This window comes from Orbicella franksi, chromosome 8 (genome assembly GCF_964199315.1).
Source record: "Orbicella franksi chromosome 8, jaOrbFran1.1, whole genome shotgun sequence".
Lineage (NCBI taxonomy): Eukaryota > Metazoa > Cnidaria > Anthozoa > Scleractinia > Merulinidae > Orbicella > Orbicella franksi.
The window spans coordinates 25,375,154-25,446,845 of NC_138152.1; the positions used below are offsets into that span (position 1 = coordinate 25,375,154).

Genomic DNA, 71,692 nt, shown 5'->3' on the forward strand with positions numbered 1-71,692 from the left:
AGGCTTTTAAAGCAAGGGAATCCTGAGAGAGATCTTGTCTAGAATAATTTTGGCACAACGTCTGTGTCACATGGCGATCAAAGTTTTCCGCAGCATTATTACAATGGCAATGTGCAAGTGCACAATTATTTGGCTCTTCTCCATGACTCGAACTTGAACGCTTTTCAAACTTTCTGACCAAGGTTATATCTCCTTCATTTGATAGACGTTTCTTGAATTCTACTTGATTGCAATTTCATTCAGCAAATTCGCTTGCTTCGCTCTCAAATTTTTCATTCAACTAATTTTACAAACGGCGCGCATGTCATGTGATTTCCCACTTGTTGTTGTTTTTGTCACATCGACTTCCGGTCGTTTTGTAAAATTAAAATCCAATAAAATTAAGCTATATTTCCAAGAATACAAACGCACCGAATTTAATAAAACAATTATTCCATTCGCGCTTGTTGGATATGAGATTGGTTATAGCCAACGAGGCCCGTAGGGCCTCGTTGGCTATTTACCATCTCATATCCAACGCGCACTCATGGAATATTCGGGATAGTCGGATACGCCAGGCCATTTTCGGGCGACTTCTTTCCCGAATATTCGACAGCAACAAGTTTTGTTTTTCGACGGAACAACTTTATCATTCTTTTTAGCAGTTGTACCTATAGTTTATAATATTATTCGTAGTGAATTTGTGGGCAGTCATTTGAAATCAACAGTCAGTACCGAATCGGTTCCTTCCATTTAAAATCTAATGTTTCGTTTTCATCCCTTTAGCCTACTCATTCCTAAATCAAAACCATATCATGTGTTCGCAAATTGTTTTTTTTTAGATAAGTGTGTTTATAATTAGCACCAGATTGTATTTGATAATGTACAACTTTTACGACCAATTGCAGTTGTCTTGTGACTGTCTTCATCTTAATTGACTTACCACGCCGAGCAATAGAACCAGGTTCAGGATCGAACTGAAGGGTGAAAATTGCATGATTCCGCTTGATTCTTAAAGAGCCAACCAAAAACCCGATTGCCAGTAGATCGCAATAGAGTCAGGAAATAAAGAAAAGGAATAATAAACTTGCTCAATTTATTCTCGAGCAAAATGTTTACAATAAGCTAAAGTACACACACTACAGAGCAGCGTGCAAACAGCTTGATTCATATTGTGTTTAATCTCTTACTAAATTAAAACGATTTTATTTCATATTTATTCCGCAAAAATTGATTCAAAAAATTCTAATTGATTTTATATCAATACAGTCTAATTATGATTGTATACCATTTAACAAAAACTTCCGAAAATTTCGGTCAGAATGTAAATGGTGCGTAACACAAATTTGGCTCTACCGACCGGAAAATTTTCCAAATAAGCAAAACATTTCGAAAGTTCCTAGTTCAAAATTTCCAAACGAAATGCCCGAATGAAAAATGTGCTTACCATTACAAGTTGTGGAATTGTGATGAGCAGGTTGAACTAGTCTAGACTCTCTTGGTAAATTAAGACTTGCCGAGTTAATGGTAAATACCCAGCACGTACGGAATTCAAAATTGGGGAATTTTTGCTTACCATTTGCGCAAACAGATGACGAACCGTTTTATCCGTGTAAACGGTAAATAGCCTAGTACCTAAATAACCTAGTACGCTGGACAAAACTGTTTTGGTTGTCTTAAACCTTATTAAATTCCACACATGGAAAATTATTTTCACATAGATCACTCAAGGGAGGCTTGCGTTAATTTAAAGCGTATCTAAATTTGCGGACTGAATCACAAAAGCATGGAAAATTGCGTGATTTCTAAGATAAAAATTGTTATGGTTTACATCGACGTCGTAGTGTTGTTGTGCGAAGAATATCGTTGCGTGTTTGTGGATATTTTCATGAATTCGACGAGATGGCATGAGGAAGGAGCGATAATCCATTTAAACAGCACTATAACCCGGTGATACATCAGCGGTTTAGAGAATCAAAGATTCACTTTGCGATGCTATTACTGAAGGGCCACAAAGCAACCCAACAAAGTTATTTCAAGCTGTTATGCAGGAAAATCCGAACAAATGGCAAGCTACTGGTAGATGGGCCCAGAAACAAGCCCGTAAACATTTCTAAAAGCTCAAATAGCAGTGCCTATTGTTATTGGCCGACAACGCCTTAACACGGCATAATTTTGAGCAAATTGTGGCTTGTACGAAGCGCAATAAAAGACAGCCATCGTCAAAACAGGTGCAAGACCGATCTAGTGGCAAGAACAGTTTCAGAGTTCTAAGATCATATTGTATTTCAGTGGCCAAATAAGTTTTAAGAGTCTTTCTCATGCTTTCTTGTCAAAATCGTGACAAAAAGATCCACCGGCACATAAAGAGTTTCTTCGCAAAACAACACTCCAAATATGACTCATTTTTGTCAGAAATCACGTGATTTTCAATACTTTTGTGACTCAGTTACCAAATTTGGACAAGGTGTAACGCAAGCCTTTCTTGCGTGATCCATATAAAAATAAGTTTCCATGTGTGGAATTTAGTAAAGTTTAAGACAATCTCAATTTTTTTTGTGTGTGTCACTATGTTTGTTTCAATTTTTTTGCGGCAAAACGTCGATCCAGAACAGTTTTGTCCAGCGTACTGGTTATTTCGCTGTGTTTGCCCTTCGCTAACCATCGCTAAAGGAAAAGAAACATTTGTTTGCTGTTTGTCTGTGTTTATCGTTAATATCAGGATGTAACAGGAGCCATAATCGGGGACGGAGACCGTAACTCTTAGGATCCGCGCGCACCTATGATACCGGTCAATTTTTTTTTATTTTTAGAACAAATTGCGCCATCCTGACGTCATATATCTGCGCGGATCCACGCACATGTCGAGGGCTCTCGCGTGGGTGTTGTCACGTTGTGTGATCAACTGAATGGTGAGAGTTGCGAGATTCTCCTGCAGATTTATCACAGCGATGGCAGGAAATAAGGCAGGGAATAAGAACCAGGGCTCTTAGATGTATTTTTATGCTCTGAGCTAATGAAAAAGGTGAGTTTTTCAGGCTCGAAAGCATGACTTCAATTTCGCGCTGCGAATGAACAATATCTGCTCGCGCTAGTTGTACGAGTAAGATTTTGCGTTTGGTTCTGGAAAGAAAAGTTATGCAAGAAAACACTTTACTCTGGTATCGAGTTAATTTGTGAGTTTCCCAAACAATGCTTAATCATAACCAAACCCTGTTTTTGATAGTTTCTTATTGTTCTGTTTGTATGGCGAGTTTGCAAAAGTTTTTGAAAGGAAAGTCAGACGCGTACATAAGTAGCTAATTTGCATAGTGCAGCTCGTGTACTTCCAAATCCGAGTCGGTGTTTTCAATTGTCAACAAATCTTGACAAAGATTTCTTTCGTTGTCTTTTGTGCTGAGAAGTTGCAACAATTTTCACCGACGCCAAAAGGCTCCTAACATTATGTGCATTTCTTTTACAACCTAGTGAAATTTTACACTGCCAAAATAAAATAGACAAGGAGTTTTGATAACTCAACCAACGAAATCGAAATCGTTATTCGAGTTGATTAAAGAAAGCGTCATCGTAACTTTGCTGATTATTTCTGCTGTATTCGCATATTTTGAGCTAAGCTTTTAATATGTTCTCAAACATTTATCAACCTTAAACATATTTCAAAACTAGAGATAGACGCGATAGACTCTGGCGAAATCCTCGCAAGCGTGTGGCAAGAGGAGAGAAACTTTGAAGTCCTGAAACGGTGCTATATCCAAATATATCCAACTGGTTTTTTGCTGTCTTATGGACAAGCTGTTAATCTTCAACATATGTGAAACTTAGAATGGAGTAATGTGGAGCTTTTGTAAAAGAAGCAGCGGAACACAACTTTTTGAGTGGGACATAACTAAATTCGACACTGTCTTACTTTACTCAAACTGGAGCAGCTTACGACGAAAATACTGAGGCAAAAATTCAACAGACATGAACGTATTGATTTGTGGGCCAAAAGTATCAAGCATTTCGGGAATTTCGGACACCATCTCCCAGCGCTACATCCGCAAAAATCCTCGTAGCATTGTACACGCGTGTGTCGCACATGATGGCGTAATTTGTTCTAAAACTAGTAAAATTGTCCCATATCATAGAGACAGCCCCAATACTAGAAATAGCGCGCGCTTACGGTCTCCGTCCCCGATTATGGCTCCTGGATGTAATTAAAATTGACCTCGCAATCAAAGGATCAAAGCCTGGGTGGGAGACTCCCATATAAAAAAGACGGGGCTGTTCGTCGGAAATTTTAGCCTGCGAACAGGCTCCCGGCGAGGACGAAAAAAAAAGCTCGGCGAGCAAAGCGATCGGGGCGGGGACAGGGGAGCCTGTAGACTTTCTTTTTGATGTGCCTATCCGCCCTTGGTGATTAGCCTGTGACAATTCAGCCAATGAGGCAATTAGACCTGTCGAGAAGCTACAGTTTCAGTACTTGGAAACAGTTCTAATCGACCTAATCAAACAGCCGGGCCGGGCGTCATAATATAGAGTGCAAGTAAGCAACATGTTCACGGAATATTTCAAACTTATCTTTGTCCCTCTAGAGCCAATACTTAGAGAGCTTAAAACATATTTTCCAAAACTGAAATGAGGCTAAGCTAATTATAAGCGCATGATAGAGGTGTCAAACTCTACGAAGCGACGTGCCGATAACAGTGGAAAGTCCGGAAACCATGCCTTTGACCAGTAACCGGTCGTTTCGCCTACAAGTCGATTCGCCTATGTCGAAGTCGTTTCGCCTATACCACCGAAGTCGTTTCGCCAAACGGTTCCACTCCACTAGCTTTTACTTAAAATTCCTCCTCGTACCAGAGCATAGACCCTTTTCATAAATGGCTGCCAATTTAAAATTCTTTTGTATGCATTTAAATTAGCCTCACTAAACTCGTTTGGGAGTAAAAATTCTTTTCAATTAGCAACTCAAAAACGAGGTTGGTCAGGCTAATTTTAATACTTACAACAGAATTTATAATTGGCAGCCATTTATGAAAAGGGTCTATAAGGTATCCTTCAAAATCACTTGTGAAATAACGAGAGGTCGAGAGACCGAAACTTAAAAGAGAACGGCAAACGCACTATTGTAAGGAACCGTTGGAGTCGTATAATTTTACAAAGATCTGTCAAATATTCATCTCAGAGATGTCAACAACCAGCGATTTAACCAATTATATCATGATACCAGGAGCTGGTATCATAAAACGGCGGCATAAATAGAATGTCTACAGGCTCCCTCGTTTCGTTCGGCCTCACCGGGAGCCTGTTCGCTGGCTACAGAAATTTCAAAAAGAACGCCTAAGGGGTTTCAGGATCCTGCTTGAAATTATTTCACCCCTAAGAGGTACCAATTCTAAAACACATAACTGACACCGACGTTTTTCGGCTCAATTCCCTAAAAGGTGCCGCAAAAGCTTTCACTCTGGACCTTTTAAGGCCAAACACCCTAAGAAATACCAAAACTGCTCTTTTAACTCCCAAAAGGTACGACGAGCATCCCTGTTCCTTTTACATTTCCCCGCCCAAAAATGATGGACGCACAATTGACACATCAAAATTTCTGTAGTGAATGAAGGAACAGCTACTGAACGTTTCAGCCCTTTAGAGTAAATTGTGTTTTCAAAACTTTGGTAAAGCCTTACAAGGGGGGGGGGGGTTGATGCCAGCCCCCCCCCCTCCTCCTCCGCCTTGTACGTCCGAGGGTAAAGAGTATTACCTCCGAGAGTTAAAAGAATTAGAGAGAAGAAAGGAAATTAAAGAACTTTGGCAAAAGAAACAAAATCAAACCAAAATATTATACCTAACACATGATATGGAAATTAAGGTATCATGGTAGGTGGATTGATAGTGTTTGGAAATCGCGCTCTTACGCTGGCGCTTGAATGAAAGAAAACTCCATCAACCTATACATTTTCTGAAAGCTTAATAGTTATGGTATAAAATCGTATCTTTGAAATTTTCTAAAAAGTTTTTGTCGCAGTGACATTAAAAGAAATACCCAGAAACATTGCTTCGCTTAAACTGGTTCGCTTCCGCGCGTGAATGATCGGAGCGGCGCGATTTACATCGGAAATGTTTTCTCACACATCACCCTCAAAAATGTGTCTGCGATTTTCCAGATGTGGTTTGGTTTTTTTCCTACACCCTCCTAAACTTTGATATTTTCAATGCGGACGTTTCCTTCTACTTAAGAGGCATAACTTTGAAACGGAAGCGAAATTACACAAAGCCCGACACCCTTTTTCGAAGGAGGTATCCTAGAACATACCTGCCGATTTTCAGCCAATTCCATCGGAAGACGCGCGTAAACGAACTAAAAATGTTCATCCTTACATGCAGTTTTATTTCATCGAGAAAAATACGAAAAACCTTTTATGAGATTGATATGAATAGGTGTTAAAAATCCCCTCCGCACTGACAGATGTCGACATGGGTCAGTTTACCACAACAATGAGTTATGACAACTTGAAATAAACAGACGACTAATATTCTGGTGCGGAAACCCGTCGCAGTGAAATCGTCCGAGAAGCGACCTACTAAAAGTTAAACTGCCGTGATTACTTTTACTTAAAAGATTTCGTCGGCGGCATTGGTATTATGTTGCTTAAGTTTAGGCTCCTTCGTTCTCCAGACATTTTTTGAAACCATGCCTCGTGAAGCCAAAAAGCATGAAAAAGAGGAAATCTCGAGGTCTACATTGTCTACATCTACATCTGCGCTCTACTCTATCGTTGTGGAAGTTTCGGAATCGCGTCCGTTCTAAAACAATTTCGTGCCGCTAGCACTTGTTGTACTTTGTCCTTTAGCTTCATTGGCAAGACTAGTGTCCTCGAGTTCCTTCAACCGTTCTTCTTGGTTACAGTACGGTCGCTCGGAGCCAAAGATCTTGTTCGACGCTGAACCTGTGGGTTCCACCAGATTTTCGTCTCTTCAGCTTCCTCGAAGACGAAAATGGGCAAGAATTTTTCATCCTGACATAAAGAAAATTTGACAAGAACGAAAGCCAACTTGTGATGAAACAACCAGATTGAGAACATTTCGCGTGCACAAATGAAATACCACACCGCAATCCACCGTAGGAAAAAAGATGGCGGCTGTACATTTTACCACAATGCCCTGCGAACCTAACACAGCCTTAAGGGCACAAAGAAAGCCAAATTTTTACAATATTTGTCTCTGTACGAAGGATATTAAGTAGCCTATGCTTGAAGATTTTATAATGTTTCTGTACGTTTTTATGAGCTTTGTCAACATTTTCGTGCGCTAAGAACTATGGGTAAATTTAGCAGTCGCCATCTTTTTCCTACGGAGGATTCGCATTATATGTGACAACTGGCGGTGAATTTTAATTAGAGGTGTCGACGCGCTGTAAGGGGTTAATGATATTCAAAGATAGTTTTTGCTTTAACTCAAAAAGTGAAAAAAGCGTTTTCCCCCATTCAATTCTTTTTGCAAAATATTTATCTCAGTCTTCTCAATTTGAACAGCCAAACAGAGATTTTTCGCATTTTTCGTAAAAATCCACCTACCATAATACTTTACGTAGCAAACAGGGTTGACATGTTAAAAGGAGGAGGCCATCAGCCCTTTAAGAGGAATTCTCCTGACTAGCTCATTGAGCTCCTTAGTGTAGGTCAACTTATGAAAAACAATAAAACAGTTTCTTTTTCCCACTCGTTTATTTTTCATTTCAAATCTTCAATACTAAGCACCACAGGAAAAAAAAAAAAAAATCGGTCATGCGATTAAGTTGTGCACGCATTCTTAGTTTACATGCCAGTTGCTCATTTTTTAAGAACATGAATTTCCAAGGTAGCTTTACCAGAATTGGACATAGAGCCGCGAAATTTCAGACCAGAACCGAGGGATCTGTCATGCCAACCATTTGCTTTGAAGGGATTTGCATCATAATACAAATCATAGTACTGATCATAGTTGGCCCTTTGGTTTCCAGGGTACAGCTTAGCATTCCACCAGTTCTGGTAAAAGTTATAATCAAACGGAACACAGAACATCACAGCAAGTGTTTTGTCGATGCTTGGAATGTAGTAGGCAAGGACTCCGACAGCTCCCGTTGCGACTGGTCCAGACGTTTTGCGAGGTCCGTAAACAACAGCGCATGCTGTGGAAAATAGAATAAAAGAAACAGACAAGCAATTTACACATTTTAAACTCGGCTATCGCAAAATATCGCGATTTGTGAGTGGCAAGCAGATCGATTATTTGCCAACACCGAAGGCCGAGGCAAATAATTGATCTTTGAGATCAGTTGTAAGAAAATAAACCACCACCCTAGAAAATATAACCCTACGCCTTCTGCAAGCCACACAAGACACGTACCAACTTTATCGATGCTCCAGTACTTATACATTTGAAAATATTTGAAATTTCGCAGTATTAGAAAAAAAGTAAACATTTAAAAATCACGACACAATTCAATTTAATATTTAGAAAACATGTTTTCCAAAGGCGTTTGCAACTTTGTAAGCCCTAATGTAAAGATGTTAACAAAAAAAAGCTAATTATGAATACTGAAGTGTCCGAAACATGTTTTCTTAAGTCAAACGTTGCGTCTTCCTTTTGAAGTTTTGAACGCATTTTTAAATAGAAAATTAATATTAAGACCCCTGAACGAAAAACTATGTGCCGAGTTATTTGTTTTTGATCTGCGCTTTACTGACAAGGGTTTCAAGATGATTTCCGCAGAACATTCAAGCAATAATGGCAAAAATTAAGTTACCAAAAACACTTCATGGCATGGTAATATTTTGAATAAAGGTAGGAAGATCTTATCGAGACCTTAGCTTTCAAGCTGACCCCGCAAGACAAAACTGGACTTGAAGTTAATTATCCATATTTCAATTAAAACGGACGTTTCGCGTTAGTTTAAAACGCAATAACACGCGCTTTAAGCATTTTTACGAGGTTTGACATTCAATTTCTCGAAAATGTTTGAAGATTTAATCGCGGGGTCATCTAGAGAAATGAATTACAGTGAGATGTTTTAAATAGTATTCAAAAAGTTACCGTGCTATAGGTAGATTTTTAGTAAATAAATTTTGCACTTATTGCTTGAACTTTGAGCGGAATCCGTCTTAATTTCTTTCTTAGTTATGAATCTGGGCCCTTTTAAAGAGACCCCAATTCTGAAAAATGGGGATATCACAGAAAATTACATCACACATTAAGCATGGCGCGAAAAGGTGAAGGATGTTTGCGCAAGAATCCTCTAAGAAAAAAATATACGTATATGTTTAACAAGGTGAAACGTTCTTGCTGGTCATATTGTGTTGAAGTTCAAGTAATATATCAAACACGAGAAACAGTGTTTCATCGGGTTATTCAAACACCGAGAAGACAGTCGAAAATACGACGCGCAGCGGAGTATTTTTGACGAAATTCGAGGTGTTTGGATAGCCGATGAAACACTGTCTCGAGTGTTTGATATATCTTCTCAGTGAAACAAAAACTAAGCAGAAAATCGACTAAATATCTTCCCAGAAATTCTCAAAAAATCTTCTAAATATCAAACATTTTCTAAATATCTTGAAAACTCCTCTAAAAAATCTATTTTTTATCGTAAAAAAAAACATTCCGATTTTAAATCTCTTAGGCCGGCCGAAATTTCTAAAATCTCTTTAAGTGGAAGGAGTTAAAGAAGAAGATTCAGGTGCTTCGATGTTACCAGCTTCCGCCATTTTTAAAATTTGTTCCTTTAGCGCTTTTAGTGATATGGAAAACATTTTTCAACTGGGAAATCGCTAAGCTGTATTGTTTCTGGCATAAAATTTAGTCTTGTTTCAATGGAAAAGCGAGGAAAACACAGCGCTAAGCCAAAATAGGTATCAATATTTTTAAATTGGCCTAACTTTTCTAAATATCTTAATGTTTCTAGAAATCTAGGAAAATTCTAAATATCCAAAAACATATCCAAATATTTGTGGCAAGGCCTAAGCGAGCCTCCGTAAATGCTAGATTCACTTCTCACCGTTATCCACAGAATAAGGCAAGTTTTCATCCGCAGTGCCAGAATAGAAGTAGAAAGAGCCTTGCTGCCAAGGAAGTCCACTTTCGTTGTCAACGCCAATCGCGCATTTGCGTTTCACGTTAGCGAGGACATTTAAGACGTCTTTCAACAGATTGATTGTAAGCTGAGCACCTTCAATAACCGTTCCTGCAGCAACTGAAATGAAATAAGCAAGTTAGTCTCACAACCGAAATGTTTTTAAAACCTTACCACTGAAGTCACCGATCTAAAGATCTACTTGCTATACCAACAGCTCCTGATTTTGACGAGTGGCGGCAAACGTTTGCCATCTTTAGAGGGCTAACTCAACTAGAGTTGCACCAACTAGTAAAGTTTTAATTCCTGTAATGTTCTGTGTATATGCTTTACGTTTTGATATGTTCTGTTTGTTTGTTTTTGATTTGTTTTTGTTTTTTTCTAAGACCGATTCCTAAAGATGATTTACCTTTGCGCTTAGACTTTTCGCTGTCTTGGTCTTCCAAGTCCTTTGGCAGTTTAACTTCAGTGTTATGAGATCGCTCCAAAAGGGCCTCCAGTTCCTATGTAGGAAAAAGGAAAACAAACCAAACAACCCAAAGGGAGAGGGTTTTTTGTTTAGTTTTTAAGTTTCTTAGAGTAAAATTGTAGTTTTTAGGGATAGTTTTGTAAAGGGCGTGGGGAAAAAAATGTATGTGTGCGCTATATAAATGAAGTATTATTATCAGTATTATTATTATTATTATTATTATTATTATTATTATTATTATATTAGCATTAGGGTTTGTCACCCTAATGCTGATTCGTATAGGGACCTAGAGTTCCAACAGATATACCGCAATCATGAGAACGAGAAGAAGCGCCTTTATGCGCGGAGGGTCTTGGATATCGAACAAGGAACTTTAACTCCCCTTATTTTCACGTCAACAGGCGGCATGGGAAACGAGTGCTTGCAATACCATTCCAGACTGGCGCAGCTGATCTCCATCAAGAAAGGAGAACATTATGCTAAAACAATCTCCTGGATAAGAGCAAGGACATCCTTTGCTTTACTAAGATCCGCACTAATCTGCCAAAGAGGTTCAAGAGCTAGAAGGAAAGCCTTTTGTGAGTTTAAGAACATTGATATTGACGTTGAAACCCAGGAGGGAACCATTATGTAAACACTGTTGAAATAGGTCTTAATAGTTTATTTCTTTTATTTACTTTTACCTTGTAATATACCGATATTGACGTTGAAACCCAGGGAGCCATTATGTAAACACTGTTGAAATAGGTTTTAATAGTTTATTTCTTTTACTTACTTTTACCTTGTATATACCAATTTGTATGGAATATGTTAATTAATGTTATGATGATGATAGTAGTATTAATATTAGTTGTAGTAACCATGATATCATGATTAGATACGGAAACATGTTTTACTTTTTTTATATATATAAATTACTATTACAATTATTATTATTGTTGTTGTTACTATTATTATTATTCAGTTGGATTTTACAGAAAAAAAAAAATAATAATAATTTCTTTTTACCTGGCGATTGGGAACCATTTCAGGGAAGTCGGTCAAACCAGCATCTGCCAACAATGCCTCAGCTTCCCGCTTTGTAAAGAAAAAAAAAGCTAAAATGTTACAACAACAATCAGCAATGTTTCAAAACGGTCTCTTGACACATTGTTATTTAGGAATGTTTTATGCCAAAATTTAACCGTCCTCTGGCTTGTATGGTTAATTCTCACCTTATCATGACAACATAGTTGAATCAGTTTACAATGCACAAAAAACATCAGCAACAACATCATCACCGTCATCGTAATTATTGTTATTGTTGCAATTATTATATTTATCAATGGTGTTGTCATAAATACTAATGCCAACATTATTATAATCAATTATCATTTTTAGTAACCTGAATTCAAGTTTTCACTTTCTGATTTAATATTTACAATGTATTTGTTTACTTTATTCTTCTTTTCTAATGGACAGCTACAAATATCCAATAAAAGTTGTTATTATGTATCTTGCTTTCGCGGCCGCCGGGCAGTTCTTCTAGTTCCCATGTGGAGCGAAATATATCCAAGGACTTTCTGCGGCTAATTCTTAGTGTCTAACACATGCAAAGGCGTTTTTCAATGAAATTTTGGCCGTTTCAATTTGACTTGCTTGCAAAAGTGTTTAGGTATGGCAGGGTCTCAGTTAGCTTACAAACAGGCTCCCGGCAAGTACAGAAAAACAAATTCGACGAGCAATGCGAGCGGGCGAGCGCAAAACTGAAGAATCTGGAGAGCAAGGCGATCGGGGCGGGACGCTCGCTCGCCGGAAGCCTGTTGATAGGCTAGGTCTCAGCATAAATATTGGATTCTAAAAGGCACCTCGAGTTGCAAAAGCTAATTTTCATGCGCTTTTCCATTTTTCATGTTCGCGTTAAAAATCGAATTTTATTCCTGGCGTAAACCGGACCACAAATGTCACAGCAATTTTACGATAGACGCCATTTACGGTTGCAAACAGAAAGTTTAATCAAAGTGAAGACTGATCATCGCAGTAAATTTTCCAATTTAAGCAATTGGAAAGAAGAAGCCTGAAAAAAATCAGGGCTTCTACGGGATTCGAACCCGTGACCTCCGCGATACCGGTGCGATGCTCTACCAACTGAGCTCGCTCCCAATGTGTGGCTTCATAGCTCAGTTGGTAGAGCATCGCACCGGTATCGCGGAGGTCACGGGTTCGAATCCCGTAGAAGCCCTGATTTTTTTCAGGCTTCTTCTTTCCAATTGCTTAAATTGGAAAATTTCCTGCGATGATCAGTCTTCACTTTCATCTACAACCGCAGTTCATATATGATTTATTTCATATAAACTTCACATCATTTCACTCCTCACGGGAAGATATGAACTCAATAAATTGACCTCGCTCCCAATGTGTGGCTTCATAGCTCAGTTGGTAGAGCATCGCACCGGTATCGCGGAGGTCACGGGTTCGAATCCCGTAGAAGCCCTTATTTTATTTCAGGCTTCTTCTTTCCAATTGCTTAAATTGTAAAATTTACTGCGATGATCAGTCTTCACTTTCATCTACAACCGCAGTTCATATATGATTTATTTCATATAAACTTCACATCATTTCACTCCTCACGGGAAGATATGAACTCAATAAATTGACCTCGCTCCCAATGTGTGGCTTCAAAGCTCAGTTGGTAGAGCATCGCACCGGTATCGCGGAGGTCACGGGTTCGAATCCCGTAGAAGCCCTTATTTTATTTCAGGCTTCTTCTTTCCAATTGCTTAAATTGGAAAATTTACTGCGATGATCAGTCTTCACTTTCATCTACAACCGCAGTTCATATATGATTTATTTCATATAAACTTCACATCAGAAAGTTTGATCAATGGCAATAACATCAGTCAATTCTTTCTTTACCTCTCCATTTGGGTTGTTTGGTTTGATCACAGATCCAAAGGTGGTAGTAGTAACCGCGGAAACGATTAGCAGCAAGGAGAAGATAAAACTGAGGCGGTCCATGTTCATCCTAGACAACAATAATAAGACCACAGAACATTCATTACCAATGACATGAAGTTCAACAAACTTACCGAAAGTTGTTTCAACAACGATTTCGGTTTATGTTGGAAACAAACTGATGATTGTTAAAGAGGCAGTTTTAATATAGAAAATACCAAAAAACTGACTTACTGTTTTCCACGCTGTGTATGTATCTATCTCTGCGTAACCTGATACGCCTTTACGTGAAATCGCTCTGAACAGGTTCGTATATACCGTGGAACCCCGCTATACCCACGAGAGTTAATTGTTTTCTATTTCGTCGCCTATTGTTTGCTTTGCCTTTGTTTCTATCAAATCAAAACATTTCTAGCCGCGTTCGGTTTAGTTTCTGCATTTATTAGTTCATTTTTGCGTACTTTTTCCGTGCAGATTAAATGCAGATTAGTTTTTTTCACGTCGTGTTATGTAATCGCTCATTGTTAATTACGTAACCTCGTCAACTCTATTCTTTGAGAAACCAGAAACTGCATACGATAAACGCTGCCAACGTAGGATCTACAGGAGATCTGATCAGCCAAAAAAATGTATGAAGACAAACAATAGACTGCAAGACTGATACCTCGTCAAAAATGTTTCGAGACACCAACATGACAAGAACCGATAAAGAAGGATCGCAACAGTGGACAGCTGTTTCGCCCTTCTTGGGGCTCGTCAGCACTGTGTAGCGAAGATATGTAACGTCAGCCCAACAGCCAACGCACATAAATTGCAAAATGACCCCAGTTCACTATATCAAGTTCCGTACTTTGAACTCACTTGCGCCCCGAAACACGCGTGGCCACATCACGTGTTTCGGAGCGCAAGGACACAAAGTGGCAAGATTGGTGTCTCGAAAAGCAAAAGAATAAATGTGGCTGGACAAGGCCAGCCCAGACATTCACACATTGTTTACACCCGCCTTACGATCACCGCGTTAACACAGTTACGTCGTTATTATGGCCACTTTTTTTCTTCCAGCGAAACGCCCATACATTTTCTAATAACAAAACCCCATTAATGCGGCCACGACGTTAATAAGACCAAAAGCCACATCCTGAAATCCCAACCTGTATAATCGTTCATAATTTTATCCAGTTTATACGGCAATTAAAGCCAGTTATGTTCACCTTTCCAATGTTAATATTACATGTAGTGAGTGAAGTTTCGATTTTTAAAAAGTATATCTGCATTCCGTATGCTTATAAAAGGACTGTTGTCTAGAAGCGCAATTGTAGTACATTTGTTAAGACTTCGCTCGGTTTAGACCAACCATGAAACTTAATTTGGCCGTACCCTGTTAATACGACCATATTTTCATGGCCTGTTGGTGACCCTATCAACGGGGTTCCACTATAGGCAATGCCTATTAGAGAAACATTGATGACTACGCTATTTTGTAGTCTTCATGTTAGAATGTTTGGCGATCCTTGCCTTCTCTCTTCTTTGCTGCACGTGACTGGTTCTAAAACTGAAAATGACAATGGCACTGAAATGAACTCTTTTACTTCTGGCCACTTGCAGAGTTCAGACAACTTTTACTGCACAATCAGTTTATCTCCACGAGCTAATTAAAGCAAAGGGAATTTGCCATAGACGATGAAATGCAATTGTTCTAAACTATTCAAAGTGGTCGGTTTGTGATTAGCGCAATCGCTAGTTCGCGCTCTGTTACTTAACCTTGTTCTTAAAAATTTTATAAGTTTGAATAAAGTTAAATTTGTATGCATTCTTTTGTTTGCTCTGTGCTTGAGAAAACTTCACTTAGAAACACTGAATTAATTTCGAGGAAAAGGTTGTTGTTATTCATCGTAGTAGATACAATAATAAAGTGTATTATCGTTTGTCTCACGATGTAGTCACTTGAGATGTAGATCGCGACGTTTCGACTGCTTACTGCTAGTCTTCTTCAGGCGATAAGGTGGACTGATTGCACGGTATCATTTATATCACAAAGGTCGGCTGTAATTGGTGCATTTCGATCCTCCTATTGTTCCATTGTTCTGGCAAGTAGCTGTTCCCTCAGTGGTCCGCTGTTGTACCGTTCTCCTGTTGTTGTGTTTCTTGATCGTGGGTATCCATGCTTCAGGAATCTCAATTCCACTATCCCTGTTGATGTTATTAGGGTGAAGTCTTATGTGAATAGCTTCCTTGACCCTACGTGTGTACCAGTGAGGATCGCGATCAATAAACTTGACCTCATTCCAGATAGGATAGTGGCCGGTCTCGTGGGTGTGTTCAGAAACGGCGGAGGTTTGGGTACGGGTGAGTCGTATAGCCCTGTCGTGTTCTCTGATCCTCTCCTGCATAGATCCCCCTGTTTCCCCGATGTAGACTTTGCCGCACTCACAGGGAATCCTATAGACAACACCATGTTGCTTAGCCGAGTTGACGGTGTCCTTTGGTCGCACTAAGTGTGACCGAAGTGTCGTGTTGGAATTAAAGACGGTGCGAGTGCCTTGCTGTTCTAGGCAGCGGCGGAGAGACTCCGAAACTCCTTGGACATAAGGTAAAACGGCGGTGGATTTAAATTCCGCGACAGGCTCTCTTGAATTAATTTCTTTAGTTTCTGGAAGGAATTTGCGGCTAGCGGTTTTGGCTCGAAATCCTTACTCAAGAACTAAAATATTTTAGGCCTTATTATTCTAGGAAACAATAGGGAAGGACTTTCACAAAGAAAATTTTTACCTAAACTTGTCTGGGGTGGGTGCATGAAATCACAGACAAAGATCATGATAACAAATAGAAGCTAACAATAAATTTACTGGGCTGAGTCTTCTCTTTGGATGTATCGTCTTTTGCTGACAGTCTTCCACGATGACCGAAACCTTCCTAACAGCCTAGCTCTCTGTGAGAACTAAATGTTATCTGTAACATTGCTTCCTTTTAAGAAGTCGTAAACTTGAAACAAATAAATTTGAAATTGACAGCTGTAATTTCGATAAAAAAAAAACAACAAAAAAACAAAAAAACAAGTGCAATTGAAACTCATTTCACAATTGCTAGAACTTGTTTGCACCTGTGAAGCTTTGAATCAGTGCATGCCCAACTACAATTGTCTTGGGTAGGCCTCTAAGAATCAACTTAATAAAAAAATTTTCATCGAACGAGAAACACTGAAAATTCGTCATAAAAAAGAAATTTAAGGAACTTTAAATCAACTTTAAAGAGTATCCGTACCTAACAAACGTTTTTGCATACCCAAATTCAAATTATAAGGTTAATGTTGAGCACAACAATTATGATAAGACTCCAGGATTTTAAACAAATGAGGACAAAAGGTTACCTTATCAGGTCGGTTAGGCAAGTTTGTAATGTGTTGCTAAGGGAATTATTCTTTGTCTCCAGGCATTCTGTTGATTAGACCTGACACGTAAAATGTTATCAAAATTGTGTTTAATTGCAGTCCATTGTTTAATGGTGTTAACCAGTTCCAAACTAACAATGGTTACAATAAAATATAATAAATTTAAAAATAACTTCAATCAAGGTGTATTAAATTGTTTTTATTTGTTGATCCTAACGTTTGGAAAACATAAAATTGAGCTTTAAGCTTGAGTGTTCGTCTAATGCTTAATCATTAGATGTTCTCTACACGAAACAATAAGTTATCACTTACTAGTTTTATTTAAAATAACCACTATGCATTCCAAGAAACTATTTAAAGTATATATTTCAGTGTATTTTGAATTAAACTCGCAGAATGTCAAACCAAGGTGATGTTTGCCGTTAACAAAAGGGCGCAAAATATTTCTGAACACACCGACTTTATTTTGAATCAACATAATATTGACGAAATAATTCATTTCCTTGATAGACGATATGTTGCTCTCCCTGATTTTGTTAGTAGTTATTTTAAAAGAAACTGTTGTCACCATTGCACCGGGAAGCTTAATTTTATACCTGTGTACTTTACTTTCAAAAACCAAACCATTCTAATTTAGAAAGTGAAAACTTTTTCAGGTTCACCTTACGTTTCCTAAAATTTCTATTGTTATGACAAATTTCCATTTTTTTTTTCTCGGTTGTCGAATTTTTTTATATTGAGGAAACAGAGCAGAGGTACAAACAATGCCAGACGCCTCGACGGAATTCGCTAATTTTTCGCCTTGACACCTTTAGGCCGCACGGACTAAACGTGGAATTCATTTTTTAAGGAATTTCGCGCGAAAATCTTCCAGTCGATCGTGTTTTTTGTTAAGATTTTACCGCAGTCAGATAATGAGTAACTTGTGTGAGAAATGCAAAAAGCATGAGCTACAGGGGTTTATATTTAAAAACATCGAAGGTGAGTCCACGGAGGCCAACGATCTTGGTCATATTTTGTACAAGTGGGTCTTGCGTAAATAATTCCAAATGTTAACAACGTTTTCACAAAACTTAACCCTTCAAGAGACATATGAAACCGCTTCACAGATAAACGAAGAGCTAAAAGACGGAATTCGATGGTGCATTTTACAAAAAATTCAAACTTCTAATCGATAAATTTTCATCGGTAGAGAAAACGATACATCATTAGAAAAATAGGGGTCACCGAATTTCCAAGATCGTTTAATCCAGGCAAAGCTATAGCAATGGGCATCTGCCCTATCATTGCCCAATTTATTACTTGGCGCACTTGATGCATGAGGTGGCGTGTGAATTTCCGAGCGCAGTAAGGATGCGCAGAAACAATTAGCTCGAAGGTCCTTAAACAGCTAGACGCGCGCACGCTTTCACCTATCCCTTAGAGTCGCGTGTCTAATTGTTTATTTCTTCGATGACGTGTCACATTCAACACTTCGAACTGAAGAGGGGCAAGGCCCGAAACGTCTGCCAATTAGATACTTATAATTTTATTTTGGCACTATTCTATTACTATTGATAACTTAAGTATCAAATTCCCCAAGCTTTGGAGCTCCGCTCCGCTATTTACACTGTATTTACACTACCATCTGGCGATGACGACTTTTAAATGTAGAACTGGGTGCGTGCTGGACGCCATGTTTTCTAGATATACATAAACAGCTAGCATCACTAAACGCACAAGGAACTCGCAGAGTTTACAGATTCCAATGCATCAACAGAGAACACATCTCGTCCTGGCGATGTCGAGTTATGTTCTCTGTTGATGCATTGAAGTTGCTTCCTCTCTGAGCTGGTTCACTTCACCATATGTAAAGTTCACGTGCATTTCGAAACTGCTCATCACACTGTAGCCGAGAAAATCGCAGAACAAAAAGACCTGAAATATTCCAGCTGATCTAGGTTTGTTGCATGAGGCCGAGGTTCGCTTCGCAAAATACGTGACGCGGAGTAAGACTGTCACGACAGTTCTTTCCGGCTTTCCGGTTCCCCGGTAAACCGGAAGTAACTTTTCTTTTCAAGATAACGCTGTTGTAGTAAAATTCTGGCCAGTCTGATATGAATTTTTTTAACCTGAGTTCTCTTTTGTCGTTTGATTTCTTGGAACTTGAGGTCTTAAACGTTTTCTCGTAGAATTTTCACCATTTCTGAGTTAACCAGCTCAATGTTGACCAAAGCTATTGAAATATCTCAGACTGTAAAAAACGGTGTAAATAAAGTACTTATTTTGTAGGAGAATGTTGACCTAAAGCCCCCCTCATCTCGGTCATCATTTTGCCGAAGATTTAGATGGATGCCTTTGTATAAAATTGAACGCCTACACGGTGCCATGTTGAGAACCGCTTTTGAGCTGACGGGCCAACCTTGGCAACCTTGCATACAGCCGATGCGCCTGAAATTTGAATTGGCCAATCAGGATTCAGCGGGAGGGAAAACTGTACTGTCCTGAAATGAAATGCTTGTTAACAGGAAAGGCAATGAAGTCGAGCAACGTTTCTCACTACTGGAGAAGACAGTAAATATTCACGAAAATTGAGTTACAATTCAAAGATCGGAACATGAAATATAAAACACTTTGTGAATCCAAGCTTTTAATTTTGGACTGAAAATAGGTCGCTCGCGTCTGACAAATTACTCTTCGATGGCTGTCACCAAGTACGATAATAGTTGTCTCATATCGAACAAAATATTCTGTGCCTCATCATATTAAGCCCAAAATTCTCGAGTTAAGTATCAGAAGAGGCCCAAGCAACTCCAGTATTGTCTTTATTTTTGTTAGTTGGGAACAAAAATACTATTCGCATTATGAACACTTACCTAAAGGCTGATTTTTATTCAGAGAGAAAAAGTGAATCTAGTGATATTCAATGGTGTCAATTCGAAAGCTTAAAAAAAAAAATAGTATATATCAACCAGAGTTTTTAACGTTTATTTACATGGCTTTTTTTTTTTTTTTTAATTTTAATTTTTATTTTAAGTTACTGATTCAAAAAAGTAGGGATTACCGTACTCGTTTAGGGAAAAATTAAGATGTATGTCATTGTCCAGCTTGGCTTGAATAAAATCTATTATTGTTGTGTTTGCCGAAGCTAATTTCTTGAGCTGTCCATCTTAATTTAGACCGTTCAGAGTACCACCTTTTGGTTTGCCTCCAAATAATAAATGCTAGAGAATGTCCAAAGAGATTTTTTCTGTGTGCGCACAGACTAAACTAGATGTGTGATTGACATCCAAACAAAAATACGCCAGTATGGTGTACTTGAATGACAAGCCTTTAGAGAAAATAGTGATGATCTCTGAGCGGTATAAAATGTCATCCTGGAATCATGTAATCACTCTCAAGTCGGTGGAATGCCTACTTCCTCGTTTGGGGACTTGTTTTCATGAAATCTCCGTAAAGCTCTCGAGCTTTCCGATTAAAACTCGTAAACTCCTAAGGGCATTCCATGAGCACTCCGGAAGCCCTCGGGGTTATTTCCGCTGGAGCTTCCGACACTGTATTAGCGGACGGAAGGTGAAAACGGGAATGACGCCATGTGAAATCAATTTATTAATTAACCCAAAAAGAAACGAAGGCATGATTGATCACCGCAGTTATGCACACAACTCAAGTAGTTGTGAAATTAAAGCCTGAAAAAATCTCCGCAGCTCAAATATATGATCATTCATAATATAAATTCGCACCTCGCCCCCAGGATTTCACGCGGCAATATCTCCTCGCGGTTTATTTACGGTCTCGCTCGACGGACTAAGCGAAAGAAGTACTACTCGTAGTCCAATTTAGCCAAGCCTAAAAGCGGAACTTTCGGGCCAAGTTGCTCAAAGCCCGATTATGTTAACCCAGGATAAGCGAAAATTTTGATTTCAGTTTGTAAGTTGTGGTGAGGTTTTCTGTATGTTGTTTGGCCTTTTGTTTTGAGTTGAATAATCTTATAATACACAAAACAAAAGTAGTGAAAAGCATTTGTATTGAAGAAAAATCTATACTTCGGTTAACTTTTAATCCTAGGTTAGCGTTAACCCGCTTCCGAACAACCCGGCCCTGTTTACAACCAGCTAACCTGACATGAGCTCGCCATCCAGTCGAAAACCAGCACTCGGTCATAGGTCAACTAAAAAAAAAAACGTGTGACCTAGATAAGCTTAAAGCTTGAGCCCATGATATGATCAGGTAATACTGGTCAGGGAATACCTTGTTTTTACAGTTGTCAATCGTCCTATTTTTTACCATAAAACCCGAGCCAAACGGACTCGCAAGCGGTCGCAAGTAGCTACAAGTTGAACTTAGGAGGTAGATAATTGCGTTGGGTGGCCAAACGGACACGCAAGTTTCCTCGCAAGTACACAAAAGTCGCAAAAAAAAAAAACCCATTTCAAGGCAGACATATCCTGTATTTCATTGGCTGATAATAGATTAATGGACGCCACTCCGTCATGCGCTGTGTAGCAGGAGCCCCGGCGTTCATCCAGCTTGAGAGTGAAAACAAACTGACCGGGGTAGAAAGAGTCGCTGGGCTTAGGTTTATTCGGTTCGTATCTTGTTGGAGTCAAAGTAGAGCCAGACACACCTTCCATTCCATAACATGGAGAATGATCGCCATAATTCCCCTTGTCAGTTGTGTGAAACCCGAAAAATCTGGTACCGTCTGACACACCATATCTGATATCACTGTCGGGCCCTTGTCCAATACTGACGTCATTTGCAACAGTGATTTCTACGGTCATCCTTACAGGCGCCGGCGGGAATCATGGAAACTTTGAGAAGAGCGGCGTTTCTTATTGAGCCTGCGTTGAATGTAAGTTGATCAGCGGTAACTGTACGAGAACTGTCAATGTAGGACGCATGCGTCTCCAACAAAGAAGGAGTCATGGTTTGATGGTAAATCAAGTTTTCCTGAAAACGTCATTAACAAAGTAATCAAGATCGACTCCTAAAGTTAAGCTATAGCGGAGCTTCAGTTCGCTCAGCGGAGTACCACGGGTAAAAATTAATAGCGAATAACTTGCAGGTAGTTTTCCATCAGACATAACTAGAATAGGTAATTGAAATCACGAGCGTCCGAGCAAACCACTCGACTCACCTTTACATTACAGAAATTCGCTGAACGTACCGACTGCTCACAACAGGAAAGAGCGACCTAAATAAAAAGAAAGTAAACAATTAGTCGTTGAATAATGACAGGGGATACTCCACAAACATTTACTTAGGGGAGTGTGAGCCGCTTCTTGAAACATTTGCCTTCAGTTTCAGACTAAAAGATGCTATTTTAATTACCCTATCTCTGGCTTAACCTAGTAATTGATACCTATTTCAGACCAAATTCTACTCAGGAACCTTTTGCGTAATTATTTTAGAAGGCCCTCAAATAAGATTGATAAAAACGCATCTTTCATAAGACGAATATCAACAAGGATAAAAATATCTTCTTCCAAGACTTACACATAAAGCTGACTAAGGCGTACAAACCATACTCTATTTCAAAATGTTAAAAATCGATACCCTATTTCAGACCAAAACGGCTAAAAAGCCAGGCGCTTTGGCGCCGCACATAACTGTTTAGGGGGCAAGGGTAGATGCCACCCTCCATAAGTTAATTTCAGAGTTTTGAAAAGACTATTTACTCTAAGGGGTTGAAACTTTCAGTAGCTGTTCATTAATCCTTCTGTATTTTTTCCTCCAGCTTTCTTCATCAAATTGCAAATATTTACGAATTTGTACATTTCGTAACTATTCTGGCTTGATTTTGTATTAAGTTCCGTTTTTTCTTGAATTTTTAAGGAAAATAGTGGCTAATAGTGAAATCCAAGATAGTGGATCTAAGATGGCTAGTCAAATGACGTCATAATCAACAAAGCTGGTATCATCTTGTAGAGCAATCTCAGGGCTATCCGGAATCAATGTAATTACCTTATCTCGCTGAACGAAAACCCAGGGGAGGGGTTCCATCCACCCATCCCCCTTGGTACCATGTTGGGGGTATGAATTGGCTTGTACGTCCGAGGGTCCACATACAAGGCAAGACCCCCAGACATTCATCACGATCGTCCCTAGTATAGCGTAGTTTTCTTTCAATGAATGACCAAAGGTTGATTCCGTCACTGTACCAGATCATCCAAAATTCCTGCCTAGACTAAGTTCTAAGCTAGTTTTTGGAATCTTGTTCTTTCTTAGTTCCAGTGTTCTAATACCAACTCATCAGAGGTACCCAGCGGATCGATCGTTTCGGTAAAATATCTGTTCGGTAGGTCTTTTGATTTAGTTAATAACCTCTCGGATTTTCTCTGGGGAGCTCTTACCTCGTACTTTCGTGATTTGAGACAATTGATGCATTTTGTTTTGGGACTGGTAAGAAAAGAGACGGTTCGGGTACCGCTCATCTGTTGTTTTCTGCAAGCAGAAAGTGAAGCGCACTGCTCAAAATAGGGTCAGGTGGCGGGCGCTAGTTGACGACCTATTTTCCATCAGGAACAAGGAGGATTGAGTTAGTGAGTGAGTCATGTTTTCGGCAAGGCAATACGACCTAAGGCTTTCGGGAAATTGACTTAAAAGTCCTAATAAATTCGACAGGACAAGCTCTAATATGACTAAACAAATAAAAACTAATGTATCTCGGCCTTAAATTAACCCACAGAGCTTTAAAAGTACTAAAACAGCGTTTTAGTATGAACAATTTGAGACAAACCGACGTTGGGTGCTCCTGCAGCTGACACATAACAAACGTTTTTAAAAATTTTTAAGACGCGGCTGCTAATCCGCAGGCATTGAAACAGCAGCAGTAAAATCTGCATATTCACACGATATTGAGCGATCAGTCGATATAGTCCGAACTGCGAGGGACAAACAGAAAGTATAATTGCTACATGAATATATCATAGACGCGACCAGTTAACAAGAACACTTTTGCGTGTTATTGTCCCGAGTTCTCTTACGCCAGTGTTCTCAGCAGGTCTTAATGGCAAGTGTGGTAAAACAAACAAACAAACAAACAAACTCGGAGGCAAGTAATTCCTGATGCAAAAGGTCCCATGGAACAGTACCCTTTACCTACGCATTCGCCGGAATTTTTTACTGGAAAAAACTTGAGGCTGCTGTTTAGATGTCTAAATCACTTACCTTTCAGTGTCTTCAATACGTCAACGGCTTATTCGAAAGAGCAAGAAGACAACAGCTAAATGGGTCGTTAAAAGGGTAAAAACAGAAACTTTCGATTCGCAAAACCTACTTGTGTCTGTAAGAAAAGAAGTGAATTTATCGTCGAGCGCCAGTTAATCTGTGTTACGCGGACCTTTGCAAGGAAATGATTCACAATAGCCGGACTAACATTCGTTTTTTAATTTGTCTATCACCGCTCAGTTGTGTTTGCTCAGTCTAGTTTACTGTGGTATAACTGCAACTGAGTGTGATTCTCGCTGAAGAAATTAACAAACGAGACTGCTATCTCTTCGAAATCAATGGGTAACAGGGAACAATTTGTTTATTTAATATTAAGTTCAGTTAAATGATTGCTTTATTTGTTCATTGAAAACTATACGTGGTAGGTCGAACTGAAGAAAAATAACCAAAACTAAAACGTTTCCAAACTTTGTTGTATATACGGAAAATTAACTGTTATTTTCATAAGTTAAGCAGCAAATTAAACTGCCAGAAATTTTTCTGACATCTTTCAGAACTTTGCGTCTGTATTTAAACATTCAAAATTGCTTTTAGGGATGAACTTGAAACTTACAAAGTGTGTTTATAAACCTGAATCTACACTAAACAAATTTTTCAAAGCCTGTTAGCATTAGTTCCTTTTGTCTTGTGGTGTATTTGATCAATTTTGGATGTACTTTTTGGATATATAGATTCTTTTTGAGTAAGATGGTTTTGCAAATCTGGAAAGTATGTTTAGACCAATAGGAAAGCTTTTAAAATGAGTTAAGACAAAATGTTTTCAATTATTAGGGACATTGAATTGCTGGAATGGTTTGTTTTGTTGCTCATGGTGTATGAATTCAGCAACACTTCTTCTCAACGTATCCCTTCTCCTGTAAACATTATACTAAGCACGTCCGCCCCAGCTGAGCTTCAAGGAGAATATGAATAATATATCATACCTAAAAAATGTTAAAAAATAGCAGAGGTTATACTTGTGATTTCTTTACCTACCCTGTAATCCTCGCACGTACAAGCTGTCGTGAAGACGTCATTTGATCCGCAGTCTTGGATCCGCCATCTTAGATCAGCCATCTTGAATTTCACTATTTTCTTAAAATTTCAAGAGATACGGGAAATCAGTACTTAAGAATCAAGCCAAAACGCTTTTTGAATGTAGAAATTTAAGAATTTCTGCATTTAATGAAGAGAACTTATTTTTGCAGGGCCCTACTGAAAACCACATGTATGTGAAGTGGGCTCCCTGTTGAAAGATCTTTATTATTATTATGATTGTTATAATTGAAAAAGAAAGAGAATCATGTGAAGAAAGTTGATGTTTGACCAGACCTACATGAAGTATGCAGTTACCATGGAAACGTCAAAAATCGTAGACACACTAATGACATATCAAAATGTCCTTCAAGAATGAATGGACATCTACGGAAAGTTTCATCATCTTAGAGTAAATCGTCTTTTCACAACTTCAATAAAAACCTTATGGGGGTGAGGGGGGAGGCCGCGGGGACATCCACCCCTGCTTCCCATGTAGTGCAAGGGCTAAAAAGACCAAAATGACGAGATTTCCTCTTTTCTTTTGTCTATTCTCAACTTTTATATTAACGAATATTTGTGTTTTCTCAACGGCCTTCCAAAAATAAGATGAAGCTTTAACTCTTCAGGGGAAAAAAGGGCTCTATGTCCAAAGTACTGCATTGATTGTTCAGCAAGTTGCAATTAAATTTATCTCTTTATAACTTTCCCGACTGACTGCTCTACATTGATGACAGTTTCCGAGGTCGAGGTACACTCATGCAGTACTTTAGACATATATCCCTTGTTTTGCCCTGTCCAGTTGAAGCTTCATCTTATAATTGGAAGAACGCTGAGAAAGCACACATATTCAATTAAGGTTAATAACGGAAAGAAAGAAAATCTCGTCATTTTGTTCTTTTAGCCCTTGGACGTACAAGGGGAGAAAAGTTCTGGATACCAACCCTCCACCCCAATAAGGTTTGTTCCGAGTTGTGAAAAGTCGATTCACTCTAAGACGCTGAAATTTTCAGTAGCTGCTCATTCATCCTTCGCAGACATTATGATCTGTCATTTTTTGTGTCTACGATTTATGACATTGCCATGGTAATCTCAAACATGATGTAGGTCTGCCCTAAAATCAACTTTTTTTGACATAATTCTCTATTTTTTTCCAGTTCTCTTCATTAAATTGCAGAAATTCTTAAATGTCTAAATTTTATAAGCATTTTGGCTAAATTTTTGATTGCTGATTTCCGTTATTTCTGGACTTTTTAAGAAATTAGTGAAATTTAAGATGGCGGACCCAATTAAGATGGCGGATCCAAGACTGCTGATCAGATGTCGTCTTCACGACAGCTTGTACGTCCGAGGGCTAGAGGATCAGGGAAAGAAATCACAATTATAACTCCTACTATTATCCAAAATTTACAGGGATACTGCAATATTCATATTCTCGCTGAAGCTCGGCTGGGGCGGACGTGCTTAGAATAGTGTTTACTTTGAGAGGAAGGTCAGCTGAATTCATACGCCATTAGTAACGAAACAAACCATTCCAAAAAATCAATATCCCTGATAATTAGACCATTTTCTGTTAACTCATTATAAAAGCTTTTACATTGGTCTAAGGATACTTTCTGCATTTGCAAAAACGTTTTCGTGAATAAAAAATATATATATCCAATTAGAACAACCAAAAGGAATTGATCAAATACCTACCCCACGACACAAAAGGAATGAACTAGCGGTCAAAGAATATCGATCTTGAAAGATGGCTCAATATCGTGTGAATATGCAGATGTTACTGCTGCTGTCTCTTTGCCTGGTGATGTGCAATGTGAGTTAATTTCAATACCAGCTTCCTCTTTCATTTAAGAACCTTTGCTATGAGTTGTCAGGAGAACACTGAAACTAAGAACGAGATTTTAGCAGCAAGCTGAGCAGACATTTTGGTACGAACTAGTTCAGTCATTGAATCAACATTTGGACTTTTATAGGTTTGTCTCAGAAGAAGATATTTTTATCCTTGTTACCATTCGTCTCTTGAAAAGTTTGGTTTCATTAATCTCATTAAAGGCCCTGCTCAAATAATTGCGCAAAAGGGCATACATTTAAGCCTCTGTTTTAAAGCGGCCACTCTCGGGGATCAGACAACTGGCTGCTTAATAGAGGTGGCCGTTTAATAGAGGTTCACCCGAAAACAACGTTGGGCGTGGTCAGTTTTCAGTTTATCAAATATAAGTGCAAACAAATGCAAGAGGAGAAAAAGTAGAACAATGATGGTGTTTTGTCCATAACGTTAGCAAAAGCCAAAGAAACAATTACGTGTACAGACTCGACGAGTCTGTCAACCCAACACTGGCTTGTGTGCTGCACAAACAAACTAAAACGCTTCAAGACTTTGTTTTGTGATTGCTTCAATTAAATACTGCTGAAAATGTGTTTTTACGGTATTTCAGATTGCCATTCTTTTACCTTCATCTGGCCAAGAACGTCCAACTTCAAATTTTCCTGGCCGTTTAATAGAGGAATAAAACAAAACAGAATCAATTAATAGAGGTTCGACCATAATTCCTGGGTAGAATTTGGTCTATAATAGATAACAATTACTAAGCTAAGCGTCAAACAGGGAAAGAAAATGACATCTTTTGGTGTGAAACCAAAGGCGAAGGTTTCAAGAAGTGGGTCGCACACAGCCACCCAAACTTTTGTGTATTACCCAGCTCTCAATATTAAATGACTAATTGTTTACTTTCTTGTCGCTTAGGTCGCTCTTTCTTGTTGTGTTCAATCAGTATGTTCAGCGGATTCCTGTAATGTACAGGTGAGTCACGTGGTTTCCTCGGAGGCTAGTAATTTCAACATTACCTATTTTAGTTATGTCTGATGGAAAACTACTTGCACGTCATACGCCATTTAAAATACTTATCTATAGCAAAAAACAAAAAAAACTCTCCCCATGGTGCTTCGTTGGGCGCACTGGAGCTCGGCTATAACTAAATTTTAAGAGTCTTGATTACTTTTTTAATGACGTATTTTAGAAAAAACTGATTTACCATCAAACCATGACTCCTTCTTGGTTGGAAGCGCATGCGTCCTACATTGACAGTTCTCGTACAATTGCCGCTCACCAACTTACATTCAACGCAGGCTCAATAGCAGAAGCCGCTCTTCTCAAGGTTCCTATGATTCCCGCCGGTGCCTGTAAGGATTCAATTCCGCTGACCGTAGAAATCACAGTTGCACATGACGTCAGCATTGGACAAGGGCATGACAGCGATATCAGATATGGCGTGTCAGACGGTACTAGATTTATTGGGTTTGAAACAACTGACAAGGGGAATTACATCAATCATTCTCCATGCTACGGATTGGAAGGGTTTTCTGGCCCTACTTTGACATCTGCTCGACGTGAACCGGTTCTCCCTAAACCCAGCGACTCTTTCTACCCCGGTCAGTTTGTCTTCACTCTCAAGCTGGATGAACGCTGGGGCTCGTGCTACCTTGCGCATGACGGAGGCTTTGTGAGGACCGCTGGCTACAACAACCGGCTAATGTTTAGTAAGGGACTCTCCCTTGAAGTCTATAAAAGTGATAAAGAAGAGAAAGTTGGAATCAAGTACGTCAAGGTCGCAATCAAGCGAGATGCTTAGAGGGAGAAATCTTGAAAAGCAGCACAATTAATGTAATCGGCATCACTAGAATTGTCACGAATTGACCTTAAGGGAACTTTAGCAGTAGAAAGTCAGAATAAAAGTAATATTGGGAGTTGATTATTTGTGAAATTATAAATTGATGGAAACTTCAGTGAAAAAAATGAAAATTTCGCCCCGGGTTGATTGATAAATAATAAACAAGGGATTTACTTGGAAAAATATGTTTCATCCTAAGCCGTCCTAACTCTTGCTTCTCACTGTAAATAATAACATCTCTCTCTCTCTCTCTCTCTCTCTCTCTCTCTCTCTCTCTCTCTCTCTCTCTCTCTCTCTCTCTCTCTCTCTCTCTCCGTTCAGTTTAATAACAATACTAGAAAGCGATGTTTTGACTGGGGAGATCACAACCACGACCACGAGCAGGAAAATTTTGTGTCCACAAACAGAAAATCACTGATAAAGTTATAAAAAGGAGTTGATATGTTGCAGTTGATATATGTATCAAAAGCGCTATTAATTTTCTTACTAAAACTACGCTAACACCTACATAGATTTTCTGTTGTTAAGTGAAACGGCTAGCCTCTTAGCCTCCTTGAGATCATTATGAAACTCCCGCGCGCTTAGGATAGCTCAGTAAAATTAAGTTAGTTCACTGTCAACTATGACACAAGGAAGACTCGGTAGACTTACAGGTTGCTCGTTGTATGGTAACGTGAGTCGACTAAGCGGTCTGAGTTTGCGTCGTTGAAGGTACTGTGTTTTATCTTGAGCAAAACAGTAATAGAGTGTTCCGTGGTAATAAGTGTCCAACAATAGCAATTTAATGTAGACACGATGAAAGATGCGAATGCAGCCATAACACTACTGAAAAAAGGACCTGTAAAAATGGTAGTAATAGAGTGTGTCATCACATTCTCAAATCCAAAACTAAAGAGCCACTAAAGGTTTTATCCTCATCAGGCATAAGAGGTACTAAATTTATATCTGTTTACAACTTTCCAGCTTAATAGCGTCCTTCGTTTGGAAACCAGCGCATTTTGGGGGTTCGGAGTTATGGCGGTGCGTGACATGAAGCACGCGTTTGTCGAAAAATATACACTTATCTCGTGATTTTTAGCCATTTTAGGAGTTAAAGTATTAGGAAAGTGCTCGTGTAAATGTTTTCTGGTTCGGTTCAGATAATCAGTCGACTAGGTAGCCAAAGTAAGTTCCAGATGTTTACACTATTTTCCGGCCGCCATATTGGAGGACTAAGGAGGTCCACCAACATGGCGGCTCCATTTTGCGCGGAACATTTCGACGAATATCTCAACTTTGGAACAACGCACACACCTTAAACTTGGAGAACTGTCTTGTTTATTTATCGTCTATAATATCTCATTTTCTTGACTTTATCCATTGAATGGTTTTTGATTTTACTTTTTATTGCGTGACAATGAACACACTCTATAGCAAGACAATAATACATTACGTCTCCTTTCTGCCACTTGTTAAGGGTGCAAATGAGAACAGGCATACTGAAGGGTAGCACACCAAAATGCTTGAGGATTACGTGCAGTGGACAAGCATCTCATCCAGAAAAACTAACAATACTTTGAGATTCTTTAGACCAAAGAGATCGGGCTATCAAATACATGCATTAGTTTTTCCCAGGTATGACTAAATTAAACGTTGTACGTTGCTTGGGGTATTAATTATACCATTATCTGATTCAACAGGAAGAGATATTGTAAGAAGTAAAGCACGTGTTTGGGTCCAGTTTTATTTTAACCGTATTCAGACCGGAGTGCGGGTGGGAAAATCTTTTTAGACCCTCTGCAACTTTCACCCCTTGTAACTTTAATGTTGTTGAATCAATGAACCTCAAATTTGATGAATTTTCCTAAAATGTATCTGGGAGTTGTGTGTATTCACAAGCTATTATTTTGACAGCCTCCGAAGACTCAAATCGAACTTCCGCAACAGTTCTACATGTCTTCTTCAGTAAACTCTCGAAAAGTCACAAAAACATACCGCAGTGAATCCCCCGAACAGTGTACGTCACAATTCTATCATAATCCTGCAGTCGAGATATGGAAACGTTTTTAGAGCTGGTGAGTTTATATTATACATGTATATTATGATATATAGTGTCGCGCAATATAGTGTCATATTCTGTCCCTTTCTTATTTAAATTTAAGTTCTGATTCACTAATACCCAGACATGAACCAAAGTTTGTATTCTTCACCTTTGTTCTGGGCGAGCTACTATTACTTAAACCCTCGGACGTACAAACTAACTCATACACTCAGCGTGGTATAAGGGGTTGGGACAGGGGAGGGAGGGGGGTGGGTTAGAGAGAACCTTCCTCTGGGTTTTCGGTTTGTTAAGAGAGAGCAAACTGACTTTACAATGATTAGATAGCCCTAAGCTTGTTCTACAAGACGACACCATTTTTACTGGTTATAACGTCATCTGACGTCATTTGAACCGCCATCTTGGGTCCGCCATCTTGGATTTCACTATTTTCTTAAAAGGTAAAGAAATAACGAAAATTAACACAAAATCAAGCTAGAATGCTCATGAAATGTGCAAATTCATGAATTTCTGCTATTTGGTGAGGAAAAGGGGAAAAATACAGATTTATCTCAAAATTTGATTTTTGGCCCGACGTACATGAGATTTGTTGGTTGCCATGGCACATCAAAATTCCTCCATAGAATGATGAAACAGCTGCTGAAAGTTTTAGCTCTTTAGAGTAAATCCTCTTTTCAGAACTTTGAAAAAATCTTATGGGGGGAGGGGTGGATGCCATTCGCCTTGTACGTCCGAGGGTTAAGAGTATTACCTCCGATGGTTAAGAGAATTAGTGAAAAAAAGGAAATTAAATAAATTCGGGAAAATAAACAAAATCAAACCAAAATATTATACCTAACACATGATATGGAAATTAAGTAGCGAACAGGGTTGACATGTTAAAAGAAGGAAGCCATCGGCCCTTTGAGAGGAGTTCCCGACTAGCCATTAAGCTCCTTAGTGTAGGTTCAATTGTGAAAAACAATAAAACAGTTTCTTTTTCCCACACGTTTATTTTTCATTTCAACTCTTCAATACTAAGCACCACAGGAAAAAAAATCGGTTATGCGATTAAGTTGTGCAAGCATGCTTGGTTTACATGGCAGTTGCTCATTCTTTAAGGACATGAATTTCCAAGGTAGCTTTACCAGAATTGGACATAGAGCCGCGAAATTTCAGACCAGAACCGAGGGATCTGTCATGCCAACCATTTGCCTTGAAGGGGTTTGCATCATAATACAAATCATAGTACTGATCATAGTTGGCCCTTTGGTTTCCAGAGTACAACTTAGCATTCCACCAGTTCTGGTAAAAGTTATAATCAAACGGAACAGAGAACATCACAGCAAGTGTTTTGTCGATGCTTGGAATGTAGTAGGCAAGGACTCCGACAGCTCCCGTTGCGACTGGTCCGGACGTTTTGCGAGGTCCGTAAACAACAGCGCGCGCTGTGGAAAATAGAATAAAAGAAACAGACAAACAATTTACACATTTTAAACTCGGCTATCGCAAAATATCGCGATTTGTGAGTGGCAAGCAGATCGATTATTTGCCAACGCCAAAGGCCGAGGCAAATGATTGATCTGTGAGATCAATTATAAGATAATAGGCCACGACCCTAGAAAATATAACCTTACGCCTTCTGCAAGCCACACAAGACACGTGCAAACTTTATCGATACTCCAGTATTCAAACATTTGAGAATATTTGAAATTTCGTGGTATTAGAAAAAATGTTAAACATTTAAAAATCACGACACAATTCGATTTAAAATTTAGAAAACATGTTTTCCATCGTCAATTCAAAGACGTTTGCAACTTTGTAAGCCCTAATGTAAAGATGTTAATAAAGAAAAATGCTAATTATGAATACTTAAGTGTCCGAAACGTGTTTTCTTAAGTCACACGTTGTGTCTTGTTTTTCAAATGTTGACCGCATTTTTAAACAGAAAATTAATATTAATACCCCTGAACGAAAAACTCTGTGCCGAGTTATTTGTTTTTGATCTTCGCTTTACTGACAAGGGTTTTAAGATGATTTCTGCAGAACATTCGAGCAATAATGGCAAAAATTAAGTTACCAAAAAAACCTCATGAAATTGTAATATTTTGAATAAACGTATTTCAATTAAAACGGACGTTTCGCGTTAGTGTAAAACACAATAACACACGCTTTAAGCATTCTTACGAGGTTTGACATTAAATTTCTCGAGAATGCTTGGAGGTTTAATCGCGGGGTGACCTAGAGAAATGAATTACGGTGAGATGTTTTAAATAGTATTGAAAAAGTTACCGTGCTGTAAGTAGATTTTTAGTAAATCATTTTTGCACTTATTGCTTGAACTTTGAGCGGAATCCGCCTTAATTTCTTTCTTAGTTATGACTCTCGGCCCTTTTAAAGAGACCCCAATTCTGGAAAATGGGGATATCACTTCGAAAATTACATCACACAATAAGCATGGCTCGAAAAGGCGAAGGATGTTTGCGCAAGAATATTCTCAAAAAAAATCGATCGATCGATCGATAGATAGATATGTGTAACAAGGTGACACGTTCATGTTGGTCATATTGTGTTGGTCAAGTTCAAGCATGGTTACTACTTCACAAGAGAGCCTATAGGCCTTTCTACAAATAACACGTAAAATCGCCTAAATATCTTCCCAGAAATTCTCAAAAATCTCCTAATATCAAACATTTTCTAAATATCTTGAAAACTACTCTAAAAAATCTCTTATTTTTTATCATGAAAAACGCACCGATCTTGAATCCCTTAGGCCGGCCGAAGTTTCTCAAATCTCTTTCAGTGGAAGGAGTTGAAAAAGAAGATTCAGGTTCCTCGATGTTACCAGCTTCCGCCATTTCAGTTTAAAATTTGTCCCTTTAGCGCTTTTAGTGGTATGGAATACGTTTTTCAAGTGGAAAATAGCTGAACTGTATTGTTTCCGGCATAAAATTTAGTCTTGTTTCAATGGAAAAGCGAGGAAAACATAAGGCTAAGCCAAAAATAGGTATGAGTATTTTTAGATATGCCTAGCTTTTCTAAATATCTTAATGTTTCTAAAAATCTCGCAAAGTTCTAAACATCCAAAAACATATCCAGATATTTGTGGCAAGGCCTAAGCGAGCCTCTTTACATGCTATATTCACTTCTTACCGTTATCCACAGAATAAGGCAAGTTTTCATCCGCAGTGCCAGAATAGAAGTAGGAAGAGCCTTGCTGCCAACGAAGTCCACTTTCGTTGTCAACGCCAATCGCGTTTCACGTTAGCGAGGACATTTAGGACGTCTTTCAACAGATTGATTGTAAGCTGAGCACCTTCAATAACCGTTCCTGCAGCAACTGAAATGAAATAAGCAAGTTAGTTTGACAACCGAAATGTTTTTAAAACCTTATCACTGAAGTCACCGATCTAGAGATCTACTTGCTATAGCAACAGCTCCTGATTTTGACGAGTGGCGGCAAACCTTTGCTATGTTTAGAGGGCTAAGTCAAACCAGAGTTGCACCAACTGGTAAAGTTTTAATTCCTGTAATGTTCTGTGTATATGCTTTACGTTTTGATATGTTTTGTTTGTTTGTTTGTTTTTGTTTTGTTTTGTTTTGTTTTGTTTTGTTTTGTTTTGTTTTGTTTTGTTTTGTTTTGTTTTGTTTTGTTTTGTTTTGTTTTCTAAGAGCGATTCCTAAAGATCCTTTACCTTTGCGCTTGGACTTTTCGCTGTCTTGGTCTTCCAAGTCCTTCTGCAGTTTAACTTCAGTGTTATAAGATCGCTCCAAAAGGGCATCCAGTTCCTATGTAGGAAAAAGGAAAACAAACCAAAAAACCCAAAGGGAGAGGTTTTATTTTCAGTTTTTAAGTTTCTTAAAGTAAAATTGTAGTTTTTAGGGATAGTTTTGTAAAGGGCGTCGGACAAAAAATGGATGTGTGCGCTATATAAATGAACTATTATTATTATTATCATTATCATTATTATTATTATTATTACCATTACTATTACTATTACTATCATTATTGCTGTTGTTGTTGTTGTTGTTGTTGTTACTATTATTATTATTAAGCTGGATTTTACAGAAAAAAAAACAATAATTTCTTTTTACCTGGCGGTTGGGAACCATTTCAGGGAAGTCGGTCAAACCAGCGTCTCCCAACAATGCCTCAGCTTTCCGCTTTGTAAAGAAAAAAACAAAAGCTAAAATTTTCGAACAACAATCAGCAATGTTTCAAAACGGTCTTTTGACACATTGTTATTTAGGAATGTTTTATGCCAAAATTTAACCGTCCTCTGGCCTGTATGTTCTAATTCTCACCTTATCATGACGACATAGTTGAATCAGTTTGCAATGCACAAAAAACATCAGCAACGACATCATCACCATAATCGTAATTATTGTTAGTGTTACAATTATAATTATCAATGGTGTTGTCATGGATACTAATGTCAACATTATTATAATCGATTATCATTTTAAGTAACCTGAATTCAAGTTTTCACTTTCTTATTCAATATTTACAATGTATTTGTTTAATTTATTCTTCTTTTCTAATGGACAGCTACAAATATCCAATAAAAGTTTTCATTACGTACCTTGCTTTCGCGGCCGCCGGGCAGTTCTTCTAGTTCCTATGTGGAGCGAAATATATCCAACGACTTACTGCGGCTATTTCTTAGTGGCTAACACATGCAAAGGTGTGTTTCAATGAAATTGTGGCCGTTTTAATTTGACTTTCTTGCAAAAGTGTTTACGTATGGCAGGGTCTCAGCTAGCCTACCAACAGGTTCCCGGCAAGGACAGAAAAACAAATTCGACGAGCAAGTCCAGCGGACAAGCGCAAAACTGAAGAATTTGGAGAGCAAGGTGATCGGGACGCGACGCTCGGTCGCCGGGAGCCTGTTCACAGGCTAGGTCCTAGCATAAATTTTGGATTGTGAATGGCTCCTCTAGTTGCAAAAGCTCATTTTCATGCGCTTTTCCATTTTCCATGCTCGTGTTAAAATTCGAATTTCATTCATGGCGTAAAACGGACCACAAATGCCATAGCAATTTTACGATAGACGCCATTTAGGGTTGCAAACAGAAAGTTTGATCAAAGGCAATAACATAAGTCAACTCTTTCTTTACCTCTCCATTTGGGTTGTTTGGTTTGATCACAGATCCAAAGCTAGTAGTAGTAACCGAAACGATTAACAGCAAGGAGAAGATAAAACTGAGGTGGTCCATGTTCAACCTAGAAAACAATAATAAGACCACAGAACATTCATTACCAATGACAAGAAGTTCAACAGACTTACCGAAAGTTGCTTCAAAAACGGTTTCGGTTTATGTTGGAAACAAACTGATTATTGTTAAAGAGCCAGTTTAAATGTAGAAAATACCGAAAAACTGACTTACTGTTTTCCACGCTGTATATGTATCTATCTCTGCATAACCTGATACCCCTTTACGTGAAATCGCTCTGAACAGGTTCCTATATACCGTGGAACCCCGCTATACGAGAGTTAATTGTTTTCTATTTCGTCGCCTATTTCTTGCTTTGCCTTTGTTTCTGTCAATTCAAAATATTGCTAGCTACGTTCGGTTCAGTTTCTGCATTTATTAGTTCATTTTTGCGTACTTTTTTCGTGCAGATTAAATGTAGATTAGTTTTTTTCACGTCGTGTTATGTAATCCCTTATTGTTAATTACGTAACCTCATCAAGTCTCTTGTTTTGCTAAAAATTCTGTTTATAGCGTTGTAGTTTTTTGAATTGTTTTCAGTCGTTGTTATCCCAGCTGGTGACCGTATTAATGGCGTTCCAACATAGGCAAAGTCCATTAGAGAAAAATTGACGGCTACGCTATTTTGTAGTCTTCATATTAGAATGCTCGGCGATCCTTGCCTTCTCGCACGTGAAAGGTTCTAAAACTGAAAATGACATCCCGGCACTGAAATGAAATGTTTTACTTCTGGCTATTTTCACAGTTCAAAAAACGTTTATTGCACACTAGTTTATCTCCATGAGCTAATTAATGCAAAGGAAACTTGACGTAGGCGATGTAATGCAATTGTTCTAAATTATTCAAAGTGGTCGGTTTGTGATTAGTACCAACGCTAGTTCGCGCTTTGTAACTTAACCTTGAGGCTTGAATAAAGTTAAATCTGTTTGCGTTCTTTCGTTTGCTCTGTACTTTAGAAAACTTCACTTAAAAACAATGAATGAATATTTTTCAAGTCACTTTTTAACTTGATAATGCCGCAAGGTAGCGCCGAAACCTCATTCGCTTTTTTAAATGCGTTTTAAATCTTTTAGCGTTGAACTTCTTGTTCTTCTTAAGAGCACAAAACGCCAGCGAACTGAGGATTCACTTCGCTTTTCCGTGTAACGTGACGTTAAATTTTTTTTTTTTTTTACGGGAAAATTTAGCCTAGATAATGGAAGGAATTTACGGCTTTAGTAACGACGACGCCGTAATTATAGCCTTGGAGCTACTTCATAGTTTTATACTGTACTGTAAGTATTTCGGACGCTTAAAAGTTTCAGAAGGAGTTTATTTTTTTGGGGGGGGACATCGCTTTCTTCGAAATTAAAATCGTCCAAGATTTTTGCAAGTAATATATCCTACCTGGTAACAGTTTTCGAAGAGCGAGTTGGGGAACCGCGGAAGATTGGATTTTGGCGCCAAACAAAAAACTTGAAGACACAGAATGTTTCATTTTTTTTTTTTTTTTACTTTTTGTGTGTGTGTGTGTGTTTGTACTTTTTACAATCGGATGTGAATTATATATATATCCCTTAGCTGCGTTTCGTGGTTATTAAATGCCGTCTCCAGTGAGAAAAGTTGCCCGACTTCAACGCCTATCTTATAACATGCTTTTGACGTCATAACAGTAAATTTTTAGCAACTGCTGAATCCTGATTGGTCAATTCAAATTTCAGGCGCACTGGACGTATGTAAGGAGTTCACTGAATCCATGATTTCACTTCATCATCAACTCAGTCTGTAAATTATTTTGTAGCTAAAGATGAAAGTGTAAACTGTCAAAAACCTGGCTTTTTAAAATTCAAAAATAGCCAGTGTTCTTCCTAAAACTTATCGTAATACCGCGGGTGTTCGATTCCATAAACGAGTGATATCGACTTTCCTCCTATTTTCCGCTGCTTAACTTTTAACGGTGCTTTTTTTGACCAAGAAGACGTAAGAGCATGTTTGTCCAGATTGGAAAGATTTTTTTGCTAACTGATAACTGTAAAATGACGATGCGTGCACATCAAAAGAAATGGGACGATTTGCGTCTGATACTGATCGATTATATAGAGCGTTAAAAAAAAATGACCAACAAATTTTTCTTTATTGTGTATTGCAAAATATTGGTTTTGAGTTTGTGGACTGACAATGATTGATCATGTATAATACATAAAATGACCAACAAATTTCTCTTAGTCCCGTTTTTATTTAGTAACCAACTAAAAACATGCAATGATTGAAATTTCTTTGAAACTCCCAGTATTGCTCGTGTTTCCTTTTTCTACTGCTATGGTTCCCTTATGTGTGCTGTGTTTGAGGACTTCTCTTCCTAGGCGTCTTGCTTGACAGCGACCTTGATGTACCTGATCCCAACCCTCTCTCCCGCATTACTCTTGTAAACCTCGAGAGTGAGTCCCTGGCCGAGCATCAGTCGGTTGTTGTAGCCAGCGGTCCTCACGTAGCCTCCGTCATGCGCAGTGTAGCAGGAGCCCCAGCGTTCATCCAACTTGATAGTGAAGACATACTGACCGGGGTAGAAGGAGTCACTGGGTTTAGGGATAACTGACTCGTATCGAAGAGAGGTCAAAGTAGAGCCAGACAAGCCTTCCAATTCATAGCATGGAGAATTAGTTCCATAATTTCCCTTGTCACATGTTCCAAAGCCGATAAATCTGGTACCGTCTGACACGCCATATTTGATATCGCTGTCAGTTCTTTGGCCAATGCTGACGTCATGCCCGACTGTGATGTCTACGGTCAGCGAAAATGAATCTCTCATCACACCAGCTGGAATCATGGGAACCTTTAGGAGAGCTGCGTCACTTACTGAGCCAGCGTTGAATCTTAATTGATGAGCGGTAATTGTGCGAGAACTGTCAACGTAGGACGCATGCGCCTCCAGCCATGATGGAGGCATAGTCTGATGGTAAATCAATTTCTCCTACAAAACAAGTTTGTGAAAATACTCATCAATTCACAATGAAGACTTATTTTCTTTGTGGGAGAGTGTCAAATACAAAATCCAGATATGCCGCCCAGTAGAGAGAACAAAACTTTAATATATTCTTTTTAAATGTTTAGCTGTCAGCTGAGTTCAAGAAACATTTGTCTGGCAAGCCAACGTAACCTACCTGTGGCTCACAGTAGTCTGGTGAGCATGAGGTATGCAGACAACGGGAATTAGCGATCTAAAAACAAGAAAAAATTAAACTCCAATCAGAGCCAGGGCTGCAGAAATTGAATACTTCGCCGCAAGCCGTCGTGAATAGACTGACAGAATACTTCGAGATAGTCGGATACCCCAGGCCATTTTCGGGCGACTTCGGGCCCGAATATTCGACAGCAACAAGTTTTGTTTTTCAACGGAACAACGTTATCATTCTTTTTAGCAGTTGTACCTATGGTTTATAATATTATTCGTAGTGAATTTGTGGGCGGTCATTTGAATCAACAGTTGTACCGAATCGGTTCCTTTCATTTGAAACCTAATGTTTCGTTTTTATTTCTGTAGCCTACTCATTCCTAAATCAAAACTCATATGTTCGCAAAATTTCTTTTTTAGATAACTGTGTTTATAATTAGCACCAGATTGTATGTGATAATGTAGATCTTTTAATAGCAATCGCAGTTGTCTTGCGACCTTCATCTTAATTGACTTACCACGCCGAGTAACACAGGCTGTCAAAACACTAGTTTGCTAAGACAACCGCCTTTCACCGCGTCTTGTCACACTTTCTTGGTAGCAATTCCAATTAACTGAGTCTATGTATTCCGGCACAAACAACTCAGTCTATAACTTATCTTGAATTATATAAAAAGTCAAATAACGCTCACATTTTGACTGGTTCTCAGTACTTATAAGCTATTACAGGACAGACGTAAAGATGACGTCATTAACATTTTTTCTTTATCATGTAAGACCAGTAGATTCCATTTGCCTTACGCTCGGCCGATTTAGTAATAGATCACACTAGGGGTCAAAACGGGCTTGGAAACATCAGTTACACACTCGTCTAATGGCTCATGTGTCATTGTTTTGTTCTTACCACATTTTTACCTCATGCAATCCATTTGTTAAACTGACACTGACTGGTGTAGACTGTGAAAAAACATGGCTTGCTTGAAACTCAGTAACACAGTATTATTCCTCCATAAATTAGTCCTTATTCCCGACGGGCGTTCCATAAACAAGTGGCATCGACTTTGCTGTGTTTTTTCAGCTGCCCAATTCTTAAGAACGTGTTTGTCCAGATTGAAAGGCTTTTTATTTATTGTGCATTGTAAAATGTCGGTCTTAAGTTTGTAGACTGACAATGATTGATCATATATAACACAGAAAATGACCAACAAATTTCTCTTAGTCCCGTTTTTATTTACTAACCAACTAAAAACATGCAATGATTGAAATTTCTTTGAAACTCCCAGTATTGCTCGTGTTTCCTTTTTCTACTGCCATGGTTCCCTTAAGTGCGCTGTGTTTGAGGATTTCTCTTCCTAGGCGTCTTGCTTGACAGCGACCTTGATGTACCTGATCCCAACCCTCTCTCCTGCATCACTCTTGTAAACCTCGAGAGTGAGTCCCTTGCTGAGCATCAGTCGGTTGTTGTAGCCAGCGGTCCTCACGGAACCTCCGTCATGCGCAGTGTAGCAGGAGCCCCAGCGTTCATCCAACTTGATAGTGAAGACATACTGACCGGGGTAGAAGGAGTCGCTGGGTTTAGGGAGAGGTCAAAGTAGAGCCAGACAAGCCTTCCAATCCATAGCATGGAGAATTAGTTCCATAATTTCCCTTGTCACATGTTCCAAAGCCGATAAATCTGGTACCGTCTGACACGCCATATTTGATATCGCTATCAGTTCTTTGGCCAATGCTGACGTCATGCCCGACTGTGATGTCTACGGTCAGCGGAAATGAATCTCTCATCACACCAGCTGGAATCATGGGAACCTTTAGGAGAGCTGCGTCACTTACTGAGCCGGCGTTGAATGTTAATTGATGAGCGGTAATTGTGCGAGAACTGTCAATGTAGGACGCATGCGCCTCCAGCCATGATGGAGTCATAGTCTGATGGTAAATCAATTTCTCCTAAAAACAAGTTTGTGAAAATACTCATCAATTCACAATGAAGACTTATTTTCTTTGTGGGAGAGTGTCAAATACAAAATCCAGATATGCCGTCCAGTACAGAGAACAAAACTTTAATATATATTTTTTAAATGTTTAGCTGTCAGCTGAGTTCAAGAAACATTTGTCTGGCAAGCCAACGTAACCTACCTGTGGCTCACAGTAGTCTGGTGAGCATGAGGTATGCAGACAACAGGAATTAGCGATCTAAAAACAAGAAAAAATTAAACTCCAATCAGAGCCATGGCTACAGAAATTGAATACTTCGCCGCAAGCCTTCGTGAATAGACTGACAGAATACTTAACAATTATTCCATGAGCGCGCGTTGGATATGAGATGGTAAATAGCCAACGAGGCCCGTAGGGCTGAGTTGGCCATAACCAATCTCATATCCAACAAGCGCGAATGGAATAATTGTTTTATTAAATTCGGTGCGTTTGTATTCTTGGAAATATAGCTTAATTTTATTGGATTTTAATTTTACAAAACGACCGGAAGTCGATGTGACAAAAACAACAACAAGTGGGAAATCACATGACATGCGCGCCGTTTGTAAAATTAGTTGAATGAAAAATTTGAGAGCGAAGCAAGCGAATTTGCTGAATGAAATTACAATCAAGTAGAATTCAAGAAACGTCTATCAAATGAAGGAGATATAACCTTGGTCAGAAAGTTTGAAAAGCGTTCAAGTTCGAGTCATGGAGAAGAGCCAAATAATTGTGCACTTGCACATTGCCATTGTAATAATGCTGCGGAAAACTTTGATCGCCATGTGACACAGACGTTGTGCCAAAATTATTCTAGACAAGATCTCTCTCAGGATTCCCTTGCTTTAAAAGCCTTGGCATTTCGAGCTGTATGTGTGGAGCTCACTGTTGGTCAGTTTTAGAGTCAAGGACAGAAACTATCTTAGCGTCAGATTCATCTTCAGAATCTCCGAGGCCACCCTGGTGGTTTTTCGTGGCTGGTAAAGAACCGGGCTTACTTCGGTTCAGCTCAAAACACTCAACTCCTTGAGGTGTTTTTCGCAAGGACAGAATTGTTGGCGCTAGCTGTCGTTGATTCTCTCGTCGTCGTCGGCCAAAAAAGAGACTGAGATAAAACTAGGTCGTCCTCTGTAGCTGTTCGGGATTCTTGCTCTCGGCCGATCCGAGCTTGCTTAGTGGAACAGTTTCCTCATCTGCTCATTGGAAACTGGTTTCTTATGGACTACGCCGGCAATTATACCTGTTTTCCTGCGGCCTTTTACAAATGCATATGCTCTAATAATTTATTTACCTGGTCAGAGATAATGGAAAACGGTTTGTTGTGCGACGGCGTGCGAAGGAAATGATCAACTGGCGGCTTTAATGGATTTAATCAATGAACTTTTGCAATACGTGTCATCTTTCTTCCTCGCAGACGAGTAAAAACACTTCAACTCAACATTCAGTTCTTCTTTTGACATTTCTTATATCGGTTCCGAAAATTTGGTGTCACCAGGACTAGCAAGCCATTCTGTTCAGGTAAAATTTGTTTTTGTTACATAATCTTCATGAATGCGTAAAATCTCGCCGGTCGTATTTTAATTTTGCAACTTTAAGGGAAACTTAACGTATACGTACCGTTAAATAATCTTATCTCGAGCTTTGTGGCTTTTTTGTTGTTACTGGGACGGCATTGTCCATAATTTCCCGTATTTCCTGTGTAGATAGCTCACCGAATGTGCTTTTTTTTCATCCATTTTTTTTGTCGACGAACTTCGCTTCACGCGAAAAAGCTCATGCCGAGCGACATTTGCCGCTTTCATTTCCATATAAGGTCAAACGCAGGTATAATGGCTGGTAACCGAGATCCAGTGAACCAATCAGAAAGCTAGAATTGCATTATCCGAGGCTGAGAATTTAATAATTCGGGATAGTCGGATACGCCAGGCCATTTTCGGGCGACTTCTTTCCCGAATATTCGACAGCAACAAGTTTTGTTTTTCAACGGAACAACGTTATCATTCTTTTTAGCAGTTGTACCTATAGTTTATAATATTATTCGTAGTGAATTTGTGGGCAGTCGTTTGAAATCAACAGTCAGTACCGAATCGGTTCCTTCCATTTAAAATCTAATGTTTCGTTTTCATCCCTTTAGCCTACTGATTCCTAAATCAAAACCATATCATGTGTTCGCAATTTTTTTTTAGATAACTGTGTTTATAATTAGCACCAGATTGTATTTGATAATGTACAACTTTTAAGACTAATTGCAGTTGTCTTGTGACTGTCTTCATCTTAATTGACTTACCACGCCGAGCAATAGAACCAGGTTCAGGATCGAACTGAAGGGTGAAAATTGCATGATTCCGCTTGATTCTTAAAGAGCCAACCAAAAACCCGATTGCCAGTAGATCGCAATAGAGTCAGGAAACAAAGAAAAGGAATAATAAACTTGCTCAATTTATTCTCGAGCAAAATGTTTACAATAAGCTAAAGTACACACACTACAGAGCAGCGTGCAAACAGCTTGATTCATATTGTGTTTAATCTCTTACTAAATTAAAACGATTTTATTTCATATTTATTCCGCAAAAATTGATTCAAAACATGCTAATTGATTTTATATCAATACAGTCTAATTATGATTGTATACCATTTAACAAAAACTTCCGGAAATTTCGGTCAGAATGTAAATGCTGCGTAACACAAATTTGGCTCTACCGACCGGAAAATTTTCCAAATAAGCGAAACATTTCGAAAGTTCCTAGTTCAAAATTTCCAAACGAAATGCCCGAATGAAAAATGTGCTCACCATTTACAAGTTGTGGAATTGTGATGAGCAGGTTGAACTAGTCTAGACTCTCTTGGTAAATTAAGACTTGCCGAGTTAATGGTAAATACCCAACACGTACGGAATTCAAAATTAGGGGATTTTTGCTTACCATTTGCGCAAACAGATGACGAACCGTTTTATCCGTGTAAACGGTAAATAACCTAGTACCTAAATAACCTAGTACGCTGGACAAAACTGTTTTGGTTGTCTTAAACCTTATTAAATTCCACACACGGAAAATTATTTTCACATAGATCACTCAAGGGAGGCTTGCGTTTATTTAAAGCGTATCTAAATTTGCGGACTGAATCACAAAAGCATGGAAAATTGCGTGATTTCTAAGATAAAAATTGTTATGGTTTACATCGACGTCGTAGTGTTGTTATGCGAAGAATATCGTTGCGTGTTTGTGGATATTTTCATGAATTCGACGAGATGGCATGAGGAAGGAGCGATAATCCATTTAAACAGCACTATAACCCGGTGATACATCAGCGGTTTAGAGAATCAAAGATTCACTTTGCGATGCTATTACTGAAGGGCCACCAAGCAACCCAACAAAGTTATTTCAAGCTGTTATGCAGGAAAATCCGAACAAATGGCAAGCTACTGGTAGATGGGCCCAGAAACAAGCCCGTAAACATTTCTAAAAGCTCAAATAGCAGTGCCTATTGTTATTGGCCGACAACGCCTTAACACGGCATAATTTTGAGCAAATTGTGGCTTGTACGAAGCGCAATAAAAGACAGCCATCGTCAAAACAGGCGCAAGACCGATCTAGTGGCAAGAACAGTTTCAGAGTTCTAAGATCATATTGTATTTCAGTGGCCAAATAAGTTTTAAGAGTCTTTCTCATGCTTTCTTGTCAAAATCGTGACAAAAAGATCCACCGGCACATAAAGAGTTTCTTCGCAAAACAACACTCCAAATATGACTCATTTTTCTCAGAAATCACGTGATTTTCAATACTTTTGTGACTCAGTTACCAAATTTGGACAAGGTGTAACGCAAGCCTTTCGTGCGTGATCCATATAAAAATAAGTTTCCATGTGTGGAATTTAGTAAAGTTTAAGACAATCTCAAATTTTTTTTGTGTCACTATGTTTGTTTTAATTTTTCGCGGCAAAACGTCGATCCAGAACAGTTTTGTCCAGCGTACTGGTTATTTCGCTGTGTTTGCTCTTCGCTAACCATCGCTAAAGGAAAAGAAACCTTTGTTTGCTGTTTTTCTGTGTTTATCGTTAATATCAGGATGTAACAGGAGCCATAATCGGGGACGGAGACCGTAAGTCTTAGGATCCGCGCGCACCTATGATACCGGTTAATTTTTTTTTATTTTTAGAACAAATTGCGCCATCCTGACGTCATATATCTGCGCGGATCCACGCACATGTCGAGGGCTCTCGCGTGGGTGTTGTCACGTTGTGTGATCAACTGAATGGTGAGAGTTGCGAGATTCTCCCGCAGATTTATCACAGCGATGGCAGGAAATAAGGCAGGGAATAAGAACCAGGGCTCTTAGATGTATTTTTATGCTCTGAGCTAATGAAAAAGGTGAGTTTTTCAGGCTCGAAAGCATGACTTCAATTTCGCGCTGCGAATGAACAATATCTGCTCGCGCTAGTTGTACGAGTAAGATTTTGCGTTTGGTTCTGGAAAGAAAAGTTATGCAAGAAAACACTTTACTCTGGTATCGAGTTAATTTGTGAGTTTCCCAAACAATGCTTAATCATAACCAAACCCTGTTTTTGATAGTTTCTTATTGTTCTGTTTGTATGGCGAGTTTGCAAAAGTTTTTGAAAGGAAAGTCAGACGCGTACATAAGTAGCTAATTTGCATAGTGCAGCTCGTGTACTTCCAAATCCGAGTCGGTGTTTTCAATTGTCAACAAATCTTGACAAAGATTTCTTTCGTTGTCTTTTGTGCTGAGAAGTTGCAACAATTTTCACCGACGCCAAAAGGCTCCTAACATTATGTGCATTTCTTTTACAACCTAGTGAAATTTTACACTGCCAAAATAAAATAGACAAGGAGTTTTGATAACTCAACCAACGAAATCGAAATCGTTATTCGAGTTGATTAAAGAAAGCGTCATCGTCACTTTGCTGATTATTTCTGCTGTATTCGCATATTTTGAGCTAAGCTTTTAATATGTTCTCAAACATTTATCACCTTAAACATATTTCAAAACTAGAGATATTATATGAGTTCGATGTACGTTTTCACACGAAAGTGCGGAAGTCCAATTTGTCATGTTTTACCGACTGTACAAAACACGCATCGGCGGGCGCTCTTATTGATCGACAATAGACAATTGGATTTTTACACAAACAAAACTGAGCAGCATCTACAGACGTAAACGTTATTGTCACTTATTGGGCCTTGATAAAACATCAAGCGTTGCTTACAAGTCAGGCGAAACTCAAACTTGACATTATTTTTTTTTACTTTTCGGTCGCGATAGACTCTGGCGAAATCCTCGCAAGCGTGTGGCAAGAGGAGGGAAACTTTGAAGTCCTGAAACGGTGCTATATCCAAATATATCCAACCGGTTTTTTGCTGTCTTATGGACAAGCTGTTAATCTTCAACATATGTGAAACTTAGAATGGAGTAATGTGGAGCTCTTGTAAAAGAAGCAGCGGAACACAACTTTTTGAGTGGGACATAACTAAATTCGACACTGTCTTACTTCACTCAAACTGGAGCAGCTTACGACGAAAATACTGAAGCAAAAATCCAACAGACATGAACGTATTGATTTGTGGGCCAAAAGCATCAAACATTTCGGGAATTTCGGACACCATTTCCCCGCGCTACATCCGCAAAAATCCTCGTAGCATTGTACACGCGTGTGTCGCACATGATGGCGTAATTTGTTCTAAAAATAGAAAAATTGTCCCATATCATAGAGACAGCCCCAATACTAGAAGTAGCACGCGCTTACGGTCTCCGTCCCCGATTATGGCTCCTGGATGTAATTAAAATTGACCTCACAATCAAAGGATCAAAGCCTGGGTGGGAGACTCCCATATAAAAAAGACGGGGCTGTTCGTCGGAAATTTTAGCCTGCGAACAGGCTCCCGGCGAGGTCGAAAAGAAAGCTCGACGAGCGCGAAACTTAAGAATTCGGAGAGGGAAGCGATCGGGGCGGGGACAGGGGAGCCTGTAGACTTTCTTTTTGATGTGCCTATCCGCCCTTGGTGATTAGCCTGTGACAATTCAGTCAATGAGGCAATTAGACCTGTCAAGAAGCTACAGTTTCAGTACTTGGAAACAGTTCTAATCGACCTAATCAAATAGCCGGGCGGGGCGTCATAATATAGAGTGCAAGTAAGCAACATGTTCACGGAATATTTCAAACTTATCTTTGTCCCTCTAGAGCCAATACTTAGAGAGCTTAAAACACATTTTCCAAAACTGAAATGAGCCTAAGGAAATTATAAGCACATGATAGAGGTGTCAAACTCTACGAAGCGACGTGCCAATAACAGTGGAAAGTCCGGAAACCATGCCTTTGACCAGTAACCGGTCGTTTCGCCTAGAAGTCGATTCGCTTGTGTCGAAGTCGTTTCGCCTACACCACCGAAGTCGTTTCGCCAAACGGCTCCACTCCACTAGCTTTTACTTAAAATTCCTCCTCATCCTTCAAAATCACTTGTGAAATAACGAGAGGTCGAGAGACCGAAACTTAAAAGAGAACGGCAAACGCACTATTGTAAGGAACCGTTGGAGTCGTGTAATTTTACAAAGATCTGTCAAATATTCATCTCAAAGATTTCAACAATCAGCGATTTAACCAATCATATCATGATACCAGGAGCTGGTACCATAAAACGGCGGCATCAATAGAATGTCTACAGGCTCCCTCGTTTCGTTCGGACTCACCGGGAGCCTGTTCGCAGGTTACGGAAATTTCAAAAAGAACGCCTAAGGGGTTTCAGGATCCTGTTTTGTGGATGTGGCTTGAAATTATTTCACCCCTAAGAGGTGCCAATTCTAAAACAACACATAACTGGCACCGACGTTTTTCGGCTCAATTCCCTAAAAGGTGCCGCAAAAGCTTTCACTCTGGACCTTTTAAGGCCAAACACCCTAAGAAATACCAAAACTGCTTTTTTAACTCCCAAAAGCTACGACGACCATCCCTGTTCCTTTTACATTTCCTCGCCCAAAAATGATGGACACACAATTGACACATCAAAATTTCTGCAGTGAATGAAGGAACAGCTACTGAACGTTTCAGCCCTTTAGAGTAAATTGTGTTTTAAAAACTTTGGTAAAGCCCTCTATGGGGGGGGGGTGTGGTTGATGTCAGCCCCCCCCCCCCCCTTGTACGTCCGAGGGTAAAGAGTATTACCTCCGAGGGTTAAAAGAATTAGAGAGAAGAAAGGAAATTAAAGAACTTTGGCAAAAGAAACAAAATCAAACCAAAATATTATACCTAACACATGATGTGAAAATTAAGGTATCATGGTAGGTGGATTGATAGTGTTTGGAAATCGCGCTCTTACGCTGGCGCTTGAATGAAAGAAAACTCCATCAACCTATACATTTTCTGAAAGTTTAATAGTTATGGTATAAAATCGTATCTTTGAAATTTTCTAAAAAGTTTTTGTCGCAGTGACATTAAAAGAAATACCCAGAAACATTGCTTCGCTTAAACTGGTTCGCTTCCGCGCGTGAATGATCGGAGCGGCGCGATTTACATCGGAAATGTTTTACATTTTACATTTTTCTCACACATCACCCTCAAAAAGGTGTCTGCGATTTTCCAGATGTGGTTTGGCTTTTTCCTACACCCTCCTAAACTTTGATATTTTCAATGCGGACGTTTCCTTCTACTTAAGAGGCATAACTTTGAAACGGAAGCGAAATTACACAAAGCCCGACACCCTTTTTCGAAGGAGGTATCCTAGAACATACCTGCCTATTTTCAGCCAATTCCATCGGAAGACGCGCGTAAACGAACTAAAAATGTTCATCCTTATATGCAGTTTTATTTCATCGAGAAAAATACGAAAAACCTTTTATGAGATTGATGTGAATAGGTGTTAAAAATCCCCTCCGCACTGACAGATGTCGACATGGGTCAGTTTACCACAACAATGAGTTATGACAACTTGAAATAAACAGACGACTAATATTCTGGGGCGGAAACCCGTCGCAGTGAAATCGTCCGAGAAGCGACCTACTAAAAGTTAAACTGCCGTGATTACTTTTACTTAAAAGATTTCGTCGGCGGCATTGGTATTATGTTGCTTAAGTTTAGGCTCCTTCGTTCTCCAGACATTTTTTGAAACCATGACTCGTGAAGCCAAAAAGCATGAAAAAGAGGAAATCTCGAGGTCTACATTGTCTACATCTACATCTGCGCTCTACTCTATCGTTGTGGAAGTTTCGGAATCGCGTCCGTTCTAAAACAATTTCGTGCCGCTAGCACTTGTTGTACTTTGTCCTTTAGCTTCATTGGCAAGACTAGTGTCCTCGAGTTCCTTCAACCGTTCTTCTTGGTTACGGTACGGTCGCTCGGAGCCAAAGATCTTGTTCGACGCTGAACCTGTGGGTTCCACCAGATTTTCGTCTCTTCAGCTTCTTCGAAGACGAAAATGGGCAAGAATTTTTCATCCTGACATAAAGAAAATTTGACAAGAACGAAAGCCAACTTGTGATGAAACAACCAGATTGAGAACATTTCGCGTGCACAAATGAAATACCACACCGCAATCCACCGTAGGAAAAAAGATGGCGGCTGTACATTTCACCACAATGCCCTGCGAACCTACCACAGCCTTAAGGGCACAAAGAAAGCCAAATTTTTACAATATTTGTCTCTGTACGAAGGATATTAAGTAGCCTATGCTTGAAGATTTTATAACGTTTCTGTACGTTTTTATGAGCTTTGTCAACATTTTCGTGCGCTAAGAGCTATGGGTAAATTTAGCAGTCGCCATCTTTTTCCTATGGAGGATTCGCATTATATGTGACAACTGGCGGTGAATTTTAATTAGAGGTGTCGACGCGCTGTAAGGGGTTAATGATATTCAAAGATAGTTTTGGTTTAACTCAAAAAGTGAAAAAAGCGTTTTCCCCCATTCAATTCTTTTTGCAAAATATTTATCTCAGTCTTCTCAATTTGAACAGCCAAACAGAGATTTTTCGCATTTTTGGTAAAAATCCACCTACCATAATACCTTACGTAGCAAACAGGGTTGACATGTTAAAAGGAGGAGGCCATCAGCCCTTTAAGAGGAATGCTCCTGACTAGCTCATTGAGCTCCTTAGTGTAGGTCAACTTATGAAAAACAATAAAACAGTTTCTTTTTCCCACTCGTTTATTTTTCATTTCAAATCTTCAATACTAAGCACCACAGGAAAAAAAAAAAAAAAAATCGGTCATGCGATTAAGTTGTGCACGCATTTTTAGTTTACATGCCAGTTGCTCATTTTTTAAGAACATGAATTTCCAAGGTAGCTTTACCAGAATTGGACATAGAGCCGCGAAATTTCAGACCAGAACCGAGGGATCTGTCATGCCAACCATTTGCTTTGAAGGGATTTGCATCATAATACAAATCATAGTACTGATCATAGTTGGCCCTTTGGTTTCCAGGGTACAGCTTAGCATTCCACCAGTTCTGGTAAAAGTTATAATCAAACGGAACAGAGAACATCACAGCAAGTGTTTTGTCGATGCTTGGAATGTAGTAGGCAAAGACTCCGACAGCTCCCGTTGCGACTGGTCCAGACGTTTTGCGAGGTCCGTAAACAACAGCGCGCGCTATGGAAAATAGAATAAAAGAAACAGACAAACAATTTACAGGTTTTAAACTCGGCTATCGCAAAACATCGTGATCTGCGAGTGGCAAGCAGATTGATTATTTGCCAACGCCGAAGGCCGAGGCAAATAACTGACCTGTGAGATCAATTATAAGATAATAAACCACCACCCTAGAAAATATAGCCCTAGGACTTCTGCAAGCCACACATGACAAGTACAAACTTTATCGATGCTGCAGTACTCGTACATTTGAAAATATTTGAAATTTCGTAGTATTAGAAAAAATGTAAACATTTAAAAATCACGACACAATTCAATTTAATATTTAGAAAACATGTTTTCCAAAGGCGTTTGCAACTTTCTAAGCCCTAATGTAAAGATGTTAACAAAAAAAGCTAATTATGAATATTGAAGTGTCCGAAACATGTTTTCTTAAGTCAAACTTGCGTCTTCCTTTTGAAATTTTGAACGCATTTTTAAATAGAAAATTAATATTAAGACCCCTGAACGAAAAACTATGTGCCGAGTTATTTGTTTTTGATCTGCGCTTTCCTGACAAGGGTTTTAAGGTGATTTCCGCAGAACATTCAAGCAATAATGGCAATATTTTGAATAAAGGTAGGAAGATCTTATCGAAACCTTAGCTCTCAAGTTGACCCCGCAAGACAAAACTGGACTTGAAGTTAATTATCCATATTTCAATTAAAACGGACGTTTCGCGTTAGTTTAAAACGCAATAACACGCGCTTTAAGCATTTTTACGAGGTTCGACATTAAATTTCTCGAGAATGCTTGAAGATTTAATCGCGGGGTCATCTAGAGAAATGAATTACAGCGAGATGTTGTAAATAGTATTCAAAAAGTTACCGTGCTATGGGTAGATTTTTAGTAAATAAATTTTGCACTTATTGCTTGAACTTTGAGCGGAATCCGTCTTAATTTCTTTCTTAGTTATGAATCTGGGCCCTTTTAAAGAGACTCCAATTCTGAAAAATGGGGATATTACTTAGAAAGTTACATCACACATTAAGCATGGCGCGAAATGGTGAAGGATGTTTGCGCAAGAGTCTTCTCAGAAAAAAAAATATACATATATGTTTAACAAGGTGAAACGTTGGTGTTGCTCATATTGTGTTAGTCAAGTTCAAGTAATATATCAAACACGAGAAACAGTGTTTCATCGGGATATTGAAACACCGAGAAGAGAGTTGAAATACGACGCGCAGCGGAGTATTTTTGACGAAATTCGAGGTGTTTGGATAGCCGATGAAACACTGTCTCGAGTGTTTGATATATCTTCTCAGTGAAACAAAAACTAAGCAGAAAAATCGCCTAAATATCTTCCCAGAAATTCTCAAAAAATCTCCTAAATATCAAACGCTTTTTAAATATCTTGAAAACTCCTCTGAAAAATCTCTCATTTTTTATCGTAAAAAAAATTCCGATTTTAAATCCCTTAGCCCAGCCAAACTTTCTAAAATCTCTTTCAGTGGACGGAGTTGAAGGAGAAGATTCAGGTGCTTCGATGTTACCAGCTTCCGCCATTTTTAAAATTTGTTCCTTTAGCGCTTTTGTGATATGGAATACATTTTTCAAGGGGTAAATCGCTGAACTGTATTGTTTCTGGCATAAAATTTGGTCTTGTTTCAATGGGAAAGCGAGGAAAACACAGGGCTAAGCCAAAATAGGTATCAATATTTTTAAATTTGCCTAACTTTTCTAAATATCTTAATGTTTCTAAAATCTCGGAAAATTCTAAATATCCAAAAACATATCCAGATATTTGTGGCAAGGCCTAAGCGAGCCTCTGTAAATGCTAGATTCACTTCTTACCGTTATCCACAGAATAAGGCAAGTTTTCATCCGCAGTGCCAGAATAGAAGTAGAAAGAGCCTTGCTGCCAAGGAAGTCCACTTTCGTTGTCAACGCCAATGGCGCACTTACGTTTCACGTTAGCGAGAACATTTAGGACGTCTTTCAACAGATTGATTGTAAGTTGAGCACCTTCAATAACCGTTCCTGCAGCAACTGAAATGAAATTAGCAAGTTAGTTTCACAACCGAAATGTTTTTAAAACCTTCGCACTGAAGTCACCGATCTAGAGATCTACTTGCTATACCAACAGTTCCTGATTTTGACGAGTGGCGGCAAACCTTTGCCATCTTTAGAGGGCTAACTCAACTAGAATTGTACCAACTGGTAAAGTTTTTACTCCTGTAATGTTCTGTGTATATGCTTAACGTTTTGATATGTTTTGTTTGTTTGTTTGTTTTTGTTTTGTTTTGTTTTGTTTTGTTTTTCTAAGACCGATTCCTAAAGATGATTTACCTTTGCGCTTAGACTTTTCGCTGTCTTGGTCTTCCAAGTCCTTCGGCAGTTTAACTTCAGTGTTATGAGATCGCTCCAAAAGGGCCTCCAGTTCCTATGCCGGAAAAAGGAAAACAAACCAAACAACCCAAAGGGAGAGGGATTTTTTTAGTTTTTAAGTTTCTAAGAGTAACAGTGTAGTTTTTAGGGATAGTTTTGTAAAGGGCGTCGGCCAATAAATGGATGTGTGCGCTATATAAATGAACTATTATTATCATTATTATTATTATTATTATTATTATTGTTGTTGTTGTTGTTGTTGTTACTATTATTATCATTCAGTTGGATTTTACAGAAAAAAAAAACAATAATTTCTTTTTACCTGGCGATTGGGAACCATTTCAGGGAAGTCGCTTAAACCAGCATCTGCCAACAATGCCTCAACTTCCCGCTTTGTAAAGAAGAAAAAAGCTAAAATGTTAGAACAACAATCAGCAATGTTTCAAAACTCTCGCTTGACACATTGTTATTTAGGAATGTTTTATGCCAAAATTTAACCGTCCTCTGGCTGGTATGGTTAATTCACACCTTATCATGACAACATAGTTGAATCAGTTTACAATGCACAAAAAACATCAGCAGCAACATCATCGTAATTATTGTTATTGTTATAATTATTATTATAATTATCAATGGTGTTGTCATGAATAACAATGTCAACATTATTATAATCGTTTATTGTTTTCAGTAACCTGGATTTTCGTTTTAACTCTCTGATTTAATATTTACGATGTATTTGTTCACTTTATTCTTTTTTTTTTTTCTAATGGACAGCGACAAATATCCAATAAAAGTTGTTACTACCTTGCTTTTGTGCAGTTCTATTAGTTGCTATGTAAAGAAAACATATTTCCAAGGCCTTTTTAGTGTTTAACACACACAAAGACGTTTTTCACCCTCTGTCAAGTGTTAAAAATATAAATAAATTCCTTCGACATGTAAACTTAGTGTATTTGAATGAAATTGTGGACGTTTCAATTCAACTTTCTTGGAAAAGTGTATAGGTATGACAAGGTCTCAGCTCGTCTGCCAAGAGGCTCCCGGCGGGGACGGAAAAAATATTCTGCGAGCAAAGCGAGCGGACGAGTGCGAAACTGGAGAATTCGGAGAGCAAGGCGATCGGGGCGGGACGCTCGGTCGCCGGGAGCCTGCTCGCAGGCTAGGTCTCGGCATAAACTTCAGATTCTAAATGGCACTTCGAGTTGCAAAAGCTAATTTTCATGCGCTTTTCCGTTTTTCATGCTCGCTTTTAAATTCTAATTTTATTCAAGGCGTAAAACGGACTTCAAATGCCATAGCAATTTTAAGAGAAACGTCATTCAGGGTTGCAAACAGAAAGTTTGATCAAAGGCAATAACATAAGTCAACTCTTTCTTTACCTCTCCATTTGGGTTGTTTGGTTTGATCGCAGATCCAAAGGTAGTAGTAGTAACCGAAACGATTAACAGCAAGGAGAAGATAAAACTGAGGTGGTCCATGTTCAACCTAGAAAACAATAATAAGACCACAGAACATTCATTACCAATGACAAGAAGTTCAACAAACTTACCGAAAGTTGCTTCAACAACGATTTCGATTTATGTTGGAAACAAACTGATGATTGTTAAAGAGGCAGTTTAAATGTAGAAAATATCGAAAAACTGACTTACTGTTTTCTACGCTGTATATGTATCTATCTCTGCATAACCTGATACGCCTTTACGTGAAATCACTCTGAACAGGTTCTTATATACCGTGGAAGCCCGCTATACCCACGAGAGTTAATTGTTTTCTATTTCGTCGCCTATTTTTTGCTTTGCCTTTGTTTCTATCAAATCAAAATATTTCTAGCCGCGTTCGGTTTAGTTTCTGCATTTATTAGTTCATTTTTGCGTACTTTTTTCGTGCAGATTAAATGTAGATTAGTTTTTTTTCACGTCGTGTTATGTAATCGCTCATTGTTAATTACGTAACCTCGTCAACTCTATTCTTTGAGAAACCAGAAACTGCATACGATGAACGCTGCCAACGTAGGATCTACAAGAGATCTGATCAGCCAAAAAAATTTATAAAGACAAACAATAGACTGCAAGACTGATACTTCGTCAAAAACATTTCGAGACACTAACATGACAAGAGCCGATAAAGTAGGAGCGCACCAGTGGACAGCTGTTTCGCCCTTCTTGGGGCTCGTCAGCACTGTGTAGCGAAGATATGTAACGCCAGCCCAACAGCCAACGCACATAAATTGCAAAATGACCCCAGTTCACTATATCAAGTTCCATACTTTGAACTCACTTGCGCCCCGAAACACGCGTTGCCACATCACGTGTTTCGGAGCGCAAGGACACAAAGTGGCAAGATTGGTGTCTCGAAAAGCAAAAGAATAAATGTGGCTGGACAAGGCCAGCCCAGACATTTACACATTCAACCGCATGGCTAGTACCATGCTTTAAAACGCAGCGTATCGGATCTGAAAAGACCTCCTATGCTATATCCTATATCTCTTTATGCCATAAGGCACATAAGGCTTTGACATTCTCTTTCCAACCACTACGGTTTGCTGCGAGGTTTCTGACATTCGCCCATGACTGCCACCCAGCTGTTTTCCTTTCATCTTCAACCATTCTCCTCCATGTTGATTTGGGTCGACCAGGCCTTCTTTTCCCTTCTGGCCTCCATTCCAGAGCTGTGACGCAATGTTCCTCTTTGTCTTTCCTCATTATATGTCCAATCCAATTCCATCTTCTACGTCTGATTTCATCACTCGTTCTGTTCACTCCTGTGTTCTCTTGAATTTGTTGGTGGGAGATGGTCTGAGGCCACCTTATTCTTAAAATCCTCTTCATGCACTTGTATTGGAAACCGTCCAGCTTTTTTGCTTCTGTTTTCGTAGGTTTCCAAGCTTCACAGCCATACATCAAAACTGACCTAACAATTGTTTTAAACAATTGTACCTTCGTCTTTCTGCCAATCTCACTGGTGCTCCAGTGAGATTTGCTCAAAATTCCGTATATAACGTTGTAGTTTTTCAATTTGTTTTCAGTCGTTGTTTTCCTGGCGTGCCCTACCGATCTTGTAAGTAATCAAGTCCTCCTTTGTATGTTTTGCTGCTTTTTTTCGTATTCAATTGTTGTTTAAGTTCTTATTCATTAATTCTGTGTTTTTATTCTGTTTTACATGTTTCAAGTGAATTGCTAGGATTGATAGGATTAAAGACTAATTCAGACCGTACTGGAGTGTTGTTTACACCCGCCTTACGATCACCATGTTAACACAGTTACGTCGTTATTATGGCTACTGTTTTTCTTCCAGCGAAACGCCCATACATTTTCTAATAAGAAAACCCCATTAATGCGGCCACCACGTTAATAAGACCAATAGCGCTAGCCACATACTGAAATCCTAACCTGTATAAACCTTCATAATTTTATCCAGTTTATACGGCCATTAAAGCCAGTTATGTTCACCTTTCCAATGTTAATATTACATGTAGTGAGTGAAGTTTCGATTTTTAAAAAGTATATCTGCATTCCGGATGCTTATAAAAGGACAGTTGTCTAGAAGCGCAATTGTAATACATTTGTTATGATTTCGCTCGGTTTAGACCAATCATGAAACTTAATTTGGCCCTACCTTGTTAATACGAGCAAATTTTCATGGCCTGTTGGTGACCCTATTAACGAGGTTCCACTATAGGCAATGCCAATTAGAGAAACATTGATGACTACGCTATTTTGAAGTCTTCATGTCAGAATGTTTGGCGATCCTTGCCTTCTCTCTTCTTTGCTGCACGTGACTGGTTCTAAAACTGAAAATGACAATGGCACTGAAATGAACTCTTTTACTTCTGGCCACTTGAACAGTTCAAACAAATTTTATTGCACAATTAGTTTATCTCCACCAGCTACGCCGGCGCTTTGAAAGAAAACCCCATCAACCTATACATTTTCTGACAGCTTAATAGTTATAAAATACAATCATATCTTTGAAATTTTCTAAAAAGTTATTGTCGCAGTGATATTAAAAAAAAACCCAGAAACACTGCTTTGCTTAAACTGGTTCGCTTCCTGGCTTGAATTATCGGAGCGGCGCAATTTACATCGGAAATGTTTTCTGACACATCACCCTCAAAAATCGTGTCTGTGATTTTCTAGATGTGGTTTGGTTTTTTTTCTACACCCTCCTAAACTTTGATATTTTTAATGCGGACGTTTCCTTCTACAAAAGAGGCTATAACTTTGAAACGGAAGCGAAATTACACAAAGCCCGAAACGATTTTTCGAAGGAGGTATCCTAGAACATACCTGCCGATTTTCAGCCAATTCCATCGGAAGACGCCCGTAAACGAACTAAAAATGTTCATCCTTATATGCAGTTTTATTTTATCGAGAAAAACACGAAAAACCTTTTATGAGATTTTTATGAATAGGTGTTCAAAATCCCCTCCGTACTGACAGATGACGGCATGGGTCAGTTTACCATAACAATGGGTTATGACAACTTGAAATAAACAGACGACTAATATTCTGGCGCGGAAACCCGCGTCGCAGTGAAGTCGTCCGCGAAGGGACAAACTACAAGTTAAACTGCCGTGATCTTTTACTTAAAAGATTTCGTCGACGGCATTGGTATTATGTTACTTAAGTTTAGGCTCCTTCGTTCTCTAGACATTTTTTGAAACCATGCCTCGTGAAGCCAAAAAGCATGAAAAAGAGGAAATCTCCAGGTCTACATTGTCAACATCTACATCTGCGCTTGACTCTCTCGTTGTGGAAGTTTCGGAATCGCGTCCGTTCTACAACAATTTTGTGCGACTAGCACTTGTTGTATTTTGTCCTTTAGCTTCATTGGCGGGACTAGTGTCCTCGAGTTCCTTCGACCATTCTTCTTGGTTACAGTGCGACCCACGGTCGCTCAGAGCCAAAGATCTTGTTCGACGCTGAACCTTTCGGTTCCACCAGATTATCGCCTCCTCGGCGATCTCTTCTAAGACGAAAATGGCCAAGAATTTTTCGTCCTGACATAAAGAAAATTCGACAAGAACGAAAGCCAACTTGCGATGAAACAACCAGATAAAGAACAGTTCGCGTGCACAAATGAAATATCACACCGCAATTCGCGCTACTTGTGGCAACTGGCAGTGAATTTCAATTAGAGGTGTCAACGCGCTGTAAGTGGTTAATAATATTCAAATATAGTTTTTTTGCTTTAACTTAAAAAGTAAAAAAACTCTTTCCCCCATTCTTTTTGCAAAATATTTATCTCAGTCTTCTCGATTTGAACAGCCAAAGAAAGGGTTTTCGCATTTTTCGTAAAAATCCACCTACCATGATACCTTAAAAACATCGAAGGTGAGTCCACGGAGGCAAACGATCTTGGTCATATTTTGTAGAAGTGGGTCTTGCGTAAGTAATTCCAAATGTTAACAACGTTTTCACAAAACTTAACCCTTCAAGAAACATTTGAAACCACTTCACAGGTAAAAGAAGAGCTAAAAAGACGGAGTTCGATGGTGCATTTTGCAAAAAATTCAAACTTCTAATCGATAAATTTTCATCGGTAGAGAAAACGATTCATCAAAAGAAAAATAGGGGTCACCGAATGTCCAAGATCGTTCAATCCAGGCAAAGCTATAGCAATGGGCATCTGCCCTATCATTGCCCAATTTATTACTTGGCGCACTTGATGCATGAGGTGGCGTGTGAATGTCCGAGCGCAGTAAGGATGCGCAGAAACAATTAGCTCAAACGTCTTTAAACAGCTAGACGCGCGCACGCTTTCACCTATCCGTTAGAGTTGCGTGTCTAATTGTTTATTTCTTCGATGACGTGTCACATTCAACACTTCGAACTGAAGAGGGGCAAGGTCCGAAACGTCTGCCAATTGGATACTTATGATTTTATTTTGGCACTATTCTAGTGCTATTTATAACTTAAGTATCAAGTTCCCCAAGCTTTGGAGCTCCGTTCCGCTTTTTGCACTGTATTTACAATACCATCTGGCGATGAGGACTTTTAAATGTATAACTGGGTGCGTGCTGGACGCCGTGTTTTCTAGATATACATAAACAGTTAGCATCACTAAACGCACAAGGAACTCGCAGAGTTTACAGATTCCAATGCATCAACAGAGAACAGATCTCATCCTGGCAATGTCCAGGTGTGTTCTCTGTTGATGCATTGAAGTTGCTTCCTCTCTGAGCTGGTTCACTTCACCATATGTAAAATTTACGTGCATTTCGAAACTGTTCATCACACTGTAGCCGAGAAAATCGCAGAACAAAAAGACCAGAAGTATTCCAGCTGATCTAGGTTTGTTGCATGAGGCCGAGGTGCGCTTCGCAAAATAAGTGACGCGGAGTAAGACTGTCACGACAGTTCTTTCCGCCCTTCCGGTTCCCCGGTAAACCGGAAGTAACTTTGCTTTTCAAGATAACGCTGTTGTAATAAAATTCTGGCCAGTTCGATACGGATTTTTTTAACCTGAGCTCTCTTTTGTCGTTTGATTTCTTGGAACTTGAGCTCTTAAACGTTTTCTCGTAGAATTTTCACCACTTCTGAGTTAACCAGTTCAATGTTGACCAAAGCTATTGAAATATCTCAGACTGTAAAAACCGGTGTAAATAGAGTACTTATTTTGTAGGAGAATGTTGACCTAAAGGCCCCCTCATCTCGGTCATCATTTTGCCGAAGATTTAGGTGGATGCCTTTGTATAAAATTGAACGTCTACACGATGCCATGTTGAGAAACCGCTTTTGAGCTGACGGGCCAACCTTGGCAACCTTGCATACAGCCGATGCGCCTGAAATTTGAATTGGCCAATCAGGATTCAGCAGGAGGGAAAACTGTACTGTCTTGAAATCAAATACTTGTTAACAGGAAAGGCAGTGAAGTCGGGCAACGTTTCTCACTGGAGAAGACAGTAAATATTCACGAAAATTGATTTACAATTCAAAGACCCATAAAGAACATAAAATATAAAACACTTTGTGTCTCCAATCTTTTAATTTGGGGCTGAAAATGGATCGATCGCGTCTGACAAATTACTCTTCGATGGCTGTCACCCGGTACGATAATAGTTGTGTCATATTGAGCAAAATATGCTGTGCCTCATCATATTAAGCCCAAAATTCTCGAGTTAAGTATTAGCAGAGGCCCAAGCAACTCCAGTATTGTCTTTATTTTTGTTAGTTGGGAAGAAAAACATTATTCCCATTATGAAGACTCACTTAAAGGGCTGGTGTTTATTCAGAGAGAAAAAATGACTGGAGTCATATTCCATGGTGTACAACTCGAAAGCTTAAAAAAAAATGTATATATCAACCAGAGTTTTTAACGTTTATTTACACCATTTTTTTTTTCTTTAAATTTTTATTTTTATTTTAAGTTATTGATTGAAAAAAGTAGGGATCACCGTACTCGTTTAGGGGAAAACTAAGATGTATGTCATTGTCCAGCTTGACTTGAATGAAATCTATTAGTGTTGTGTTTGCCGAAGCTAATTCTTGAGCTGTCCATCTTAATTTAGACCGTTCAGGGTACCACCTTTTGATCATAGATCGGTCTGCCACCAAATAATAAATGCTAGAGAATGTCCAAAGAGATTTTTTCTGTGTGCGCACAGACTAAACTAGATGTGCGAATGACTTCCAAACAAAAATTACGCCACTATGGTGTACATGAATGACAAGCATTTAGAAAAAATAGTTAACTCGTAAACTCCTAAGAGCATTCCATCAGCACTCCGGAAGCGTTCGGGGTTATTTCTATTGGGGCTTCCGACACTGTATTAGCGGACGGAGGGCGAAAACGGGAATGACGCCATGTGAAATCCATTTATTTATTAACCCAAAAAGAAGCGAAAGCATGATTGATCACCGCAGTTATGCACACAACTCAAGCAGTTGTGAAATTAAAGCCTGAAAAAATCTCCGCAGCTCAAATATATGATCATTCATGATATAAATTCGCACCTCACCCCCAGGATTTCACGCGGCAATATCTCCTCGCGGTTTATTTACGGTCTCGCTCGACGGACTAAGCGAAAGAAGGACTACTCGTAGTCTAATTTAAAGAAGCCTAAAAGCGGAACTTTCGGGCCAAGTTGCTCAAAGTCCGATTATGCTAACCCAGGATAAGCGAGAATTTTGATTTCAGTTTGTAACGTTGCGGTGAGGTTTTCTGTATGTTGTTTGGCCTTTTGTTTTGAGTTAAATAATCTTATAATACACAAAACAAAAGCAGTGGAAAGCATTTGTATTGAAGAAAAGTCTATACTTCGGTTAACTTTTAATCCTAGGTTAGCGTTAACCCGCTTCCGAACAACCCGGCCCTGTTTACAACCACCTAACCTGATATGAGCTCGCGATCCAGTCGAAAACCAGCACTCGGTCATAGGTCAACTAAAAAAAACATGTGACCTAGTTAAGCTTAAAGCTTGAGCCCATGATACGATCAGTAATACTGGTCAGGAAATATCTCGTTTTTACAGTTGTCAATCGTCCTGTTTTTGACCATAACACCCTGGCCAAACGGACTCGCAAGCGGTCGCAAGTAGCTGCAAGTTGAACTTAGGAGGTAGATAATTGCGTTCGGTGGCCAAACGGACACGCACGTTTCCCCGCAAGTTCACAAAAGTCGCAAAAAAAAAAAAAAATTTCAAGGCAGACATCTCCTGTATTTCATTGGCTGATAATAGATTAATGGACGCCACTCCGTCATGCGCTGTGTAGCAGGAGCCCCGGCGTTCATCCAGCTTGAGAGTGAAAACAAACTGACCGGGGTAGAAAGAGTCGCTGGGTTTAGGTTTATTCGGTTCGTATCTTGTTGGGGTCAAAGTAGAGCCAGACACACCTTCCATTCCATAACATGGAGAATGATCGCCGTGATTTCCCTTGTCAGTTTTGTGAAACCTGAAAAATCTGGTACCGTCTGACACACCATATCTGATATCACTGTCAGGCCCTTGTCCAATACTGACGTCATTTGCAACAGTGATTTCTACGGTCATCCTTACAGGCGCCGGCGGGAATCATGGAAACTTTGAGAAGAGCGGCGTTTCTTATTGAATGTAAGTTGGTCAGTGGTAACTGTACGAGAACTGTCAATGTAGGACGCATGCGTCTCCAACCAAGAAGGAGTCATGGTTTGATGGTAAATCAAGTTTTCCTGAAAACGTCATTAAAAAAGTAATCAAGATCGACTCTTAAAGTTAAGCTATAGCGGAGCTTCAGTTCGCTTAGCGGAATATCATGGGTAAAAATTAATAGCGAATAACTTGCAGGTAGTCTTCCATCAGACATAACTAGAATATGTAATTGAAATCACGAGCGTCCGAGCAAACCACTTGACTCACCTTTACATTACAGAAATCCGCTGAACATACCGACTGCTCACAACAGGAAAGAGTGACCTAAATAAAAAGAAAGTAAACAATTAGTCCTTGAATACTGAGAGGGGATACTCCACAAACATTTACATAGGGGAGTGTGAGCCGCTTCTTGAAACATTTGCCTTCAGTTTCAGACCAAAAGATGCTATTTTAATTACCCTATCTGTGGCTTAACTTAGTAATTGATACCTATTACAGACCAAATTCCACTCAGGAACCTTTTTCGTAATTATTTGAGAAGGCCTCAAATAAGATTGATAAAAACGCATCTTTCAAGAGACGAATATCAACAAGGATAAAAATATCTTCTTCCAAGACTTACACTTAAAGCTGACTAAGGCGTACAAACCATACTCTATTTCAAAATGTTAAAAATCGATACCCTATTTCAGACCAAAACGGCTAAAAAGCCAGGCGCTTTGGTACCGCACATAACTGTTTAGGGGGGTAGGGTAGATGCCACCCCCAATAAGATAATTTCAGAGTTTTGAAAAAACTATTTACATTAAGGGGCTGAAACTTTTAGTAGCTGTTCATTAATCCATCTATACTTTTTCCTCCAGCTTTCTTCATCAAATTGCAAATATTTACGAATTTGTACATTTCATAACTATTCTGGCTTGATTTTGTATTAAGTTCCGTTATTTCTTGAATTTTTAAGGAAAATAGTAGCTAATAGTGAAATCCAAGATAGTGGATCTAAGATGGCTAGTCAAATGACGTCATAATCAACAAAGCTGGTATCATCTTGTAAAGCAATCTCAGGGCTATCCGGAATTAACGTAATTAACTTATTTCGCTGTGTCTAAACAGAACGAAAACCCAGGGGAGGGGTTCCATCCACCCACCCCCCTTTGTACCATAGTGGGGGTATGAGTTGACTTGTACGTCCGAGGGTTAACATACAAGGCAAGACCCCCAGACATTCATCTCGATCGTCTCTAGTATAGCGTAGTTTCCTATCAATGAATGACCAAAGGTTGATTCCATCACTGTACCAGATCATCCAAAATTCCTGCTTAGACAAAGTTCTAAGCTAGGTTTTGGAATCTTGTTCTTTCTTAGTTTCAGTGTTCTAATACCAACTCATCAGGGGTACTCAGCGGATCGATCGTTTCGGTAAAATATCAGTTCAGTAGGTCTTTTAATTTAGTTAATCACCTTTCAGATTTTCTCTAGGAAATTGTCACCTCGTACTTTCATGGTGAGACAATTGCTGCATTTTGTTTTGGGATTGGTCAGAAAAGAGACGTTTCGGGTACCGCTCATCTGTTGTTTTCGGGCAGGAGGAAGTGAAGCTCAATGCTCAAAATATAGGGGTTTACTATAACCCTATAACTAAATAACCCTAACAACAAATCTAAACCTACTACAGAACATTTCCTGTCCTCTCCTAACTACACTGCTAACGACATGCAATTAATCCCCATCGAAAAAAACCTTCTCCAACCGAGACTCTATCCGTAAGGCCATGGAGGCTTTTTTAATTCAAAAAAGGCAGAATAATTGATCCTGATGGTCTGAACATCCGCGAAGAAACATATTAATTGTTTCCATTTGTTTTCTTTTGTTATGTTCTTTTGTCATGTTATCTATTTTTATTTTACCGTATGCTTATCTTTAATTTACACTGTCAATTACTTTTACGTATTTCCGGTTTTACGAAAATATCGGCTACATAAAGAAACGTCCCAATGTAAAATTTTCATTGTACCTGAAGAAGGCTGGTTTGGCCAGCCGAAAAATAGAACATCTTGAAAAAATCATCCTACGTTGTGTCGCTTTTTGCTTTTGTATTCTTCAGTTTATATGTAAAGCTGATTAGATCACTATTGATCCAACGTATACCAGCAGGATCATCGTTCCAGTTGCTTGCTTGAACATTTATAGTCAAAATAGGGACAGGTGGTGGGCACTAGTGGACGACCTATGTTCCATCAGGAACGAAGGGGGTTGAGTTAGTGAGTGAGTGATGGTTTTCGGCAAGGCAATACGACCCAAGACTTTCGGGAAATGGACTAAAAAGTCCAAACAAGTTCGACAAGACTAGCTTTAATATGACCAAACAAATTAAAAATAATATATCTCGGCCTTAAATTAACCCAGATAGCTTTAAAAGTACTAAAACAGCGTTTTAATATGAAGAATTTGAGACAAACCTTCGTTGGGTTCCCCTGCAGCTGACACAACAAAATTTTTTAAATCAAAAGACGCGGCTGCTAATAAACTTAACTCACATTGCACATCCGCAGGCAAAGGAACAGCAGCAGTAAAATCTGCATATTCACGATATATATTGAGCCATCTTTCGATGTACTCCGAACTGCGAGGGACAAACAGAAAGTATAATTGCTACATGAATATATCATAGACGCTTACAGTTAACAAGAATACTTTTGCGTTTATTGTTCCGAGTTCTCTTATGCGAGTTTTCTCAGCAGGTCTTTATGGCAAGTGTGTTGAAAAAAACTGTGAGGCAAGTAATTCCTGATGCAAAAGGTCCTATGGAGCAGTAACCTTCACCTACGCATTCGCCGGAATTTCTTACTGGAAAAAATTGAGGCTGCTGTTTAGATGTGTAAATCACTTATTGTTCAATGTCCTCAATACGTCAACGCCTTATTCAAAAGAGCAAGAAGACAACAGCTAAATGTGTCGCTAAAATGGTAAAAATAGAAACTTTCGCAAAACCTACTTGTGTCTGTAAGAAAAGATGTGAATTTATCGTCGAGCACCAGTTAATCTGTGTTACGCGGACTTTTGCAAGGAAATGATTCACAATAGCCGGACTAACATTCGTTTTTTAATTTGTCTATCACCGCTCAGTTGTGTTTGCTCAGTCTAGTTTACTGTGGTATAACTGCAACTGAGTGTGATTCTCGCTCAATAAATTAACAAACGAGACTGCTATCTCTTCGAAATCAATGGGTAACAGGGAACAATTTGTTTATTTAATATTAAGTTCAGTTAAATGATTCCTTTATTTGTTCATTGAAAACTATATGTGGTAGGTCGAACTGAAGAAAAATAACCAAAACTGAAACGTTTCCAAACTTTGTTGTATATACGGAAAATTAACTGTTATTGTCATAAGTTAAGAAACAAATTAAACTGCCAGAAATTTTTCTGACATCTTTGAGAACTTTGCGCCTGTATTTAAACATTCATAATTGCTTTTAAGGATGAATTTGAAACTTACAAAGTGTGTTTATAAACCTGAATCTACACTGACCAAATTTTTCAAAGCTTGGTAGCATTAGTTCCTTTTGTCTTGTGGTGTATTTGATCAATTTTGGATGTACTTTCTGGATATATAGATTCTTTTTCAGGAAAACGGTTCTGCAAATGTAGAAAGTATGGTTAGACCAATAGGAAGGCTTTTAAAATGAGTTAAGAGAAAATGTTTTCAATTATTAGGGACATTGAATTGCTGGAATGGTTTGTTTTGTTGCTCTTGGTGTATGAATTCAGCTGCACTTCTTCTCAACGTATCCCTTCTCCTGTAAACATTATACTAAGCACGTCCGCCCCAGCTGAGCTTCAGGGAGAATATGAATAATATATAGTACCTGAAAAATATTAAAAAATAGCAGAGGTTATACTTGTGATTTCTTTCCCTACCCTATAATCCTCACATGTACAAGCTGTCATGAAGACGTCATTTGATCGGCGGTCTTGGATCCGCCATCTTAGATCAGCCATCTTGAATTTCACTATTTTCTTAAAATGTCAAGAGATACGGGAAATCAGAACTTAAGAATCAAGCCAAAATGCTTTTTGAACGTAGAAATTTAAGAATTTCTGCATTTAATGAAGAGAACTGAAAAAAAAGAGAATCATGTCAAGAAAGTTGAAGTTTGACCAGACCTACATGAAGTATGCAGTTACCATGGGAACGTCAAACATCGTAGGCACACTAATGACATATCAAAATGTCCTTCAAGAATGAATGAACAGCTACTGAAAGTTTCATCATTTTAGAGTGAATCGTCTTTTCACAACTTCAATAAAAACCTTATGGGGGTGAGAGGGGGGCATCCACCCCTGCTTCCCTTGTAGTCCAAGGGCTAAAAAGACCAAAATGACGAGATTTTCTCCTTTTTTTGTCCATTCGCAACTTTTATATTAAAGAATATGTGTGTTTTCTCAACGGCCGTCCAAATATAAGATGACGAAAACGGGCTCCATGTCTAAAGTACTGCATTGATTGTTCAACAAGTTGCAATTAATTAAATTTATCTCTTTATAACTTTCCCGACTGACCGCTCTACATTGATGACAGTTTCCAAGGTCGAGGTACACTCATGCAGTACATTAGACATATAGCCCTTGTTTTTCTCTGTCCAGTTGAAGCTTCATCTTATAATTGGAAGAACGCTGAGAAAGCACAAATATTCAATTCAGGTTAGTAACGGAAAGAAAGAAATCTCATTTTGTTCTTTTAGCCCTCGGACGTACAAGGGGAGGGAGGCCCTGGATGCCAACCCCCCACCCCAATAAGGTTTGTTCTAAGTTCATCTTTCGCGGACATTATGGTATGTCATTTGTGTGTGTACGATTTCTGACGTTGCCATGGTAACCTCAAACATGATGTAGGATTGCCCAAAAATTAACTTTTTTGACATAGTTCTCTATTTTTTTGGCGGACCCAATTAAGATGGCGGATCCAAGAGTGCTGATCAAATGACGTCTTCACGACAGCTTCTACTTCCAAGGGCTAGAGGATCAGGGAAAGAAATCTCAAGTATAACTCCTGCTATTATCCAAAATTTACAGGGATACTACATTATTTAAATTCTCCCTGAAGCTCGGCTGGGGCGGACGTACTTAGAATAGTGTTTACATGAGAAGGGATACGTTGAGAAGAAGGTCAGCTGAATTCATACGCCATTAGCAACAAAACAAACCATTCCAAAAAATTAATATCCCTGATAATTAGAACATTTTGTCTTAACTCATTATCAAAGCTTTTATATTGGTCTAAGGATATTTTCTGCTTTTGCAAAAACGTTTTCCTGAATAAAAATCTGTATATCCAATTAGTACATCCAAAAGGAATTGATCAAATACCTACCCCACAACACAAACGGAATGAACTAGCGGCTAGTTCGGACTTTTAAAAGCAATTTGTCTTTGATTTCTATTTGTTTCTTCATGAATTGAAAATTGTGCAACGGAATGAAAAACACAATCTTCATTTCACGTCTGGGTATCAATGGATAAAAAATAAAATAAAACGGGGGCAAATTTTACCAGAACTTCGGGTCATGTAAGCTAAAAAAAGGCCCAACCCGAATAAGGTTAAGCGAGCGATCGTCCATGGCTTTGAATAATTTGGTAGGCGTAGATTCAGGTTTATAAACACACCTTGTCAGTTTCAAACTCATCCTTAAAAGCAACTATGAAGGTTTAAATGCAAGTGCAAAGTTCTCAGAGATGTCAAAAATGTCCTGCAGATTAATTTGTTGCTTAACTTATGACAACAACAGTTAATTTTTCGTATAAACAATAAAGTTTGGGAACGTTTTAGTTTTGAATGTTTTTCTCTAGTTCGACCTACTACACATGTTTTTGAATGTACAAAGAGGAATCATTTAACTGAACTTAGTCTTAGATAAACAAATCGTACCTGTTACCCATTAGTTTTGATGAGATAGCAGTGGCGTTTATTTATTCAGGGAGAATCACACTCAATTGCAGTTATGCCTCAGTAAACTAGACTGAGCAAACACAACTGTGCGGCTACAGACAAAATAAAATAAGAATGTTAATCTATCATGAATCATTTCCTTGGAAAAATCCGCGTAACACAGGTTAACTGGCCTTAACAGACACAGGTATGTAAGCTTGAAGTGCCCAATATGTGTTTAATTTTTAATCCTTATTACTGCTTTCGATTGTCATCTTCTGTTTTAACATATTGTTGTTTTCCTGCTCTTTCGAACAAGGTTCTGGCGTATTGAAGACCTTGAACGGTAAGTGATTTAAACATCTAACAGCAGCCTCATTTTTTTTCCTAAAAGATTCCTGCGAATGTGTAGGTGAAGATTAATGTTTTGTGGGACCTTTTTCATCGGAAAATATTTGCCTCGCAGTTTTTTTGCACACTTCCCATTAAGAAAACACGCATTAGCGAAATTTGGGATAATAATCAGTCACACCAAAGCATTCGTGTTCACTGCAATCGTCTATTATGCGTACATGTAGCATTTTTTATGGTTCATGCCTCACAGGTCAAAGAATATCGATCTTGAAAGATGGCTCAATATCGTGTGAATATGCAAATGTTACTGCTGCTGTCTCTTTGCCTGGTGATGTGCAATGTGAGTTAATTTTAATACCAGCTTCCTCTTTCATTTAAGAACCTTTGCTATGAATTGTCGGGAGAATAATGAAACTAAGAACGAGATTTTAGCAACAAGCTGAGCACTTATCCCGGCAGGAATTTTGGAAGGAACTATTTCAGTCATAGAATCAACATTTGGACTTTTATAGGTTTGTCTCAGAAGAAGAAGATATTTTTATCCTTGTTACTCTTCTTCTATTGAAAAGTTTGGTTTCATTAATCTCATTAAAGGCCCTGCTCAAATAATTACGCGAAAGGACATTTTTCCTGGATAGAATTTGGTCTGTAATTGGTAACAATTACTAGGCTAAGCGTCAAACAGGAAAAGAAAATGACATCTTTTGGTTTGAAACTAAAGGCAAAGGTTTCAAGAAGTGGGTCGCACACTGCCACCCATATTTTCGTGGATTACCCACCTCTCAGTATTAAATTACTAATTGTTTGCTGTCTTGTCGCTTAGCTCGCTCTTTCCTGTTGTGTGCAGTCAGTATGTTCAGCGGATTCCTGTAATAAAGAGGTGAGTCACGTGGTTTCTCGGAAGCTAGTGATTCCAATATTACCTATTCTAGTTATGTCTTGTGGAAAACTACTCGCAATTTATATGCTATCAAGAGCCATAATCGGGGACGGAGACCATAAGCGCGCGCCATTTCTAGTATTGGGGCTGTCCCTATGATATGGGACAATTTTTATATTTTTAGAACAAATTGCGCCATCGCGTGCGGCACAGGCGCGTAGACGCTGCGTAGATTTTTGCAAATGTATCGCGGGAGAAATGGCGTCCAAAATTCCCGAAATTTTTGATATTTTTGGTCCACAACTCAATACGTTTATAATTATTGGACATTTGCTTGACTATTTTCGTCCGCGTAAGTTGCTCCAATCTGAGTGAAGTAAGACCGTATCGAATTTAGACATGGCCCCGCTTTATATCACTAACCAAGTTGGGTTTCCGCGGCTTCTTTTACAAGAATCTTACTCCACTATAAATTTCACATATAATGAAGATTAAGAGCTTTTCCATAACAAAGCAAAAAACTAGTTGGATATATTTAGATATAACGGTGTTTTATAACTTCAAAGTTTCCCTCCTCTTACCAGACGCTTGCAGGGGTTTGCAGGGCTGTTGAGCTGAGCTATAACTAAATTGTACAAGTTTTAATTACTTTTTCAGTGACGTTTTCAGGAAAAATTGATTTACCATCAAACCATGACTCCTTCTTGGTTGGAGGCGCATGCGTCCTACATTGACAGTTTTCGTACAGTTACCGCTGATCAACTTACATTCAACGCAGGCTCAATAAGAAACGCCGCTCTTCTCAAGGTTCCCATGATTGCCGCCGGCGTCTGTAAGGATTCAACTTCGCTGACCGTAGAAATCACTGTTGCAAAGGACGTCAGTATTGGACAAGGGCCTGACAGTGATATCAGATATGGCGTGTGAGACGGTACCAGATTTATCGGGTTTTACACAACTGACAAGTTGAATTACGGCGATCATTCTCCATGTTATGGAATGGAAGGTGTGTCTGGCTCTACTTTGACCCCAACAAGATACGAACCGATTAAACCTAAACCCAGCGACTCTTTCTACCCCGGTCAGTTTGTCTTCACCCTTAAACTGGATGAACGCTGGGGCTCGTGCTACCTTGCGCATGACGGAGGCTTCGTGAGGACCGCTGGCTACAACAACCCACTGATGCTCAGCAAGGGACTCACACTTGAAGTCTACAAACATGATAACGGAGAGAACGTTGGAATCAAGTACATCAAGGTCGCCATCAAGCAAGATGCTTAGAGGGAGAAATCCTAAAACGAAGCACAATCAATGTATCCGGCATCACTTGAATTGTCGTGAATCGACCGTAAGGGAACGATAGCGGTAGAAAATCAGAATAAAAGTAATATTGGGAGTTGATTATTTGTGAAATTATAAACTGATGAAAACTTTAGTGATAAAATGAAATGTTTGCTTCGGGTTGATTAATAAATAATAAACAAGGGATTTACTTAGAAAAAGATGCTTCATCCTAAGCCGTCCTAACTCTTGCTTCTCGTGGTAAATAATAACAATTTTCTCTGTGTGTGTTCAGTTTAATAACAATACTAGAAGGCGACGTTTTGACAGCGGAGAAAAGGCGTACGGGCGCCTTCAGACTTGGGAGAGGGAGGTGGGGCGGTGACCTTATTAACCCCCCCCCCCCCCCAAAAAAAATACACAATGCCCTAAAGCGTGAGTGTCGTTCAAACGTGCTCAATTCCTAGTAAAAACAGAAACGTTCACAATTTTCACGTCATAATGAAACTGTTATCATTCCAAAAATAGTTATTTTGAAACCTCGCATACTCTATGACCTAGCTCGATCGACAGCCTAGTAAAATCAGAAACTTATAAAAGAAACAATTAATTCTTCCTTGTACGAAGAGTTCAAGAAAATTTTAAAGCGGCTCTTAACTATGGCGCCATTCCAAGCGGCTCTTTCCAGAGCCACCACAAAAAGTCTTGGTCTTCGTTTGCTTTGATTCTTTTGTCATTTTTTTGTTGATGGAAATAATGTCCGTCTCGTGGATTTCCATGATATACATTGGAACGATAAATGGCTTTTCCAAAACAGAATAACTGGATCCTTCATGATCATTTGACCTGAACTCCGTTTTCACAAGGCAAACGTCGATCAGAGAAAGAAGCCTTCAAGCCTGGCCTTGACTAACTTTCAGAATGTTTTCTCTCAAGTACTTTTGTCCGAATCGTCAGCGCTCTGCTCGAAAATTTCAAAAATTTCTGAAACTGCGCAGCTCGAGTCAACAAACACGCGATAGAAATCTCGAATTGTTTGATATATTTTCTGTTGTGAAATGAAGCGGTTAGTTTCTTCGTGCTTAGGATAGTCGATTTATTCTAAGATGC

At 38.9% G+C, this 71,692-nt stretch overlaps 5 protein-coding genes, 2 long non-coding RNA genes and 2 pseudogenes across 8 annotated transcripts in view; 3 read left to right on the plus strand and 6 right to left on the minus strand.

Moving 5' to 3' along the window:
• LOC145495268 (uncharacterized) overlaps positions 1-747 on the plus strand; it is a 5,138-nt gene extending 4,391 nt beyond the window's left edge. The window contains exon 4 of one of the 2 annotated variants that reach the window (XM_081474861.1): positions 1-747. This exon is cut by the window's left edge and continues 1,249 nt beyond it. The gene's annotated coding sequence lies outside the window, so the exon portion shown is untranslated. The other variant, XM_081474862.1, reaches the window with a different exon arrangement.
• Positions 748-7,663: 6,916 nt separating this feature from the next.
• LOC145495781 (uncharacterized) lies at positions 7,664-11,403 on the minus strand. Its single transcript, XR_014050469.1, has 2 exons — positions 9,992-11,403; positions 7,664-8,125 (listed from the first exon to the last, which is right to left on the minus strand). It is a non-coding gene; the product is annotated as an uncharacterized LOC145495781 (long non-coding RNA).
• Positions 11,404-11,548: 145 nt separating this feature from the next.
• LOC145495802 (uncharacterized) lies at positions 11,549-13,746 on the minus strand. Its single transcript, XR_014050472.1, has 3 exons — positions 13,704-13,746; positions 13,431-13,539; positions 11,549-11,612 (listed from the first exon to the last, which is right to left on the minus strand). It is a non-coding gene; the product is annotated as an uncharacterized LOC145495802 (long non-coding RNA).
• A 14,363-nt stretch (positions 13,747-28,109) lies between these two features.
• LOC145494492 (uncharacterized) lies at positions 28,110-28,937 on the plus strand. Its single transcript, XM_081473958.1, has one exon. It carries the CDS (start codon positions 28,128-28,130, stop codon positions 28,713-28,715), a length of 588 nt encoding a protein of 195 aa, XP_081330084.1. The 5' UTR covers positions 28,110-28,127; the 3' UTR covers positions 28,716-28,937.
• A 2,817-nt stretch (positions 28,938-31,754) lies between these two features.
• Positions 31,755-34,885, minus strand: LOC145494490 (DELTA-actitoxin-Afr1e-like; annotated as a pseudogene).
• Positions 34,886-38,147: 3,262 nt separating this feature from the next.
• On the minus strand, positions 38,148-38,938 carry LOC145495300 (uncharacterized). Its single transcript, XM_081474893.1, has one exon. The coding sequence runs from the start codon at positions 38,909-38,911 to the stop codon at positions 38,324-38,326; it is 588 nt and encodes a 195-aa protein (XP_081331019.1). The 5' UTR covers positions 38,912-38,938; the 3' UTR covers positions 38,148-38,323.
• Positions 38,939-40,294: 1,356 nt separating this feature from the next.
• Positions 40,295-41,189, minus strand: LOC145495055 (uncharacterized; annotated as a pseudogene).
• Positions 41,190-50,241: 9,052 nt separating this feature from the next.
• On the minus strand, positions 50,242-54,559 carry LOC145495311 (DELTA-actitoxin-Afr1e-like). The gene is made up of 5 exons (XM_081474905.1): positions 54,445-54,559; positions 53,388-53,456; positions 53,027-53,120; positions 52,532-52,726; positions 50,242-50,698 (listed from the first exon to the last, which is right to left on the minus strand). The coding sequence occupies exons 1-5, from the start codon at positions 54,541-54,543 to the stop codon at positions 50,361-50,363; spliced, it is 795 nt and encodes a 264-aa protein (XP_081331031.1). The 5' UTR covers positions 54,544-54,559; the 3' UTR covers positions 50,242-50,360.
• A 15,741-nt stretch (positions 54,560-70,300) lies between these two features.
• LOC145495094 (uncharacterized) lies at positions 70,301-70,582 on the plus strand. Its single transcript, XM_081474666.1, has one exon. It carries the CDS (start codon positions 70,301-70,303, stop codon positions 70,580-70,582), a length of 282 nt encoding a protein of 93 aa, XP_081330792.1.
• The last annotated feature ends 1,110 nt before the right edge of the window (positions 70,583-71,692 follow it).

What these genes read in the sequence shown, in the direction of transcription:
- LOC145495094 (XM_081474666.1), top strand. Translation starts at nt 70,301, where the DNA reads ATGGAAGGTGTGTCTGGCTCTACTTTGACCCCAACAAGATACGAACCG.
- LOC145495311 (XM_081474905.1), bottom strand. Translation starts at nt 54,543, where the DNA reads ATGGACCACCTCAGTTTTATCTTCTCCTTGCTGTTAATCGTTTCGGTT. An exon ending in AAATGGTTCCCAATCGCCAG is followed by an intron (nt 53,121 to 53,387) that starts GTAAAAAGAAAT and finishes TTTCCGGCATAG; the next exon opens with GAACTGGAGGCCCTTTTGGA. An exon ending in GCCTTATTCTGTGGATAACG is followed by an intron (nt 50,699 to 52,531) that starts GTAAGAAGTGAA and finishes TATTTTCCATAG; the next exon opens with CGCGCGCTGTTGTTTACGGA.
- LOC145494492 (XM_081473958.1), top strand. Translation starts at nt 28,128, where the DNA reads ATGACTCCTTCTTGGTTGGAAGCGCATGCGTCCTACATTGACAGTTCT.
- LOC145495300 (XM_081474893.1), bottom strand. Translation starts at nt 38,911, where the DNA reads ATGCCTCCATCATGGCTGGAGGCGCATGCGTCCTACGTTGACAGTTCT.